At 38.1% G+C, this 61,024-nt stretch overlaps 5 protein-coding genes and 1 long non-coding RNA gene across 7 annotated transcripts; 3 read left to right on the forward strand and 3 right to left on the reverse strand.

The window, feature by feature from the left end:
• Positions 1-17,625: 17,625 nt before the first annotated feature.
• On the reverse strand, positions 17,626-18,315 carry LOC104243963 (uncharacterized). Its single transcript, XM_009799248.1, has 2 exons — positions 18,004-18,315; positions 17,626-17,874 (listed from the first exon to the last, which is right to left on the reverse strand). Exons 1-2 carry the CDS (start codon positions 18,313-18,315, stop codon positions 17,626-17,628), a joined length of 561 nt encoding a protein of 186 aa, XP_009797550.1.
• A 2,974-nt stretch (positions 18,316-21,289) lies between these two features.
• On the forward strand, positions 21,290-25,007 carry LOC104243955 (RING-H2 finger protein ATL58-like). 2 transcript variants are annotated; one of them, XM_070170864.1, is made up of 4 exons: positions 21,290-21,558; positions 21,686-21,740; positions 21,836-21,918; positions 23,989-25,007. In XM_070170864.1, the coding sequence occupies exons 2-4, from the start codon at positions 21,687-21,689 to the stop codon at positions 24,368-24,370; spliced, it is 519 nt and encodes a 172-aa protein (XP_070026965.1). In that variant the 5' UTR covers positions 21,290-21,558; position 21,686; the 3' UTR covers positions 24,371-25,007. The 2 variants fall into 2 exon arrangements, with proteins under 2 accessions (XP_070026965.1, XP_009797540.1); XM_009799238.2 differs by having other exon boundaries at positions 21,290-21,740.
• A 1,047-nt stretch (positions 25,008-26,054) lies between these two features.
• On the forward strand, positions 26,055-39,795 carry LOC104243954 (uncharacterized). The gene is made up of 3 exons (XR_011405826.1): positions 26,055-26,465; positions 27,491-27,785; positions 39,562-39,795. It is a non-coding gene; the product is annotated as an uncharacterized lncRNA (long non-coding RNA).
• Positions 39,796-41,763: 1,968 nt separating this feature from the next.
• LOC138887631 (uncharacterized) lies at positions 41,764-42,609 on the reverse strand. Its single transcript, XM_070169398.1, has 3 exons — positions 42,435-42,609; positions 42,141-42,332; positions 41,764-41,999 (listed from the first exon to the last, which is right to left on the reverse strand). The coding sequence occupies exons 1-3, from the start codon at positions 42,607-42,609 to the stop codon at positions 41,764-41,766; spliced, it is 603 nt and encodes a 200-aa protein (XP_070025499.1).
• A 3,894-nt stretch (positions 42,610-46,503) lies between these two features.
• On the reverse strand, positions 46,504-47,148 carry LOC104243959 (uncharacterized). The gene has a single exon (XM_009799246.1). The coding sequence runs from the start codon at positions 47,146-47,148 to the stop codon at positions 46,504-46,506; it is 645 nt and encodes a 214-aa protein (XP_009797548.1).
• Positions 47,149-47,540: 392 nt separating this feature from the next.
• On the forward strand, positions 47,541-48,140 carry LOC104243958 (uncharacterized). The gene has a single exon (XM_009799245.1). It carries the CDS (start codon positions 47,541-47,543, stop codon positions 48,138-48,140), a length of 600 nt encoding a protein of 199 aa, XP_009797547.1.
• The last annotated feature ends 12,884 nt before the right edge of the window (positions 48,141-61,024 follow it).

Below are 61,024 nucleotides of genomic sequence, written 5' to 3' on the forward strand. Positions count from 1 at the left end.
ATTGTAGGTTTTCCTTGGCCCGTTTGAGTTTTCTATTGCCTACCAATGATGTCATCCCTAGTCAACACCTTCGAGCCTTTAGCCTTTCTCATTTGAAAACCATGTTACATGCCTTTACCCGTTCTATCGTGACCTTCTCTTGGCACCCGACCTTTCCTTAACACTCATGTGAAACAATTGTCTAATAACATAAGTTTGGGGTAAAGATGAGGAAATTGAAAAAAAGGTGTCAAACATGTTTCATTTGGCACCAACACATTTAACTATGTTCTAATGGTTAGAGACAAGGAATTTTAAAAGGAAATATCTCTAGTTAGTGACTTTGTGACTCTTGTGTTGTCTGTGATACTATCGAGTGGTCTAATCAGACCATAATGATCTTCAATCTTGAATGTGGTCATTGTGGTCCCTCGACTCTATCCTCTTTAACAATCTTGTTGTGTGAGGGGTGAGATTCTTTGTTACTAGTTTGAGTACTTGTGCGGAAGGTCTAGAACTTGCCCTGAATGTGTTTTAAGGCGAATTTGTAAGTTTTTCTTGGCTTGAGAAGTGATTGTAGGCTTTCCTTGGCCCGTTTATAGTTTTCTTTTGCCTACTAATGATATCATCCCCTTCAAGCCTTTAGCCTTTCTCATTTGAAAACCATGTTACATGCCTTTACCCATTCTATCGTGACCTTCTCTTGGCACCCCGAGCTTTCCTTAACACTCATGTGAAACAATTGGCTAAAAACGTAAGTTTGGGGGAGAGATGAGGAAATTGAAAAAAAGGTGTGAAACACGCTTCATTTGGCACCAACACATTTAACTACATTCTTATGGTTAGAGACAGGGATTTTTAAAAGGAAATAGCTCTAGTTAGTGATTTTGTGACTCTTGTTGTCTTTGATACTATCGAGTGGTCTAATTAGACCATAATGATCTTCAATCTTGAATGTGGTCATTGTGGGCTCTCGACTCTATCCTTTTTAATAATTTAGTTGTATGAGGGGTGAGATTCTTTGTTACTGGTCCGAATACTTGTGCGGAAGGTCTAGAACTTGCCCCGAATGTGTTTTAAGGCAAAATTGTAAGTTTTCCTTGGCTTGAGAAGTGATTGTAGGCTTTCCTTGGCCCGTTTATAGTTTTCTATTGCCTACTAATGATGTCATCCCTAGTCAACTCCTTCAATCCTTTAGCCTTTCTCATTTGAAAACCATGTTACGTGCTTTTACCCGTTCTATCGTGACCTTCTCTTGGCACCCGACCTTTCCTTAACACTTATGTTAAACAATTGGATAAAAACGTACGTTTTGGGGGAGAGGTTAGGAAATTGAAAAAAAAAAGTTGTCAAGGCCCAAAAAGAGAAAAGAAATGATAAGAAGGAAAGGCAACGAAAAGAAAAGAACAAAAAGAGAAATGCAAAAAAATGAATAAATAAAAGAGTTGAAGGGAGTCAAAGAAAGAAATGATCCCAAATATAGATAAATATGTATGTAATGATCAAGAAAGAGTGATGTTAAGTCTCTCTAGTCCCCCAAGGAAAAGAAAATGCCTCAAGGAATCGGCAAAAGATGAGCCGAGAATTGGAAGATGGAGTACTTAAGGAAGGTGTAACCACTTATACATATTGTATCAATCCCTAATACAAAAGCCTTCATTACATCCCAAAAGAAGTCCTATTTGATTTTGAGCCAAGTGAGCTACATTAGTGGTGATCTACATGAGGGGCAAGCTTATGGTACCGGAAGCCATACTTGTGATATTCTCTTGAGAGAGATGAGTGAACCTTTCTTAATTGAGCTTGGCAAATGGAAAGTAGAGGAGGTAGAGTTTGGAATCCACCATGACCTACAAGATAGAGCGAAAATCCTTGATGAGTAAAGTCAACCTTTGATGCTCAAATGTCACATTAGAGTTACATGTGCTTAAATGTTTTAGTTTTCGTCTTGTCAATAATGCTTGAGTGGTGTGGGTAATTGTTGGTCCTAACTAAGGTATGAAGGGCTCACAATGGTTAACTGTAATGTCCCTTAACTCTTGGAGGTGGGAACTATTTTATTTGCCTGAGGACAAGCAAAGACTTAAGTTTGGGCGATTGATAAATGGGGATTTTGACTACTTATTAGCGCCTTTTAGCTTTTGTTTTAGTCTAAAATTATTGAATTGTGTTCTCAAAACTGATAAAATATGCTAAATTGCAGGAATATTGGAAGTTGGACTCCCAAGATAAAATAAAACTCAAAACGGAGTAATCTAAACTCAAGGAAATAAAAGGCACATAAGTTACAAAGTGCGGACCGCAGAATTTCATCTGCATCCGTAAATGATGAAGAAAAGCCCATCAGACTTTCTAGCAAATTGCGGACCACACAAGAATTGTGTGGCTGCAAAAGCTGGGCTAGGAACAAGTTCAAAGAGTGTGCAAATTTCCAAGTTCCAAGTCCCTCAAGATTGCGGATCGCACAAGAATTGTGCGGCCGCAGAAGAAGTGTCTTGTAGTCGTTGAAGTATAGGTGCAGACCGTAGAAGACCGAGTTGCGGCCGCATTGGTAAATCTGCGAATCGCAGAAATGATGCCTCGCGACCGCAATAAATAAATGTGCAGCTGCAGAACCCTAGCTCCTGCAAGATGAAGAATTCTACGGACCGCACATGGAATTGTGAGGCCGCAAAACCTCCCGAGGGGCATTTTTATCCGAAATTGTCAGCTTTGTATAAATAGAAAAGTTTTACAAAATTAAGTCTAGTTTTGAATATTAAAAGTGTTGTAGCCGTTTCTATTTGCTTCTTTAGGCAACTTAAGCTTATTTTAGTGATTTAACATTAGATTTCTATATTTTAGTCTTTCAATATGAGTTTTATCATCTTTTCTTCTTTTCTTTCTTCTACACCCACTATGAGTAGCTAGATTTTTACTAGGGTTGTGATCCAATCCTAGTGTATAAACTTTATGGGTAATTAATTTTATGCTTGTTTATGAATGGGTGTTTATTATTTAGCTTAGTTCATGCTTCATTTATGGAATTAATGGTTGCAAATATTGATTTATGCCTATTTGACTTTGTCTCTTTTTAAGAAAGAGAGACCTAGTCTAAGTTAACTTAGCTAATAAGGAATTGGGTCAATTGAGAGATTGATTAACCCAATTAAATGGTTCAATCTAGAGATAGTAACAACCCGACATGAGCTCTGATCAACCGTTTTGGTAGATACCCATTTGGTCTTGAGAAAGCCAGATTGGGCAAAACCACTCTCTGACCGAGAGGTATTGAGTGGGCAACATAGTTTTGTGAGCTATAATACACCCCAGTCAAGAAAACAATCATAAAAGTCTTCAACCTATTAGGCAAAATCCTAGGTTATGGTCATAACCCTAGGCCTTTTTATATCTTTGAAAAACATTCAAAAACAATCATCTCTAGTTTTATACCTTTAGATTTTCAATCCTTAGTTAATTTTAGAAGTAAAAACAAAACCCTATTCGTGGAAGTGCAATCTAGATACTTCACATATTCACTTCGAATATATACTACTAACTCCCATCTTAGCTCCATGTGGATTCGATCCCGAGTCCTTGTTGGGTTTTGTTATTGCAAACGACTGTATCATACCTCGTTAGAGGCGTGCATTTGGACGTGATCATATACTTTATAAGGAATAAAAGGATGCAATAATAACTTCCGGAACTATCTCCAGAACCTGGACCCTGTATATGGATGACTCATCTAATGTGAAAGGGTCCATGCTCAAAATATTGCTTGTCACGCCAGCTGGTGAGATAATCTGACAAATGATCAAGTGACATTTATTAACTAACAATAAAGTTGAGTATGACGGTGTTATTGCAAGACTCGAGTTAGTCTGGGGACTTGGTGTGGAACGTATAGAATTAAAATGTGACTCTCATCTGGTCATAAATCAAGGTCACGAGACTTATGTAGCTCGAAAGGTATGGATGCAGTAATACCTCACACGGGTAACATAGCTCCTAAGCCAGTTCCAGGAATGGAAGGCCATTCAAATATCTCAAGTGGAGAATGCCAAAGCAGAAGCTCCTAGGCGAGCTCTATCGTCCATTTATTCCATTTGACGATTGATCAAAGTCGAGAAGAGGTAAATATCACTAACTTAATTGGGGATTGGCACAATAACTTCATTGATTATTTGCAAAATTGATGATGCCTGAGGATAAAAAGGGTTTTCGACGGATCAAGATTCGGGTAGCGAGGTATTGCCTTATCGAAGGATATTTGTTCCGAAAAGCTTTTAATGGACCACTAGCCAAATATTTATGACAAGGAGATATATAATATGTGATGAGATGAGTCCATGAAGGACACTACAGGAACCACTTCGTCACTAGTTAGAAAATTAATCATGGCAGGATACTACTAGCCTTGAATGGAGTATAATGCTGTCAACTTCATCAAAAGATGCGACAAGTGGGAAATGGACATAGTGGGACCCCTACTGCAAGCACCAGGCATAAAATTCTTACTTGTGTTGATTGACTACTTCTGAAAATTGGTGGAAGCAAGTGCATAATCATAGATTTGGGAAAAGTAAGTGATTGGTTTCGTATGGAGGAACATCAAATGTTGATTTGGAGTACAAAAGGGAAATGCATATGACAACGGACCACAATTCATAGGAGCCAAAGTGACAAAAAATTTCAAAGAATGGCAGATAAAAATAATCACCTCCATGCCATGCCACCCCAAGATCTAATAGACAAGCCGAATCTTCAAACAAGGTCCTCCTTAGTTACTTAAAAAAGAGCTTAAAAGCATCAAAAGGAAAATGGCCAGAGGAACTGCTCAGAGTATTATGGGATTACTGTATGACGACGAAATTGAGCATTAGAGAGATGCCCTTTTCCCTAATGTATGGGTCCAAAGCGATGATTCTGGTTGAAATAGGGGAGCCTAGCCTATTATTCACACATGCAATCAAAGACTCGAACAACGAAGAAGTTGCTTGCAGTATGAAATTGGTGGAAGGATGAAGGAAGATGGATTTGTTTCAAATGACCTCGTAAACACAATGGATAGAGAAATATCACAACAAGAAAGTCAACCTTCATCGTTTCAAGAAAGATGACTATGTACACCAAAGTGTATTCGGAGCTTCCCAAGAACCGAATGTGGGAAAGCTAGGGCCAAACTGGGGAGGACCCTACAGAATTGCCGAAATAACACACAAGGGATCTTAAAAGCTTGAAAAAATTGATGGCATGCCAATAAAGGCAAATGGGAATGCGGGCCTATCTAATACGGTTCTACTTCTAAATCATGACGGTTTTGTTTCTCTCTCCTTCAACTTGCTTTATGAATTTATTATTTTATACTAATATTTTTAGATAATAGGAAATAAACCAGTCCGGCATGGATGATGACCATACTGACCTTTATAGCACAACCAATAAACCTTCGTAGTTCCATACCAAAGTCGAACAACCGCATTATGAAAGAGCCTGGGTACCATCTTCACCTAAGTATGCTCCCACTATGCCTCAGTTTACTTTTGCAGGAATAGGACCTTTAGGATAAATCACCAACATCGGATGGCATACCAGTGTTTGAGTCTTGGGGGGAGTACATACCATAGACAACAGCGAAAAGCCCATAATGACAATTATACCAATACATTCCGAAAAGAAAGAAAAGTCCACCGAGATCAATTTCCACACTCAATTTTAAAAAAGCATCAAGAAAGCAAAGTCCACGAAGACCAATCACTAAAAATATCAAGTCTTCCCAAAAAGAAAAGTCCACGAAGACCAATTGCCATGACTAATTTTGAATGACCTTAAATTTCTAATTTCTCATTTGTAAATATGACATACCTATATGTCACGACCTCATTAAAGTGGTCAAAACTACTTATGTATATGGTGCTCGGATTCACCAAGCACCGTCATAATGAATATGGATCTTGCATAAAACTTGTTTTTAATTATTCATGTGTCTTGCCAAACACTTTTATGTATTTTTCTTCAACGATTCATGAGAATTAATTAGTCCTACAAAGACCATTTTTTGCCTAAGTAAGGATGATACGCCATCTCTACGCATTCCAGAAAAAAGTCCTATCATAACATGGACTTGTCATCTTGAAAATGACAAGTCTAAAACTTTCGAAGACTTCAAGAGTAAAAGTGTTGAAGTAGACAAAATATATGTTCGAAAGGTGTAATATGTAAGTGTCAAAAGATATTTCATTAAATATCCAATTTATACAAAGGGCACAATAAGATTCATAATATATATATATATATATATATATACTTAAACAAAAAAAGGGGCAAGATATTAGGAAATACAAGAGAATGCTTAAAAAGAACCCTGGGGACCAGGGTTGGGATTTGGGTCTAGGCCTTAGGAAGAAGAAGTAGAAGGAGCATTCTGTTCAACATCAATTATTGCCGTAGGGGTTGAGGATTTGGGATCAAGCTCTTCCCCTCTCCGTCTTCATCGTCGAAGCCTTCCTTGTCTAGTTTAGTGCTAAGCCTCTGCCTATCAGGTAAAGGAAGACTAAGCAGTCCCCAACACTCCCTTGCCTCGGCCTAAAGGTGAGAAATCATGAAAAATATGTCCAATTCACCAATATATGCCTTATAGATGGCCATGAGCTGAATTTCCACGATCGCCTAGGCTCAGTCCAAAGATATATTTTTCTGCAAGTTCTTGAAGGCCTCTTGAGTAGAAACCCGATCAGCATTATTGGCTAAAGCCCTTGACTTGGCCGCTTCCCAGTTGGACCTTAGGCCCTGGACATCGACCTCCAATAGAGAGCAGCTTTTCCTCAGTCGTATCTCCGCTCTGGTCTACGTGGCCAACTCTCCTTCTAGAGTTGAAATCTACTCAGAAGTTATGTTTCGCTTAACTCGGAGGGCAGCTTCACTGGCCAAGAATTCTTGCATCCTTTTATCATCACTTATCTCTATAGCTTCAGTCCGCATTCGGAGGGCCTCCTTCTCAGCCTTGAGCTCCTCGATCTCTTTTTGGAGGTTTTCATTCTCGATCTTTAGCATCTTATCATATCTCACAACTTTATTAGCCAAGGCCATATCTCCTCAAACTCTTTGTAAGGCCCTCGATGAAACAGCAACAAGTTGTATTGTTTAAAAAAAATGTAAGTAAATAAATAATATATTTATTATAGAACAACTATACTAAAGTTACCACAGTATAGTTTACCTTAGTAGTTTCATAAGTGATCTAAGTCACCAGCACCTCTGCATTCATAGGCTCTATTTGAGTCCACTCGTGTTGGCCTAGTAGCTTGGGAAGTTGGACAACTACGGGCCTGGGATCCAAGAAGATATCTGCCCTGCCAGGCAGAGAAAACTAACAATCCTCTGATCATCGACTATATGGTGGTCAGAACCATCTGGAGCTCGAACCTGCTCCTCAAGACTATCCCTCGAAGGGACCCTTTCTTCTGCGAAGGACTCGATGAGGGATGGATGAGCCACAGAACTTTGGTAAATCGCTTCGGCCCTTCCCACCTCGAATTGGTTACCAGCAATCAATTGCTCTTTCGGGAACTTTGGGGACTGCCCTAGGGAACCTCTTTTTGAGCCCTAGGGCGTGCCACTATTCTCCCATAAATTCGCCTCTTTCGGGTGGCAACGGGAAAGGGAAGTGATGTGGGAGGTCCGACATTGTCCTCTCGTGGAACTTCGGGAAGTAATTCCACGATTAACCTAGAGGCATCGGCCATATAAGGGAGGACAACTAGGGCTTAAAGTTGAAAAGGGTCTCTCTTCTAGAGCGCCACCCTTGTAAGAACCTCGTTCGAGTCACTAATGCGACTAAAGTACCCAAATAAGGATAGGAACATTATTATGGTACAATGCTTGGATGCCACCAAGCTCACTAAAATGAACTTCCAAGTCCTCGAGCAGTGGGTCGTAAACTTGCGGGATCTCGGATATCAATTCTTCAATGTCGGGTGCTCTTTCCAGAGGCAATGCGATGGCTGAAAAACATCAAAGATCAAAAATAAATCGAAGCATATTACTAAGGTAGGATGACTCGAACACTCACAATTATTGTTTACGTTTCTAGGAATAGACCTTGTCATTTGCATAAAGACACTTGGTTATAACTACCAAGTATCTTTCAAACTACCGACGGTCAAAGTTATCTCTGTAGTTAGATATCAGGTCCTTCGAGCCCCGCTACGTCATGTTGATTATACCCCCTCGATAGATCTTGGGGGAGTAGAGGTGAAGAAGATGTTGAAATGTAAAATCTTTGCCAGCCTTTTCAGCCAAGTAGAAAGACACATAATCAACCTACATATCTGGGGCCCAACCTGTGCCAAACACAGTTTGTACCAAACATAGAATTCGACGACCACATCAGCAATAGGAAGATGGACCCCATATTAAAAGGATATGTGGGGATGAATGACTGTCTGGGACAATGACTGGTGAGTTTCTTACCTTCCTCGAAAAGTTCGATAACAAGGTCCGTCTGGCTTTCCCATCCACAATCCATTTGAACCCGGGGCAGGATGTTATTGGTGATAATGTGGGACAGATGAAAAGAGGAGAATTTTTATTCCCTGTTGACTTCTCTTTGACATTACAGTTGTTGTCCTTCTTTAACTCCCTAGGGACAATATCAGGGACTGCTCTCTCAGGCTAATACACCAAATCTACCTTCTTGGTGGTCCTTCTCCTTTTTGCGGGCAGCGAGGTGATGCACACCATCATCTTTTCTATATCGATGGTCGCTAGAACATCTTATGTGTATTTAAAAAAGAGGCAAAGAGCAACCACTCTAAGAGGTATTAGTCTAGGGGATCCATTAGATAAGATGGAGCTTAACTTTTGAGAAATAGGGTCTTTCTTAAAAAGGTGAGGAAGACAACAAAAACTTAGAGAGATTTAAGACTTAGAAGCTTGAGAAAGATTAGAAAACAAGAAACAAGGCTTTCTCACCTTTTTGCATCTATCCAAACGGCACAGCCCCAAACATCGATGCAATTGGGTGTGACCACATGTTAGTTGCATTAAATGGAAGCATCGTCTAACGTCAAATACTTGAAAGGATGTCTGAGAGGAATGACGTGTCTTTTCACTTCACCATTCCCATGGAGCATTGAATTTTATTCAAAAGGAACAAAATTCGAACACGTGTTATTCGGGTGTATCTAGCGATATTGTGACCCTGCAGTCATACGGTGTTGATACTATTCAAACACTGCATTTTTCTTCACGAATATGCTCTTTCAAAGACTGCGATAAATCCCTTCAAGGTCTAGAGGGGCATAGCAAACCCAGTTCGAATTCACAATTTGTTACATAAGGAATAAAATGGATAAATACAAAGTACTTTTCATTCAAACATAGCAAGGGTCATTACAAAATGAGGCACAACCTCGAACAAAAAACACAAAAAGACAAGAAAACAAATAGGACAGCACAAACAAAAAAGCAAATGCATTTATCTTTTGGACCGCGGTCACTGAAATGACACCATCAGTGGTCCCCGCCAAGGGGAAATGAAAACTATGCATCTTAAGGTGCAGGCCCAACTGAAGGAGGGCAAGATGATGATGGGCCTCGCCAAGGATTTGGAGGGCCAGTGCACGAGCTAGGAGGTACTCCTCCAATGTCTTCCTCCAAAAAGTCAGCGAACTCATCATCCTTCAGAAGTCCTTCCTCGGGTGCGGTCTCATTAAGAATGAGTTTGGCTTCCCCCACAGCTCACCTTGTCTTTACTATTTCTTCTTCCAAATTAGGCATCCCTGCAGGAATGCCCTCCAATGTGGATGACTTAGACTGCGGGAAGATGACATTCTGCGCCAGCTCCGATTGTAACATCAGCTTAACAAGCTTTTGGGCCATGACATCCTTCTCTCCCTATAGCTTGTTCATGTCAACCTATTAGGCATCGGTTGAGTCTTTCAATGATGTGAAAGTCTACTCAAGGTATGATACATGCAACTTGGCTCGAGTTAGGTAGTAAGTCAGTGTTGCATTAGCACCAATCAACTAGTACGCTTGTGCTTCTTTCTCAACCAGACATACCTCCAGATGCTCGACTCTAACACTATGAATGGTGCCCATGTTCTCGATCTCCCTCTTCAGCTCTTTCAGATCATCCTTGGCCAAATGGGCTAACAATTAGTAGGTTTTCTTGTCTGAGAGCGTCTCTGCTCAACGAGCTTCCTAATCCTTAGAATTCTCCCTCAATCCTTATATGGTTCTTTCATAAAAATAGAACTTATACTTGATTTGGATCGAGATTAAATTTCCTGCACGAAAGCAATTTGACCTTACATATAAGTTTAACACAAAAAAACAAAAAGGCAAAAGGCTAAAAATATTTCCCCAAAGGGTGCAGTGAAGCACATCGTTTGTTAGCGTGGTTTCAGATTAGGCAGATATATCTTCCCTTTCCAAGGGACCTATCAACCCTTCTAGCCAGTCGTCCCTTCACCAAAACAGTTCAAGAGCTTGACCGCTTTCGCTACATTGATCAAAATCAAACGAATACCAGCACTCATCCAAGAGTTGGTGAGAGGAGGGCGCGTAGCTGAAGGTCCAGTGGGCATGGTCAAATAGGTCTTTCGGTAGGATCTTCTTCAGCGGTTCCTTACTCCGATCCAAATAAGGAATCTCGCTTCTCACTAGCTCCGAACAAGGGGATTCCAACCCTCATCCTCTATCATTATAGGAGTAGTATCTTAGTGGTGCTCGGTGTGAAGGACGACTCCGGGAATTTGTCGAACACCATCAAGCCCTATCTAAAAGTTTGACCTTTTTCTTTTCCTTGGGAGATTAAAGGAATAAGAGTCGGCAAGTCTACCCTTATTTTTAAGGTAGACAGATGCTTGACCCTTTCCTTGGCAGAATCAATGAAAGTGGGGATATTGATTAGCACTTGCGAAATAGCCTTCCTTAGAGGGATATCTAAAGAAAAAGAAGGACAACCGAAGTTGGGGCACGAAATCTTACAAACGCAAAAGTAAAAAGTGCTTACCATGATCTTTGGCCCTCCATCTCAAAGCCTCGGATATGAATCTCCAAGTTCTCTGAGTTATCAGAGACTACTGGGATTTTTCCAACCCACTCCTCAATGTATGAGATGCTCTCTAGAGCTACCAATGTGGCTACAAAGAAGGGAGAAGGAAAATCAAAAGAATGGCTTCAAAAAGGGAGAAAAAAGAAAACTATAATACAATCTAGAGAAAGTGTCTTTACATTTGTCATTCCACCTCTTCGAAATACGCCCGTCTTCGGGCCGAATCAACTCACATGTTGGGACTGAATAAATCAGTCGAACCAACTCCTATCGTGATCATCCTCGAAGTTCACGAGGGTTCGTGTACCCCGACTCACCATCGAGATGATGCTCCCTCCAATGGATTTAGAGAGAGAAAATGTAGAAGGTGCAAAAAGAGCAAAGTCGACGTGAGCGACACTCACTAGAAAGTGGAAGCACACTAGAATTATGGGATCTATCAGGGGTTGAAATCCAAAGGTAAACAGATAAGTATACATAAAGGAAAAATCAGGCATGTGACTGGAAATTCTTTAGTTCTCTTAAGGGGAGTGAAGGGGTGACATGATAACTCCAACGACAATTACATAGACTTATGGGGATATGTTCTTCATGAACAATAAAATCTATGTTATCTACATAAGAACTACCAAATTGCCTCGATTCTTTGTTTCATGCTTCAACGTCTCCCTCCAAATCGAAGTGTTTGGAGAGAACCTCCAAGATCTAGGGCTCAGAACTTTGCTTCCCTTTCCTGCCTTTATGAGATTTGGGAGCTCTCTTCTTCTCCTCAGAAAGGGAATAGAAGAAACCCCCACAGAAGCAACAGGGACAAAAACAGGGGATTTTCTGATGAGGATGTAGCAGCACCTCTAGCTATAGGCATAGAAGGATGATCATCCATTAAAGGAAGGTTGAAATTTTGGAAATCCGTGAGGATATTGAAAGAGAAGTTGCAAAACGAAGGAAAGGATCAAAGAGAGGGTTAGTGAAGCAAGAAGGAAGATGAAGAAGATGATCAGCAGAAGACTTCTAAATTAACAAGGAGGCAAATGACTTGCTATATATAGGTGGGAAACTCTCCCTTTCATAATCGCCAAAATTGGAAAAGGTTTCTATCATAAGTAGTCAGTATTGCTTAGGGACTATAACGTATGGAAGAACTAATGAAAGGTAGCCACATATCTTGGAACATTAATATGGACTATGCGCAATTCATGTCAATCATAAAAGCAGCGCTCTGTTGAAATTCCTTGTTAAAGAAGGACTCTAAGCAAGACTGACTCCTACCAAAGGATTACCATTTATCGAGCGCTCTTCGTCGAGTCGCCAAATAATTGGGTTTGGGGAGGCGTAGGAGGGCTGATTGTATTGGAAAAATTTGCCTTTTCCACTTAGCGCGTTAAAAAATTCCATATGGCAAGTACGACTCAAAAATGGAGATAAATGAAGGGATTTGCCACCGAGTTCGACAACTCTTTTATCACGGAAGTGGTGGTTATCAGAGAGTCAAGTATTAATAAAGACGAACTTATCATTGGTGAAGGTAAGAATTTAGTAATTTCTTCACTAGTTATTTCGCTTGTTTTAGTTATTAAAAATCTACATAATCTGTGTTGTTTTTGCTTTTTAGATTTTTTGTAGAAATGTTGTATATAAATTGCAAATGTATCTATATTTTTTAAGCACTAAATTAATGTAAGATTATTTGTCTTAATTTTGAAGATTAATTGTAGATTTGTTGATCTGTTTAAAATTGTTGATATTTTGTATATTTTTTGAAGTAATTTTGTAGATAAAATGCAAATGTATCTATGTTTTTTAATTACTGTATTAATGTTAGATTATATTTTTTGAATTTTGTAGAATGGACATTTTTTTGCATCCCATAATGTTAATTATGGAGTGCTTAGATTCCAGACATTATGTGACCTTAGCATTCCTAGCCAAATTAAAGCGCTTATGTCTCCAAATGGTTTGAAGCTATTCAAGAAGACATGCTTTGGTTATTTACTGTCATTTCCCAATTTATGCATGCAAAATCAAGCTATTCATCTTCTTATGAAGTATGAATTGAATTCATCTAATGCTTCCTATTTTTCAGCTGAGTTAAAAGGTGAGAGGTTAGATTTTGGATTGAGAGAGTTTGCAGTAATAACTGGTCTTAGATGTCATACCGAGGTGACAGACTTTGGTTACACTCCTAATTATGTTAGTAAAATAATGAGCAGTTACTTTCCAAACAAGGTAAAAATGGAGAAGACATACCTAAAACAGATAATAACCAACAAAAGCTGGGTAAATGATGAGGATGCAGTAAAGTTATGTATTCTATATCTCATAGAATTCTTCATTTGTCCTTTAGAGAGAGGCCATATTGGGTTGGTAGATCATTTTAGGTTTTATTTGGTGGAATCCGATCAGTACGAGACATTTTCATGGGGTATTTAGTCTTACAGACAGATGATTGAATCAGTTAGGCACAGACTAAATCCTTTCGTTCATTCTTATCTCATTCGAAGATTCCTACTAGCCATGCAAGTATGGTTGTATGAGTGTTGCTCCTCCGTCAACATTGATATAGCTACAAGGATTTCTAATTCAATCTCTCGCATACTTAACTGGTCAACTAGTAAGGGTCAGATTTGGTTAGCTGCAATTGAAGACAGAATGATCAAGCCTGAATGGGTGAAGGTAAATGGTTTTTATTTATGAATATACAATTTACCTACAAAATATCTACAATTTGTATACATATTCTGCCTTAATCAAGCTAATTTTTTTTTCATCATTTAGTTCACCAACATAAATGAATCACCTGAAGAGCTTTCAGTGATGTCTTTGCCTGATAAAATTGAGTACATAATTGAAGAGGTTGAACATGTTTCTGAGGATCCCAAAGTTGATGCTCCTCCATTGGAACCCAAAGAATCAATTGGAAAAGAGGAAAAGGAGTCTATTCTTCATAAAATAACAAAGTTAAAAAGAGGTCTTGAGAAGGTAACATGTATTCCTAAACAGCAATGTGATGTATATATAATAGTGCATATGTTTTTTAATGTATGCTAAGACATATTTCTGAAGTTAACTATGTATTTTTTTAATTATGTAGGTCGATGAAAAGCTTGAAGATTTTAGGAAAGATATATTTGAAGAACTAGTTAGCCTTCGAGACCTAATAAAGGAGTCAGTCAAGATTGTTTTGCAGGTGATAAACATTCCAAATGATCAAGTTGATGCAAAGGTAACATTTGAATTTTAATCACATTAACAAAACTATCTATGTCACCTCTAAAATATATATCCTAACTAATTTAAAACTTTCAGTCTGCTGGGAGTTCAACCAAAAATGCTGACCAATCAAAAGACAAGAACAATCAGCAATTTCAGTTCAATAGTGGTGAACCAGTGCAAGTCAACCCAGCAAAATAGGTATCTACAATATATCTCCAGTTTATCTACAATTATCTACAAAATATCTACAAGTTATCTACAACATAACTACAGATTTATACACAATATATACAAATAAATCCAGCATATTGGCACAGCTCTACAGATTTATGTAGATCTTATAACACACCTACATATCTTCTTAAACTATCAAGCCAATACTATCAAATATGATTTAACATTTTTAATGAAAATAACAGAACATGTTGAAGGTGCACTTGGTGAAGAAAATCATCCAGCACGTGTTGATTTATATACACATTTTAAAGGGACAGTTGATGAAAAGAATGCAGGTATGAAATTGTATTCAGAGATATTTTCTTTATGTTTCACTATTTTTACCATTCTATTAAGTTAGATATACATGGTGTTACATAGAGAGAAGATATGCATGCACAATCTCCAATTCACGGAGTGACAGTAGCAGCTCAAAGAGAACAGCTGAATCAGGAAGATAACAATGTAGGTGAAGAGGCAGAGTATGTGAATGTAGGTGATTCAGAAGACTCCGGAGGTGAGAAGAAGGAGGTTACGCTTGATGATTTTGAGCTGCCTGATAGCTTCTCCCAGTTGGTTATGTTCGGTGAGCCTATACAAGATGAAATAACACCCGTGTATCAAGGTAGAACAAGACAGCCTAGAAAGCATGCCCGATCACCATTTCTCCCTTTATACAGTTCTGGTGGCAGCACCTCGGTTAGACCTCAAATTTTTCACCTCAAACACCCATTTACTAGTGTTATTGGTCAAAATATAGACCTTGAGTTGTTGGATCAATTCCACAAGTGGTTATACCACGGTACCGACGCAGGTCCAAAGAGGTTAGGTTGCACAATTGGACACTTTTATTCCAGTATTCATCTTTTACACATCCACTTCATGCAATAATTTTATTTTAATTTCTATTAGTTTATATAGGAGGAAGGCTCCGTATTCTATAAAGGACAACCAAATTAAGCCATAGTTGGATCTTGGAATGGAAAAGGTTGACAAGAAGGAGTGGTTCTTTTCCCTGGCACATCCAGGACAAGTCCTCAATGACTCGGTAAGATTCAATGTATTTGATTTGTAGATAATTTATACTTTGATTGTAGATGCTTTGTATTCTGATTGTAGATGAATTGTAGTTATTTTGTAGTTTTATTTAAATTATTTGAAGATAACTTGTAGTATAAATGCAATCTATTTTGTTGCAGCACATTAATATTATAATATATTACTTGAGGAAAAGAGGCAAGTATGGCCCCCATAACAAGACAAGGTTTATTACAACATATTGTTTGTTCAAGACTAGGATTAATCAAATTTATGAAAAGTTCCAAAATTCTCCTCAAGAAAAGAAGTTTTCTGTTATCAAATCCCAGGACGTTGTAGCAGAATATATATTGGGGTATAGACTACTCGCAATTGTTGCATGGGATGAAGTTGATTATGTCATTATGCCCGTCAATATTGTAGAAAAATTCCACTGGGTGTTGGTTATTTTTGACATTGCAGAAAGGCAACTTTATGTATATGATTCCATGGTCTCTTCACGCAATCGCCCTATTATTGAATCTTGTGTCGACAAGTTTTCTGTTATTATCCCTTTGTACTTGTCATGCACCGGTTTTTATAGGAAACGTAAAGACATCAACTTCAAGAATACAAAGGCATACATTGAGAAAGCTGTTACCGACCCTCTTAACATTCAGTGGATCGTCGGAGAGATACCACAGCAAAAAGAAGGATCACTGTAACAAAAATCTTCTTTCTTTCTATAAATTTAACCCTTTTTCTGATGGTTTGGTAAATATAGACTTTTTTTTTATCTTTTGCAACGATTGTGGTGTATTTGTTGTTGCCTTTGCAGAGTATGTTAGTCTTGGAGAGTTATCAATTCTGGCAGAAGACCTTTCTGATATTGACCAACACCGTAGACACTATGGAGCGCTACTTTGGGACTATGGTAGAAAGAAGCAGGAGCATGGGGTAATTAGTGATAGTGAGGTGACAGGCAAATTGGCAAGGAGAAAAGGTGCATCAGCTTTGAATGAGAAAACACGAGTCCAGAGGAAGAAGAAGTAGTTGTAATGTTTTGTATGGAACATATAGTACAATTGTTTAGTTGATGCTAGTTTAGAAAAAAGATGGTAGACAAGTTTTTGAACAATTTTTGTTGTTTTAATTGTAGCAGACTTGCGCTACAATTATAGTAGCCTTTGTTTTTTTTTCTTATCCAGTATAGTAGTTCAAATGGAAACATTCTATTGGTTTTATATTCACTTGTTGAATCTTTACAGTACTTGATCTTCATTATTTTTAGCATATAAATCCTTTCCAACTGAATTTTTATATAGTTATTCTATCAATGCTAAAATATGTAGTTATTTTGTTGTTTTTTGTAGATAAAGCGTAAAAATCAGTAACTAAATATTTTGTTCCTTTTAAATTCAATTTGTTGAATGTATAAAGTACTTGATCTACATTATTTTTATCATATAGCTTCTTTCTAGCTGAATTATAATCTAGCTATTATGTCAGCTACAGATATTGTAATTTTTTTGTAGTTGTATTTGTAGATAATTTGTAGATTATATTTAACAATGTGTTTTGTTTCTTTTATATTCATTTGTTGAATATAAACAATACTTCATCTACAATATTTTAAGTTTTTAACTACTTTCCTACTGATTTATATTGTAGATACTCTGTAAATTCCATTTAATGTATTTTTTTGTAGTTTTATTGTAGATAAACTGCAAAAACACATTAACAACTGTGTAAAGGATTCCTGAGATAGTAAAAAAGTTGTAGATTATATATATATATAAACCATTCATAAATAAATCACTCTATGAAAGTATTATCTCAATACAGAAAAACCCTAACTAACTTCATTATGATCTTAAAAAGCCTCAACAATTACACATCAAAATCTGTTATCCTGAACTCACCAACAATTTTTATGAAATATTCTGTTAATTACATAAAATTTTATTTCTTTTTGGGTGCATTCTTGCAAGATCTTTTGTTATACCCTTATCCTCCGCAGTTGCCGCATGAAACCTTGTACTTCTTTGAATTTATTTCATCATATATTTTGTATCTTTTTTTTGAGGTCTTTCCGGCTGCCTTTTCCCTCCTTTAGGTGGATTTACTACTTCTTCAGATATATGTTGTGACACATTTCATTTGCTTTCATCAGGCAGGGGATTTACTGGTATTTTATAAGTACGCAAGAGGATCGCCCTTGTGTAATAAGGAGAACAATATTGTTCAAAAGACTCATCCTTGTGTCTTAAAGCAGCCAAAGCATGTGGACAAGGAAGTTCGTCAAGCTGGAATTGCCTACAACTACATCTCTTATTTTCAAAACAAACAATATAACGCCTCACACCATCTAGTACTGTATGGATGTAGTCTGTTGAAGCTCTCACCTACGATTACATTACAAACAAAAAAAACAATTCATATACGGTTAAACTCAAACTATATACAAAATATCTACAATATATCTACATTGTCCTATATAAAGTAATTTGATTCAATAAATGAGCAGATTTTACTCTAAGCTTGTGCGACAATATTCTGTTGTTATCCAACTCTTTGTTGAATTTGAACCCAATGTATGTGAATGTACCCTTTGCTTTCAATAACTTTTCCTTCGTCCAACGTTCAAGAAGGGTCCTCATATACTCTAATAGTTCTACTATCGGCAACTCTCTTGCATATTTTGTTACAGCATTCAACGACTCTGCAATGTTTGATGTCATAGTCCAAGTTCTGTTTACCGTAGCATGTACTCGAAACCATCTATGATAGCCAATATCGTATAAGTATGCTTTAACACGGGAGTCAATCTCTTCAATCTTTGACATCCTTTCATTAAATTCATCAAAGGTGTACGACCGTGTCGTGGCAAAGTATAATTCACTTAACTTTAGGTGTCCCTTCTTGAACTTTGCACGTATATTTGTCCAAATATGTCACATGCAAGAATAATGTGGCATGCCGGGATAAACAATAGATGTTGCCTTCAAGATACTCTCATTCCGATCCGAAACAATACACATATTTGGTCTTTCACCATATGCGTATTTGAATTGCTCAAAAAACCACTTCCATGATGCGTTATTCTCTGAATCAACAACAACATATGCCAATGGTAATATGGTACCTAGATTATGTGGCAAAAAGCAATTAATTGGCTGCAGGAAAATGCAGAAGAAGACATATATATACAAACTACAACTTTTCTACAATAAATCTGCAAGTACTACAAAAAATATACAAGCTACAATATTTTTACAATAAAAACTTCAATACCTGCTGCATCCATTATACTAGCTATTAGCATTATTCACATGTATGCTGACTTTAAGAAGGTCCCATTAACTACTACAACTGGCCTACAATATTCCCAACCACTGATTAACGTACAAATTGCAACAAATACATACAAGAAGCAATCATCGTCCGTCTTCTTCAATTTAACTACAGATCTCGGATAAGTCTTCTCTAGAATATACAAATAACTAAGCAATTTGCTGTAGGAGTCAGCAGGATGACCTCTCAAAAACTGTAAAGCCTTTTCCTTTGCTCTCCAAGCTTGCATATAGGTTAGATTTACGCCGTGTTCAGACAACATGTCAAATTGTATGTCTTTTGGCGTGTAAATTATCTTAGGATCAGAATATTTTGGAATAACCATGCTACCAACTACCATGGCAGTAGGTTTGCGTTGTATGAATGTATTGTCCATTAAAGAGCATGTGTGCTGGCTGTTGAAATTTCTGACCTTGAACATTGCAGAATCATTTATGCTAGTTGCCTTGAAGTACCATGTACAGTTTTCACCAACACATATCAGTCAGTAGCTACACAATAAATACAACTTAAACACTGGTTTAAAATGTAGATTTAAAAAGAAAAAAAAAACTATTTTAGCTTAAACGATCACATTATACAATCTATATACAACATAACTACAATTCATCTACAATTCTGATAAACATTATCACAAGAAAAAACTAAAGAAGTAAAAAATTACAAATAAACTACAAAATTAAAAAAATAATGATCTTTGACCATTCATATGTTCATACCTTCTAGCACTAGATATTTTAACCCTGAATTGGAACTTGTGCATGACAGAATAGTGCTTCATTGCAGTTGCAATTGTTTCCTTGTCTTGGTATACTTGTCCTATTTCAATAGAACTTGGTGTACTATCTGTTAATATTATACTTTCATATTCCTCTATAACGGGAGATGTTGGCATATCAAGTAAATTTAGTGTTCTAGACGAACCTGCATGAAAATATAAATACTGTTATGAATAGTTTGTAGATAATTTGTAGAAAGGTGAAAATTCTGTATTTCATATTAATTTTTCAAATGATATGTAGTTTTATTGTAGAATAAATGTAGAAATTTTGTAGATATTATGAAAATCCATACTGATATATATTTACTCTGACACGTAGTTTATTTGTAGATAAAATGTAGATAAAGTGTAATGCATTGACATACAACCAGAATTTGATAGAAAAATTAACATCACACACCTGCAGCTGTGTTCTCATTGGTGATACTCAATTCTGTATTGAAATCGCGAATAGTTATACATAGCGGATATGATCCTAAGTTTTTGTTTTCCTTTTTCGTCTCCATGTATACACGAACACCCATATTGTTCCTAATTTCCATTGGAGGACAATACTCGTTGACAATGTATTTGATTTCTATAATTTTTTCGGATGTATCGATCATTAATTGTTGTGCTATTGTAGAAATGAATAGACTATAACTCGCATCCTCATCGACTATAATGCCATCGACCTGAAATTCTCTAAATCTCCCATAGTTATCCCAATTCTCATTCAGTTGTAGCATAATTGGGATTTTCGACATAATTGTGTTTGTTGCAGAAGAATTGTAGAAGATTTAGTCGTTTTTGATTTGTGAAATCAGAAAAAAGGTTAAAACAGAGTGTATCACAAAAACAGAGTATGGAAAATTTGAAACGAAACCGACGATAATTATGAATGTGCGTGATTTGCGTTGTAGAAAATCTGGAAGAATATTTAATTCCCCAATTTTAGCGTGCCTAAATAAGAAAACATACTGCTACAATGATTTCTTATTTAATGAATTATCTATATTTTGTAGAAATACTATTAGCATGGTGGGTAATATACAAACTATGAACATATTTAGTAATATAGTTTCCTACATGGTATAAGAACGAAAATTTTCCTTTTATTTATTGCTCCGGTGGGCTCCTAAATCTCTTCCAACTGCGTGTTGGAACCAAATTGTGCACTGACAAGTACTTATTTAACAATCAAATATAATTTAATATGAAGAAGTTTAACTAAATTAGTCAATGTATTAGAGTCTATTTTAATTAGTGCGAATTCTCGGAGGACTGAATTTAGTTTAATGCGAATAAAATATATACTTGTAACAAAAATCGAGCTACTAACATGCAAAAATTTGGGGGGGGGGGATGGGGCGCTTTTGGAGAGATCTTTAAAGATCTGATTGGACCCCATCAAATGAATAGCTAATACTAGTAGTATTGCGTTTAACAAGGGGGAAAATTTCTCCCCATATTTTAATCTTGAAAAGCATGGTCCCCACCCTCCACCCCCACCCCAACCACCCCCCCACTTTTTGTCTGCTCTGCATAAAGAAGGAAGCATGAAGTTGGCCTACTTGCAACTTGCAAGACTCGAAGAAGAGTTATTAGTAACTCACCTAGATTCCCAAGTCCAAATCCCAAACACTTTTGTAATAATTAATTACCTTCTTAAACCTTCACAGTTCATATATATATATATATATATTTGCTATTACATGTCTAAATCTCCATCTGCACCTATCTCTTTATCCTCTTGTCTCTTTTTTGATCTGTCTTTTCCTTTGCCATTTTTCTCCTATTCCAAGCTACATTTCCCCATCTGGGTCTTCTTCATTCTTGCACTACATTTATATGGGACAATTGTTATTGTCGTCCCAAGATTCAATTTAAGGAAACAAGAAATTATATTGTCTGTTGGTCATGTCTTATACTGGAAAAGGCTACTCTGATTCCAGCACTACTGCTGCTGTTGAAGGTTCATCTCACTTGAAGCTTTATCAAGCTTTCATTTTTTCAGTTCCCATTTTCTTTGCTTTTGTACTTTTGTTGTTTTTTTACATATTTTATCTTCGCCGTCGGAGGGTTGACTGGTCTTCTTTAAGGATGAGGAGTCCACAGTTGCAGCACACCGCTACGGGAGCTGATGAATTGTCAAGGGTATGTATAAGGAAAATAAAAGAAAGGAGTGATTTTTATATAAATCTTGGAATTGTTGTTTTAATTGATTTTTTTTTTTGTTGTTGTTGTAACAGTGTGAATTGGGGTTGAAGAAGGAGGTGAGGGAGATGTTACCAATTATTGTGTTCACAGAGAGCTTCTCAGTTAAAGACACACAGTAAGAGTCCTTTGTCTTTCTTGATTCTTTGAATTGTTTATATGCTCAGAATTTGGTAAAAAAAAAATTGGTAGGCTATGCCAATTAAGCTGTTTCCATTTTTTTTTTTTCATGTTAAAAACATGAAAAAAGTTTGCAACTTTATGAACCAACCTGACATTTTGGCCAATTGGGTACTCAGGCTTTTTAAAATTTCAGGGTTTCATGTTCTATGCGTACCTCCTGATATGTCGATCTATCGGTGTGACATTATGATGATTGAAGGCGTTAAAAGATGTGAACCTAAAATTACATGGAGGGAAGTGTCTCACAAGATCTTAAATCTATTAGAAAGAAAAAAGAATGAGACTTGGCTCAAAATAAAAGACGGTGGAAGTAAGAAATTCCATATAAGTGATAGTAATAACTAGTTGATATTAAACTAGTTATTGAGATTTAGAGAGGCCTAATTTGTCCGAAAGACAAATTATTTAGTATCAGAATGAAATTGACCAGGGAAGTGTGGTATTAAGAAGAATCATAACCCAATTGATTTGGTATTGAGCCATTGAGGTGTGGTTGATAGATAAATGATTGACAGAGATTTATGGAAGGTTGTTTGCTATTGTAGTTTATGTGGGGGGGTGTTATGTTGCATAGGATGTAACTTATTTTGGCGTCGTAGTAGAGTATAAAGTAGGATAAAGGAATAAACAAGCATGGAAGTCCACTGGAAATCACTGGGCTTGATACTGGTAGTAATAAATGAAAAGCACATAAATCCGACCCTTTATCTTTCCCGGGTAAGTAAGAGCACATTGCACAAATCGACCCCTGTAATCGAACTTCTTGAACTCCTTGAGGCTTTTTATTTTAAACCTTAATTAGGGAGCAAGCATGGAGCTGCAAAGGCTTGCCTACTCTGAAGCAGTATTAAGAAAAATATTATCCAAAAGATGATGCCTGTAGAAAGCTCCATGTTGGTAAACGATTCCACGGTATTTTCATCAATTTCACTGCAACAGTGCCTTGATGGACTTTCATCAATCTCATTGCAAAGAGCTGCCTCTTTCAAATGTCACGACACTCAACTATATGCAGATCTAGAGATATTGGTACCTAGGGGTGTCACATGTGTGTGTGTGTGGGGTGGGGGGGGCTGATTTTGGGCAGGTCAAAATGGGCTGAGTCAATAAATTGTCGGGTCAATGCCCCACCCAAAAGTTATTTGGGCTGAGATGAGGTTGGGTCAAGATGTGGGCTAAAATTTGGGTCATAAGGCTCTTACCAAGGTTTAATTAATGTATGTTGCTTTCTTATGAATTATTTAATTACCAAATAAGACTTTTTTTGTTTTATTATGGTCATTTATAACAAAGATGCTCACGGATCAACTTGGGCTAAAAATTAGCCCAACTTTAGATGGGTTGGGTCAAGATGGGATGAGTTCAACAATGGATGAGTCATTGAGCCGCCCAATCTTGGGCGGGTTGAGCTTAAATTGCCACCCCTATTGGTACCTAAATTTGTTAAAATAATGTTGTCCTCACTAACAATTTTTTTTGGTTAAAAAAAAAAAAACAAATGCACCTCTCTAACTAATAATATCTGGGGTCAGATAAAAAATTTCATCATAGGAGCAGAAGGCTCATCTCGTAACATGCATTTATTATGAATAGTCTGTGTCTCTGTGATTGGTGATATTGCTGCAACTTCATCTAAGATATTTGTTGCACTCGCTGCTGTGTTGTTTTTGCTCTCTTATAGAAGTTATCCCCAAAACTTTAATTACTATAGTGGTTGTTGTGATTAGTTTTTCTGGGAAATCTAATGATATGTGCTTTAACTCATGCTCGAAAGAACTATCAAGTAATTTATTTTGGCATTTGAAAGAGTTTTAGTTTCGAATTTCATCCCATACTTGTTAAAAGTTCTTTCGTTATATTTGTGGTTAATTGTCCATGAATTTCAAAAATCTATTTGTTTAGTTTTCTTAATGCAATGAAGCCATAATATTGGAAATATTTGTTAAATCACGATTTCTTAGTTCTCTCTCAGTTTCTTATGGACTTCTCTCTTTTGCTGTTACAGGTGTTCAGTGTGCTTAGGTGATTACCAAGCAGATGATAGACTTCAACAGATACCTGTGTGTGGGCATACATTTCACATGGATTGCATTGATCTCTGGTTAGCTACTCATAGCACATGCCCACTCTGCCGCCAATCCCTCCTTACTCCAGCTAAAGCTTCCAGTGAAACACCTCATACTTCGGCAGAAACCAGCGATAGAACATCAGCTGAGGAAAGTGGTGATGAAACATCTCGTCGTAGTGGCTCCGACTGCCCCAAAGTAGGCCAATTAAATGTGGAGCCAAGAACCACAGATGAAAGGGTAATTGAACCCTCTAGTCAAGATGCAAGTGAGGTTGACAATGTTGACCATGAGAGGGACTCAAGGGATGATGCCATGTAGGAAAGTTTGATGCTCGATTGTTGGGGGAAAATTTGCCATGTGCAGGATAATGTTTTGTGTGTTGGGGAACAATAGCAAGTGGGATGGTGCAGGATAAGTGTGATACATATATAAGTCTAGTATTCTGAAGATCTTATCTGATAGAGATCAGATCTTGTTGTGTGCTCGTGAAGTTTCTACATTTCTCAGGGAGAACCAGAAGCAAAACAGCTCGTTTTTCGACACTTTTTCTCTCTGGGAAAAGAAGAAGCAGAAGCAAAGTCATCTCTAGCTAGTGCATGTACAGATCATATATCTTGATTTCATGCTCGTGAAGTTTCGACATTTCTCAGGGAAATGAGAGCCAAAACAGCGCTGAAGTTTTGGCCATCTCTGGGGAAGAAGAAACTGAAGCAAAGTCATATGTAGTGCATTACAGATCATATCTTGGTTTTGTGCTCATGATGTTTCGACATTTCTCAGGGAAATGAGATAGGCAAAACACCTCAGAAGTTTTGGCCAATTTGCATCTCTCTGGGGAAAGAAGAAGCTGAAGCAAGCTTAGGCATTCTTTGATGCATGTTTATCGGAATGTTAAAAGTTTCTGTAGAGGTGTACAATGTAATAATGTTGTGTTATGAAAAGTGAATTTGATGGACATTGAATTTTATGTCTTTCTCAGTTTGAAGGGGTGGGGGTGGGGTGGGGTGGGGGGAGGATGCTGTCATAACAGCATTGTCAATTTTTACTGATTGGTAATGTTGAGGAATTCTCACTGCATTGTATGAATCTTCACAATTCTCTATTCAGTTGCCCTGGAAATGTCATGGAGATACTCCACAGAGGAGAATTCACATCTAGGGTGATTTCCACACAACCCTCTGGCTTTTTGATTATATTACTACTTATTTTCTCTATATTATTTACTTATCTTTAGTTATATTCAACCATTAAAAAGCATCAGCTTGAAATAATATTATAATTTGCTCAGAGGTCAAAATTTTAGCAGTTGAACCATGTTTAGTTATAACTTTGTACAAACTGATAGGGACGCGCCTAACTCGGATAAATTTTGTTATTAGTGTATCTTTGGCAATATGAGAATGTTCTTATATGGATCTTAATTATAGATTTTTTTCGTTTTTTCGGAGATAAGAGGCAAGGAAATGGAAAAGAGGAAGTTTAGATAAGAAACCCATGTACGTGAAGTTAGCTACGGCCGGCATTTACCAACAAACTTCAAACCTTAATACCACTAGATTATAAAGCTTTGATTTTAGGCTGGCATTAGGTATTAATTTTCAAACAAGACTGCAATTCCAATTTGATCTATGATAGGTTAAGAAACCTTTTTTTTTTCGTCAATTCGATGTCAATCTCTATCTATTCTAAAAAGAATTATGGACACGAATTATATTATCTTATTTTTTTCTTAATCGGATATTGATTTCTTAATTATTATTTTTTTTACAATAGATTCGCCAACTCCATTACAACACAATAAATCATAATTTTAATAGTAACAAATATAATAAAATTTTGAAAAACATAAATAAAAAATGGACTTACTAAATAGTAGCGAGGTCATATGAAATAAAACATATGAATCTCTAATTCTCTACATATCACAACTTTTTTACAATCAAAATACTTTCACGACCAACTATTACTACTCTTTAGAAATGGGAATCGGCAGCAGCTTCCGGTCAACGTAATTTTACCAAAAAAATCATTAAATCTCAGTTTATTCCTGTTTTACTCCTAATCCTCAATATATCATTGCGTTGAAAAATTATAAAAAACGCTACACCCTCCTGCGCTTACAAAATAAGACACGTTTTTCTTCCGCTCTGACGCGTGGGTGCTTAGCAAAATTTTGGCGCCTCTGTTGTTCATCTTCATCTTGTCACCGCTTCCTCTGTTTTTCTCTAACTTCCTCCTCTGTTCTCTTCGTTCTGTTATAAATTTCCATCTTTATCTATTCTTTATCTCCAATCCTTATTATAAATTCCCAACTTTTGGATTTGTTCTAATATCGATAACATATCTACTCTTTCTGATACTTTACATAGAGGATTGGGTTACTTGAAGTTCTTTGCTTCTTGATTAAAAAAGGGTAAGTTTTTTTATTTGATTGCTTTCTTTTTTACCGTTTGATTGCCTCACCTGCCTGTTGTTTATGTTGTGTAAAAGTTGATACTGATGTCAACTACCAAAAAAGCTTAGAACTAACTAACCTTTATGAGCTAGAAATTCAAGGAGGATATTCTGCTTAGTAAGACAGTTCGTTGGAAAAGAGTGAATAAAAATGGTAGAATATTGACGAAGAATAAGAGTCGCTTTTTGTGTTTCACCGGATTGAAGGGAAAATTCAAGTTCGGGTAGAACAATGACTCATGCTCATTTTCCACAGATAGTAACTTTTAAGGTTGTTCTTTAAGCTATTGCCATAAATTACAAATTAGTGCACTTATTCAGTAGTGTACCAAAGTAGAGTCTCTCGATGGAGAACAACTTATACACTAAATTCAATTGAATTTCAATGTCTGTTTGGTTAAATTTTCAATTGACCTGGATTTCCTCTTTTCTAACTTGGCTTAACTTCAGTTCAATGTCAACATAAGGTACGCAAAGAAACTTAGGTAACAAACTATAAGTGAATGATGGGACAGTGATAGAATTCCTTTATCCACAGTTATGTAGAATCTTCAACCTTTTGCTTAAAATTTAAAAGTATTGCCCATAGGTTTTTCTTTTTTTCTTTTCCCTGTCTTGCTTTTTATCACACCAAGTGGGTAATGACTTATTCTGAAAACAACTAAGTGAATTTTGTGTTACATCATCTAATACTTCACCTATTTGGATATTGTTTATAATTTATAGTTTATATGACAAGATGGAAGTTCTTTGGGTTATCTTAGCTAAAATAAACTACGAGTAATTTATCATAATTTATTGTGTTAATATTAAGTATTCAATATTTTATAATGGTATGTTTAATAATCATACGTGTTTATAACAAAATAAATATGGTGAAATAGTTGTATCGTCTTTTAGTCATTATAGTCAATTGTTGTTTTTCTTGTATCTTTGCTATTTGATAAAAAAATTATAATATTACTGTTGTATAATGATGTTTAGGACAATCGAAGTACCAATAGTTGCAATAAAATCAGATTAATGGATAGTCGACAATCCAAAAAGAGCCCTCGCTCGGTGACAGAAGCTCATGATGAGAATATCAAACACCATAAAATAGACGATTCTTTGGGAATGACTTTGAGAGAAGAAAAATTATTGCAACGATGCCTGAAAATTCGCGAGGCAACAACTAAACGCCTTCTTGCAACTACAAATAATATCAATCGCATTGGAACAACATCTCATATAGATGATAGTGTTAATATTGGACTGTCTTGTTCCTCTTCACAAACAGGTTAGAACATCAAATGCTCTATCCTTTTCGTTGTTTCTATAATACATGCATACATAATTATTATAAATATGTCATCTTTACGAGCATGATCATTATTTTTGACCATGCAGTTACTGAGTGTAGAGCTTTTTCGTCATCCGATGTCTTTGACAAGGAAAAAGATATTATCTAGCCTTTCATGTTTTTGAAAAAGGTAAAACCACAAAAATGTAGTATCTATTAAGGTTCAACATCGGGTACCACAAATGATTCATGTACTCCAACCTCCAAAACAGTTACAACTAAAGGTTAGTTTAACGATCATTCTTTATTGATTTTATCGACCATTCTATTTTCATCTCTCACAATTAATTATCTGCACTATATAGGCCACGTAAAGAATAAGAGAAACACGATTAACTTTAACCAATTACGCTTTGATTATGTTCCGTTAAAAAAGATTTCAAACTGCTTGTTCTGCTATGCGAAAAGATTTCAGTAAGAACCCCCTGGATTTGTTGTGGCAGTGGTACAGTGAGATTAAGCTCTCATCGAATGCCAACTAAACTGAAAAATTTATATATGGGAAACAATGCAGAATCCAGGCATTTCCAAACATATATTAGAACATATAATAATCTGTTTGCTTTTACATCACTTGGTGTCAGTTTTGATAAAGATTTAGCCAAGAAAAACCGTGGTATCTACACGTTTAGAGTTCAAGGACAGATGTATCATTTGATAGATGATTTATGTCCCAAAGAAAGAAGGCCAAAGAATTTGCAACTGTTGTGATGATTCGGCTAGTCGTCTCATGAGTTACCACCACATTTTCCCCTATTTCAGCTTATTTACGCTTCATTATCCGTGTTTTATGTGATCGGGTTGATTAGTTCGAGTTTGGAGAGGATTTGGTAAGAAATGAGACACTTAGTCTCTTTTAAGAAGGCTTAAGTTGGAAAAGTCAACCAGATATTGACTTATGTGTTAGAAGGCTCGGAAGTGAGTTCCGATGGTTCGGTTAGCTTCGTGAGGTGATTTGTGACTTAGGAGCGCGATCGGAATGAGTTTTGGAGTTGTAGAGAAGATTTAGGCTTAAATTGGCGAAATTGATATTTTGGCGGTTTCGGTTGATAGGCGAGATTTTGATATAGGGGTCGGAATGGAATTCCGAGAGTGACAGTAGCTTTGTTGTGTCATTTGGGATGTGTGTGCAAAATTTTAGGTCATTCGGACGAGATTTGATAGACTTTTTGATCGAAAGCATAATTTAAGAGTTCTTGGAGTTCTTAGGCTTGAATCCTATGTTAAATTGGTGATTGATACTGTTGTGAGCATTCCGAAGTATTGAACAAGTTTGAGCGATGTCATGGGATGTGTTGGTACAATTGGTTTGAAGTTCCGGGAGTTCCGGGTAGGTTCCGGGATGTTTTAGGCCGAAAATCATAGCTGTAGCAGGTCCATAAGGGTTGCAGGCCTCGGAACTCACCCGCGCGGTCCGCACAAAAAGTAGTGTGGCTGCGGTATGTGCTGTGCGGACCGGACAAAATGAAGTGCGGCCGTGGTAGGTGTTGTGCGGACCGCACATAATGGTGTGCGGTCGCGGTGAAGAACATTCCACTGGTCCTATTTCAGAAGCTCATATCTTTTGATCTACAAGGAATGTTGGGATGATTCAAAAACAAAAGTTGTAGCCCTTAGTGTCTAGTTTCCAGAAAGGTAAAGATATCGCAATTTGAACATATGTAGAGAAAGTTATGGCCAAAATACTAAATCCTGTCACTGCAGAGGAAAGCCTGTGCGACCGCGGTCGTTTTGGTGCGGACCGCGGTCGATTTTGTGCAGTCCGCAGAGGTGAAAATCTGTGGGGTACTCTATAAATATGAGGTTTTGGGTTTTATTTGATATTTTGACCTACAGAGCTCGGATTTTGGCGATTTTTCGAAGGTTTTTCAAGAAATTCATCGGGGTAAGTGATTCTAACTCAGATTTGGCTAGAGTGCATGAATCTATCATTGAATTCATCATTTAATTCGTGATTTGGGATGAAATTTGGGAAGAAAATTGTGAAATCTTTCAAAAATGTAAAATGATTATTTGAAGGACCAAATGGTATCGGAATTGGATAATTTTCATATGATTAGACTCATGAGAGTATAAGGATTCGAGTTTTGTGAATTTTGTCAAATTCGGAGATGTGGGCCCAGGGGTCGGATTTGACCAAATTCTAGAATTTTGTGGTAATTCGATTGTTTTCGCTTAGGCTTTGTTCCCTTATCCTATTGTGATGTATTCGTTCTGATTTTGGATAGATTCGACGCGCGTGGAGACCGATTCGAGGGGCAAAGGCATCGCGAGATAGAGATTTAGCCGGTTCGAGGTGAGTAATGATTGTAAATGATGCTCTGAGGATTTGAAACCCCGGATCGCACATCGTAGTGCTATATTGAGGTAAGACACACGCTCGATGATGAGCGTGGGGTCTTTTACTACTGGGGATTGAGACTTGGTCCGTCCTGACTGATGATTTTACCGCATATTTGGCTGAACTTATTTGTTATCATCATGATTTGGGGCTAATTGCCATATTTGGGCTTCGTCCCAAGTGATATTTACCGCTCACTAAGTCGGAGTACTCACATTACTCCCTGCACCGTGTGTGCAGATTCAGGCATCGCAAAGCCCGCTCCTGAGTGCTGATCCTCCCAGTCCAGGTAGTGTTTTCGGAGAGTTGTTGGCGTTCGCAGCCCCGTGCCTCCCTTATCATACTATTTTCATGTCCTTGAACTTTTGTATCGGATTTTGTATCTAGTAGATCGGTATCCGGATTTCTCTTAGTTGCTCATGACTTGTGACACCCCGATTTGGGCTGTGTCGGAATGGTTCTTACTGAGGTTATCGTTAATTCCGCAAATTATGGATATTATATCATGCTTTAGAACTATATATGATATTTAACTGTTTAAAAGAGGTGTTTTGTTTGGTATGGCTGGCCTTGTCTTCACGAGAGGCGCCATCACGATCGGGTTCGGAAATTGGGTCGTGACAAGTTGGTATCAGAGCCTAGGTTACATAGGTCTCGTGAGTCATGAGCCGGTTTAGTAAAGTCTTGCAGATCGGTACGGAGACGTCTGTATTTATCCCCGAGAGACTGCAAAAACTTTAGGAAAAACTTCATATTCTTGAAACTCTTGTCGTGCGAATTTGTTGATCCGAGTACTAAACTTTTGTTGTTCCTTTCTCTCACAAATGGTGAGGACACGAGCTACCAGACAAGGTGGACGACCACCAGTGCCACCAGTTGGGGCCATCAAAGGCCGAGGTCATGGTCGAGGCCGTGGCAGGGGCAGAGTAGCACCGGCAGACCCACCAACTGCCCGAGTTCCCGATCAGGTCCTAGTTGTGGACGCTGCAGCAGCACCATGCAGGCACCAGTTGTGCCTATCATGATTCCAGGCCTTCAGGAGGCTTTAGCTCAGATCTTATCAGTGTGTACCGATTTGGCATAGGCGGTTTCAGCTACTACGGCCGCAGCTACTTCCCAGGTCGGGGGAGGCACCCAGACTCCCGTTGCTCGCACACCTGAGCAGGTTATGTAGGGATTACAAACACCAGAGGCACTTCCAGCCCAGCCGGTTGCACCAGCTCAGGAGTTTGTAGTACCAGTTATGCCTGATGATGAGCAGTGTCGACTTGAGAGATTTGGTAGGCTCCAGCCTCCGTCATTCAGTGGTGCAGAGGGCGAGGATGCCCAGGGTTTTCTAGATAAGTGCCAGCGGATGCTTCGAACAGCAGGAATTCTTGAGACTAGCGGTGTGGCATTTACCATATTTCAGTTTTTTAGGGCTGCCTTCACTTGGTGGGAGGCGTATGAGAGGCGTAGGTCTGTTGGTGTAGCGCCCATTACTTGGCAGCAGTTCTCCACTCTCTTCTTGGAGAAGTATGTACCGCAGTCTCGCAGAGAGGAGCTGCGTAGATAGCTTGAGTGGTTGAGACAGGGGGATATGACTGTGTCACAGTATGAGTCGAGGTTTTCTGAGTTGGATCGTCATGCAGTTTAGATGGTTCCCATAGATCGGGAGCGGATCAGGAGGTTTGTTGATGACCTCACATATCATCTTCGGATTCTCATGACTAGAGAGAAGGTGAAGGGTACCACCTTCGAGGAGGTTGTTGATATCGCCCGTGAGATCGAGACGGTTCGCCGTCAGGAGCGAGAGGAGAGGGAGGCTAAGAGGCCTCGGGGATCTGGTAGTTTCAGCAGTGCTCCTTCGAGGGTTCAGTCCCAGCAGGGTAGAGGTCGTTCTTTTAGGTAGGCACATTTAGCTCGCCCAGGTTACCGTGGGGCATCATTGGGTCATGGTTATCATGGATCGCAGCAGGGCCAGTCATTACTCAGTGCCCTACCAGCCCAGAGCTCGTCTCGTGCTCCATCAGTCCAGGATTCTTCCATGCCAGGTCCTTCTACTGGTCATCCCGGTGCTAGGGGTTCCCTTCAGTCCCCATCTCCAGCACCGGGGAGTTGTTATGAGTGCAGAGAGTTTGGACATATGAGGAGGCAGTGCCCTCGACTTCATGATAGTCCGTCTCAGCAGAGGGGTCAGCTCTCGACTTCAGCTCCAGTTACTTCACCACCCGCCCAGACAGCTAGGGGTGGGGTCAGGCAGCCAGGGGTAGCCCCAGAGGGGGAGATCGATCAAGCGGTGACCAGGCTCGTTTCTATGCTATCCCAAGCAGGCCAGATTCTATTGCTTCAGACGCTGTCATTACAGGTATTGTTTCAGTCTGCCACAGAGATGCCTCTGTATTATTTGATCCCGGTTCCACCTTTTCTTATGTGTCATCATAATTTGCTCATTATTTGGGTACTCCCTAAGAGTTTCTTGTTTTACCTGTTCATGTATCTACCCCGGTGGGCGATACTGTTATTGTAGACCATGTGTACCGGTCATATATGGTGACTATTGGGGGTCTGGAGACCCGAGTGGATCTATTACTATTGAGCATGGTGGATTTTGATGTCATTTTGGGCATGGATTGGCTATCTCCATGTCGTGCTATTCTAGACTGTCATGCTAAGACAGTCACTTTGGCTATGCCAGGTATACCGCGGATCGAGTGGCGTGGTGTGACTGATTATGTTCCTAGTAGAGTGATCTCTTTCTTGAAGGCCTAGCGTATGGTTGGGAAGGGTTGTCTTTCATATCTAGCGTTTGTGAGGGATGACAGAGCTGAGGCTCCCAGTATTGATTATGTCCCAGTGGTGAGGGATTTTCTCGATGTGTTTCCTGCAGACCTGTCGGGCATGCCGCCAGACAGGTGATAAGTTAGGATTTTAACATGTTTTATGCCCCTACTTGCCTATGCTTTGATCATATATTGTTACAAAATAGTTCTAAAAGGCTCACAAGTTGTGCTTGATTGTAAGTTTGATCGACAAAGTGATGAAATGTCAAGGATCGGCTCAAGAAGAAGTGAAACCTGCTCAAGTATCAAAGACCAAGAAATCTAAGAAAAAAAAGGCTTAGTGCGGACCGCGCAAATAGGAGTGCGGCCGCACTGGGTGGTTCAGAGAGTTGGTAAGCCAGGCTAGAAGAAGCATGGCCGCGGTACAAATCTCGCGGTCCGCGGTGGAGGCTCCACGGCCGCACTACTCTTTTGTGCGGTCCGCGGTCATGAGAGTCAGAGAGATGAAAATTTGCAAAGCCAATGCCATGCGGTCCGCGGTCGTGATTGCGCGGACCGTGCCAGCTCCCTCCGCGGCTGCGGTCCATTCTACACGGTCCGCGGAGTCCAAGTTCAGAGAAGCATAAGTGAGCCCAGTGCGGCCGCGGTCCATTTAATGCGGCCCGCACTGACCCCACAGGGGTATTTTTGTCCAGTTTTTCCAACCTAATATAAATAGAATATTTTACCATTTTTTAGGTAATGAGATATATCAGAGTTGAGCTGTGCTCGTGGGAACATCATTTGTAGCCATTTTTGGCATCTTAGCTTCAAATTAACAATAGATTCTCTATATTTACATTAGCATTTAATTAATATGCCTTGTTCTTCATCTATTTCTTTATTTTCTTCTTCAAGCATGAGTAGCTAAACCCATAAGCTAGGGTTGTAGCTCAACACTAGTGTGGGTAATTGATGGGTGTTGCCATCTAATGTTAGATTGACTATGGGTGTTTGCTATTTGGGTTGATTTTATGTTTTAATCTAGAATTGGTGGTTGCAAACACTGATTCAAGCTTTGTGGGTTTAACTCTTCTTGAGAAAGAGAGTCTATGACCCCAGAATTGGCCCAATAAGGAATTGGGATGGACTCATGAGAAATGATAGTCCCAATTAATGGGTTAAACCTCGAAAGGGTAATTACCCTACTTGAACCCTAGTTGGTTGGTCTAATTTGCCTAGCCATTTGGTCTCGAGAAAGTCAATTGGGCAAAATCACTTTCTCTACTGAGAGGTGTGAGAGTGGGTAAAATTGTGCAACGGTTATAGCGCAACGGTTATAGCATAAGCCCCAATTATGTCAATCGAACCTTAGTAACATCTACCCGTCAATTAGCCACCTAGGTGGTGTCACAACCCTAGTGCCCTTCTTCCCATTAGATACAGCTTAGCAATATTCTCGTAGTATAATTTAGTGTTAATCAATAGTTTTATAAAAATAGTTATAATTCAAAAACCCAAAAATTTTTGAAGTGACATTAGGAGTACAAACACATCTCTAAGCTAGACAGACAATCCAACTCCACTACTAGCTCCCTGAGGAAATCAATCCCGACCCTCATATCGGGTAAAAGCTATTGTGACCCGCTCTTTCTACCTTAGTGTAGCGTCAAGTTGGCAGCGATCAATAGGGATATTGATTTTGGTATTGACTTGGTGCCGGGCACTCAGCCCATTTCTATTCCGTCGTATCTTATGGCACCAGCGGAGTTGAAGGAATTGAAAGAGCAGCTTCAGCAACTCCTAGATAAGGGGTTCATTCGGCCTAGTGTGTCACCTTGGGGTGCGTCGGTTCTGTTTATGAAGAAGAATAAGGATGGTATAATGAGAATGTGTATTAATTATAGGCAATTGAACAAAGTAACAATTGAGAACAAGTATCCCTTACCTCGCATTGATGATTTATTTGACCAGCTTCAGGGAGCGAGGGTGTTCTCCAAGATTGATCTCCGTTTGGGCTATCACCAGTTGAAGATCAGAGACTTGGATATTCTCAAGACAGCCTTCAGGACCAGATGTGGTCATTATGAGTTCCTTGCGATGTCCTTTGGGCTGACCAATGCCCCAACAGCGTTCATGCATTTGATGAACAGCGTGTTCCGGCCTTATCTCGATTCATTCGTCACAGTCTTCATTGATGATATTCTGGTGTATTCGCGTAGTCAGGAGGAACACGCGGAGCATTTGCGAGTTGTGTTGCAGAGATTGAGGGAGGAGAAGCTTTATGCAAAATTCTCCAAGTGTGAGTTTTGGCTCAGTTCAGTGGCTTTCTTGGGGCACGTGGTGTCCAGCGAGGGTATTCAGGTTGATCCGAAGAAGATAGAGGCGGTTCAGAGTTGGCCCAGACCGTCCTCAATCACAGAGATTCGCAACTTTCTTTGTTTGGCAGGCTATTATCGCCAGTTTGTTCAGGAATTCTCATCCATCACATCGCCCTTGACCAAGTTGACTCAGAAGGGTGTTTCATTTATATGGTCAGACGAGTGTGAAGAGAGCTTTCAGAAGCTCAAGACAACTTTGACCACAGCTCCAGTATTGGTTTTGCCATCAGTTTCAGGTTCATATACCGTATATTGTGATGCTTTGAGAGTTGGGATTGGTTGTGTATTGATGCAGGAGGGTAGAGTTATTGCTTATGCTTCTCGTCAGTTGAAGCCCCATAAGAAGAACTACCTTGTTCATGATTTGGAGTTAGCTGCTATAGTTCATGCATTGAAGATTTGGAGGCACTACTTGTATGGCGTATCTTGTGAGATATTCACTGATCATCGCAATCTTTAGCATTTGTTCAAGTAAAAGGATCTTAATTTGAGGTAGCGAATATGGTTAGAGTTGCTTAAGGATTATGATATCACCATATTGTACCATCCAGGAAAGGCCAATGTGGTGGCCGATGCTTTGAGCAGAAAGGCAGTGAGTATGGGGAGTTTGGCATATATCTTAGTTGGGGAGAGACCTCTTGCAGTTGATGTTCAGGCCTTGGCCAATCGGTTTGTGAGGTTGGATATTTCGCACCCCAGTCGGGTGTTGGCTTATGTGGTTTCTCGGTCTTCTTTATATGATCGCATCAGAGAGCGCCAGTATGATGATCCGCATTTTCTTGTCCTTAGGGACAGAGTTCAGCATGATGATGCTAGAGATGTGACCATCGGTGATGATGGGGTGTTGAGGATGCAGGGCCGGATTTGCGTGCCCAATGTGGATAGGCTTCAGGAGTTGATTCTGGAGGAGGCCCATAGCTCACGGTATTCTATCCATCTGGGTGCCGCAAAGATGTATCAGGATTTGAGGCAGCACTATTGGTGGAGAAGAATGAAGAAAGATTTGGTTCGAGCCCATATGAGGCAGCACTATTCAGATGACTCCATATGAGGCTTTGTATGGGAGGCGGTGTAGATCTCCAATTGGTTAGTTCGAGCCCGGTGAGGCTAGGCTATTGGGGACAGATTTGGTTCAGGATGCCTTAGAGAAGGTGAAGGTGATTCAGGAGAGGCTTCGTACAGCGCAGTCGCGACAGAAGAGTTATGCGAACCGGAAGGTTCGAGAGGTGTCCTACATGGTTGGTGAGAAGGTCTTGCTGAAGGTTTCGCGCATGAAGGGTGTTATGAGATTTGGGAATAAAGGGAAGTTGAGTCTGCGGTTCATTGGGCCTTTTGAGGTGCTTCGGAGGATCGGGGAGGTGGCTTATGAGCTTGCTTTGCCACCCAGCTTGTCTAGCGTGCATCCGGTATTTCATGCTTCTATGCTCTGGAAGTATATTGGGGACCCGTCTCACGTTTTGGACTTCAGCACGGTTCAGTTGGATGATGATTTGACCTATGATATGGAGCCAATAGCAATTTTGGGTCGTCAGGTTCGAAAGCTAAGGTCAAAGAATATAGCTTCAGTGAAAGTGCAGTGGAGAGGTCGGCCCGTGGAGGAGGCTACCTAGGAGACCGAGCGGGAGATGCGGAGCAGATATCCTCACCTATTTGAGGCTTCAGGTATGTTTCTTGACTCGTTCGAGGACGAACGTTTGTTTAAGTTGGGGAGGATGTGATGACCCGGCCAGTAGTCTCATGATTTACCGCTCTGTTTTCCCCTATTTCAGCTTATTTACGCTTCGTTATCTGTGTTTTATGTGATCGGGTTGATTAGTTCGAGTTCGGAGAGGATTTGGTAAGAAATGAGACACTTAGTCTCTTTTAAGAAGGCTTAAGTTGGATAAGTCAACCAGATATTGACTTATATGTTAGAAGGCTCAGAAGTGAGTTCCGATGGTTCGGTTAGCTTTGTGATGTGATTTGTGACTTAGGAGTGCGATCGAAATGGGTTTTGGAGTTGTAGAGAAGATTTAGGCTTAAATTGACGAAATTGATATTTTGGCGGTTCCGGTTGATAGGTGAGATTTTGATATAGGGGTCGGAATGGAATTTCGAGAGTGACAATAGCTTCGTTGTGTCTTTTGGGATGTGTGTGCAAAATTTTAGGTCATTCGGACCAGATTTGATAGACTTTTTGATCGAAAGCATAATTTAAGAGTTCTTGGAGTTCTTAGGCTTGAATCCTATGTTAAATTGGTGATTGATACTGTTGTGAGCATTCCGAAGTATTGAACAAGTTTGAGCGATGTCATGGGATGTGTTGGTACAATTGGTTTGAAGTTCCGGGAGTTCCGGGTAGGTTCCGGGATGTTTTAGGCCGAAAATCATAGCTGTAGCAGGTCCATAAGGGTTGCAGGCCTCGGAACTCACCCGCGCGGTCCGCACAAAAAGGAGTGCGGCTGTGGTATGTGCTATGCGGACCGCACAAAATGAAGTGCGGCCGCGGTAGGTGTTGTGCGGACCGCACAAAATGGTGTGCGGCCGTGGTGAAGAACATTCCGCTGGTCCTACTTCGAAAGCTCATATATTTTGATCTACAAGGAATTTTGGGATGATTCGAAAACAAAGGTTGTATCCCTTCGTATCTAGTTTCCAGAAAGGTAAAGATATCACAATTTGGACACCTGTAGTGAACGTTATGGAGAAAATACTAAAGTCTGTCATTGCAGAGGAAAGCCTGTGCAGCCGCGGTCGTTTTTGTGCGGACCGCAGTCGATTTTGTGCAGTCCGCGGAGGTGGAAATCTGTGGGGTACTCTATAAATATGAGGTTTTGGGTTTTATTTGATATTTTGACCTACAGAGCTCGGATTTTGGCGATTTTTGAAGGTTTTTTAAGAAATTCATCGGGGTAAGTGATTGTAACTCAAATTTGGCTAGAGTACATGAATCTATCATTGAATTCATCATTTAATTCGTGATTTGAGATGGAATTTGGGAAGAAAATTATGAAATCTTTCAAAAATGTAAAATGATGATTTGAAGGACCAAATGGTATCGGAATTGGATAATTTTCATATGGTTAGACTCGTGAGAGTATAAGGATTCGAGTTTTGTGAATTTTGTCAAATTCCGAGATGTGGGCCCGGGGGTCAGGTTTGACCAAATTCTAGAATTTTGTGGTAATTCGATTATTTTCGCTTGGGCTTTGTTCCCTTAGCCTATTGTGATATATTCGTTCTGATTTTGGATAGATTCGACGCGCGTGGAGGTCGATTCGAGGGGCAAAGGCATCCGAGATAGAGATTTAGCCGATTCGAGGTGAGTAATGATTGTAAATGATGCTCTGAGGGTTTGAAACCCCGGATCGCACATCGTAGTGCTATATTGAGGTGAGACACGCGCTCAATGATGAGCGTGGGGTCTTTTACTACTAGGGATTGAGACTTGGTCCGTCCCTACTGATGATTTTACCGCGTATTTGGCTGAACTTATTTGTTATCATCATGATTTAGGGCTAATTGCCATATTTGGGCTTCGTGCCAACTATTTGAACCCTTCGGGGATTTTGACTGATTCTCCTCACTATACTTGTTAAAAATCGTATCCTCGGTCATGTTTCTCTCTATTTTAAACGATTCGAGCCGGTTTTTGTCATACGATTCCTAAGTGAGAGGAATTTGTGGGCTGAGATCCCTATCTTCTATTATTGTACCCGAGAGGTTGTGAGGTTAATGACTGAGAGGGGTTGAGAATCCAATGGTGAGGATATTATATATGATATGGATCGGGCTGCACGCCGCAGCAATATAGCGCTTGGGCTGTAGGAGCCCTTCCAGAGTCTGCACACCCTCAATGAGCGCAGTCGACTATCTATATGGATCGGGATGCACGCTGCAGCGATGTACGGATCGGGCTGCACGCCGCAGCGGTTATTCTGTTTCTGTTATTATGAGAGATATATGGGTCGAGAGCTGAGAATGAGCACCAAGTGATGAGAGTGAGCCCGAGGAGCTGATACTGTTATGAGTGATTGACAATGTGCTCGAGGGGTGAATTTCTACTTGTTATTTACCTGCTAAATTACCGTTTTACCTAATTTAAAGAGATTTCACTTGTCGTCTTCACTGATTTACTGCTTTAAGTGATTTTTACTAATTGATATAGAATTGCTTTGTGCCTTTACGTGTTTTTTTGCTTTCAGCCATTATTTATGATTATTATTCACTGAGTCGGAGTACTCACATTACTCCATGCATCGTGTGTGCAGATTCAGGCATCGCAGAGTCCGCTCTTGAGTGTTGATCCTCCCAGTCCAGGTAGTGTTTTCGGAGACTACGAGGTAGTTGTTGGCGTCCGCAGTCCCGTGCCTCCCTTATCTTACAATTTTCATGTCCTTGAACTTCTGTATCGGATTTTGTATCTAGTAGACCGGTATTCGGATTTCTCTTAGTTTCTCATGACTTGTGACACCCCGGTTTGGGCTGTGTCGGAATGGTTCTTACTGAGGTTATCGTTAATTCCGCAAATTATGGATATTATATCATGCTTTAGAACTATATATGATATTTAACTGTTTAAAAGAGGTGTTCTGTTTGGTCTGGATGGCCTTGTCTTCACGAGAGGCGCCATCACAATCGGGTTCGGGAATTGAGTCGTGACAACTATACTTTTATAATAATGCAAATGAGTTTGGAAATAAAATGGCTTGTTCAGACAAATTAAATGAATCAATAGTGAAAGAATTGATGGACATACTAAAGGATGATTCGTACTCAGTATTTCTACGATCCTTGGCAGACATGTCAAACTTGCAAAAACTTTCATATAGCACTGAAAAGTGATGCTGGATTGGATCAACGCGTATGTAATTTACCTACTACTACTGAAATTGCAGCAATATGGGTTGATAAAAATGATGGTTCTACTACTCATGCACCACATCTTCAAATTTATACTCACAGTGATAGGACACAAAGAGTGCACTACTATTTTGGATGTTATGACCCTTTACAGTACCCATTGTTATTTCTATATGGTCAAGGCGGATGGCATTGTGGTATTAAAAAGTTTCCCAAAGCAAAAAATATTCGTAGAAGTCGCACTCTGGCTGAATTTGAACAATTGCCGAGTATAAAAAATTTCATATCTGTTGATGGATATCTTGATATAGAAGCTCAAAATCTGCAAAAAGGAAAACACAAAAGAGATGCAGTTTCAGTTCGCAAATACTACTGTTACAAACTTCAGATGAGAAACGATGATAAAGATGAAATTTTGCATACAGGAAGATTACTCCAGCAGTATTCAGTAGATGAATATATAAAATTGGAGACACAAAGATTAGACTTTGTTTCATTCAATCAAGATTTATTCAGAATGGGTATACTGGAGGGACTTCTTGATATTCTAAGACTTGGTGAACGAGATGCTTCTAATGTTGGAAAACAAAATTTTCTGCCAAATTCTTTTATAGGAAGTCCTAGAGATATGCGTCAGCATTATATGGATGCTATTGCATTAGTACAACATTTCGAAAAACCTGATTTGTTTATAACTATGACATGTAACCCATCTTGGACAGAAATAAAAGAACATCTATGGTCAACTAACGAGGCACAAAATAGACCTGATTTGGTTACTCGAGTGTTCAAGGCTAAAATAGAAGAACTAAAGACGGATATATTAAAAAGAAATATCTTTGGAAAAGTTATTGCTTTTATGATTTGGTTACTCGAATGTTCAAGGCTAAAATAGAAGAACTGAAGATGGATATATTAAAATGAAATATCTTTGGAAAAGTTGTTGCTTTTATGTACACTAAGGAGTTTCAGAAATGAGGTTTACCCCATGCTCATTTTCTTGTTATACTAGGTAATGAGCACAAACTACTGACAATAGAGGCATACGATGATATTATTAGCGTTACAAAAATTTGTAACACTTTGTAGTCTTCGATTATTGATTCTTCAAATTGCTCCCATAATTTTCTAGGGTTGGCAGGGTTGCAATATACCAATAATGTAGCAAATAAACGCCTTAAACTATATGGCATTTGGTAACTTGCAGCTTCAAACATACACTATATCAAACTATTATCACATTATAACAATCCTCTTTTCTCTACGGACTCTCTGAAAGCACTACAAGGCTCTCCATTCACTGTCAAAAGATCCTTATATGATGTTGGTCCTCTTACATGTATTAGTAGTAATCTAAGATAATATCGTTCTCCTTCTATTGGATGACATGTCACAATGCGGCCAACAACACAACGCTTTTGTCTACGTTCCCAAAATTTATCACTGAAGGACCACACAAATTATTCAGGAAATTCTTTATACATTAAATTGAGCTCTTTAGCATCTTCATTAGTTTCGTTCATGGAGAAAAATTCCGTTAACATTATTTTTTGAATCTTCGGATTATTCACAATTGTGTGTATATCCGCATTGCTCTTAAAAGAAATAAATTATTGACCTTCAAGATGTAGTTGAAGAAGATAAACACTGGGAGACATTTCACTTATTGGAAAACCAAAGAGACACCAAACAACTTCTGGAGGTGATACCCATCTAGCAGATCGATATTCTTTTATCTTATCTATTTCTATGTTTGTATCATTATTTTGTACACAAAATGGAATCTTATCATGTTCTTTACAAATGTATTTGTAGAGATATTTCACGACCTTGATGTCAGAGCAAACTTCAACATTTAAATGACAATTGAATTTGAACAACCCAGGAGATATCTAAATATCGTTCTCTTACTTTCACAACTTCCCCTGTATTTCGTCTTCTATAGACTGGATAAGAATCCTTTCCTTTTATTGTCTGATCGGCAAACATTTTTGGATATTTGAACTTGCAGTAACCTTTTTTTTCATAGAAGAATTTGTTGGGTCTAAACTACCGCAAGGACCGAGCATCATATGTTTGATGACAAGCTTGCGCAAATCTGTGTTTGTCTTATCATCTGGTAATTCTGCTATAATAATATCATCGTATGCTTCTGTTGTTAGCAGTTTGTGCTCATTACCTAGTATAATAAGAAAATGAGCATGGGGTAAATCTCGTTTATGAAACTCCACAATGTACATAAAAGAAACAACTTTTCCAAAGATATTTCATTTTAATATACCCGTCTTCAGTTCTTCTATTATAGCCTTAAACACTCGAGTAATCAAATCAGGTCTATTTTGTGCCTCGTCAATTGACCATAGATGTTCTTTTATTTCTGTCCAAGATGGGTTACATGTCATAGTTATAAACAAATTAGGTTTTCCGAAATGTTGCACTAATGCAATAGCATCCATATAACGCTAACGCATATCTCTAGGACCTCCTATAAAGGAATTTGGCAATTTTGTTTTCCAACATTACAAGCATCTCGTTCACCAAACCTTAGAATATCAAGAATTCCATGCAGTATACACATTCTAAATAAATCTTGATTGAATGAAATAAAGTCTAATCTTTGTGTCTCCAATTTTATATATTCATCAACTGAATACTGTAATCTTCCTGTATGTAAAATTTCATCTTCATCATCGTTTCTCATCTGAAGTTTGTAACAGTAGTATTCGCGAACTAAAACTGCATCTCTTTTGCGTTTTCCTTTTTCCAGATTTTGAGCTTCTACATCAAGACATCCATCACAGATGTGAAATTTTTTATACTTGGCAATTGTGCAAATTAAGCCAGAGTGCGACTTCTACGAATATTTTTTGCTTTGGGAAACTTTTTAATACCAAAATGCCATCCGTCTTGATCATATGGAAATAACAATGAGTACTATAACGGGTCATAACATCAAAAATAGTAGTGCACTCTTTGTGTCCTGTCACTGTGAGTATAAATTTGAAGATGTGGTGCATGAGTAGTAGAACCATCATTTTCATCAACCCATATTGCTGCAATTTCAGTAGTAATAGGTAAATTATATACGCGTTGATCCAATCCAGCATCACTTTTCAGTGCTATATGAAAGTTTTGCAAGTTTGACATGTCTGCCAAGGATTGTAGAAATATTGAGTACGGATTATCCTTTAGTATGTCCATCAATTCTTTCATTATTAATTCATTTAATTTGTCTGAACAAGCCATTCTATTTCCAAGCTCATTTGCATTATTATACCTTCTTAAACTGCTGTAGCAACTCAACTGTGTGCCTCAAAAATAAAAGTGTAGGTTCAGTACAAACGTAGGTTTTCAGTCATACAGCTCTAAATATTTACAATAACCAACAAAAAAACAATCAGGGAAAACTTTTGTTAATGTAGCAATCGTTTAAGTTTATCTTTTCGTTATGATTGACTGTTGTTACCTAATTAGGCTTTGGCTGTGCGCTAATCCATTTTGGCTTACTTTGTAGCTTTTCTTCTTATCATTTAGAAATATTAATAAAAGCAGGATAGATCTATTAATCATTATCACCATCTAATTATTACTTAAAATGAAAAAACATAGTGACAGTGGAATATTGTATGGAAAAAACTTCAGTGATATAGTTAATCGAGACATTGTCTTCTTACGTTGAAAGGAAGATATTTGGAACAAAGTAACATCATGTAGCATTCATTTAATGCACAGGAAATAGTAGAAGAAATCACAAATTTTACTTTCTTCATTACTTTCTTTTACTGCAGATTCGCATATTTGGTATCTGGTAATAGGGCTTACAACAATGATCTTCTTTCTTCTCTGTACCTTAATTTTGAGACAGTGACATTACTCTTTCTGTAGAGAATAATTTTATGAGTATTTTCAATGCACAATGTGTTATATATTGACCAGGACTGCAACTTATTTTTGGCTTTGTAGAACTACAGATGCTTCTCTTACATTCGGTACCACCAAAATAATCGCTCAATGGGCTTAGCACTGCACAGGTAACCGACTATTTTATCTTTGTATATTTGTACACGTTGGCTCCTATTAACAGATTCTATGTTCCTCCTTCCCGTCGTACGGCTAATAATTAATGTTGTGCACCGTTTTTGTTTCTACAAGTTATGCTATTGTGCTAGAGGAGAGAAAGAGGTCTTTTGCAAAGTGAGACATTGCAATGCTTCAAAAGGATGTAGATTTTGCAAGCGTAATGTTCTGATACAAGAAATGGACGTTCCCATTGCCGCACTTCGACAAGGGGAGAGCTCTATAAATGACAACAACAATGTGGTTCCAAATTTATCTTGCCTAGATAAGAGTCAATCAGATATGCAGTTCCCAATAGAAGCATATTAGTGAAATATATTATTTTCAGTAACCTATAAATTATGGCTGAGTTATTATTCCATAATATTGTAGGCTTTAATGAAGAATGCCTCTCTTAGATTGGTTGAGATGAATACTCCAGTTTCTTATTTCAATCAAAATCGGGCTACTTTGGAAGGGGTACTTTTGAATTTTTAGTTTCAGTGTTGCAACAGTTCAGTTGACGTAATAGTTTATTAATTTTTATAGTAATTCTAATTTCTACCACTTACACATATTTGTATCAGCTCACCTGCTGCAAAACCATATATTTGTTTTTGGTAACATATGAATTAGAAACAACAGGATTAAAAAGTGAGATTTTTGTAGTAGCTATGTAGTCTTCTTTTTTCTCTTTTGAGTAACATCTCACTAATATAGTTATGTTCACGTTGGGCCCGGGCTTTGCCCGGGTTACCCCTCCACTAGTATATTTTATAAATGATCATAGCAATCATCACTAGGTGCTATTACCAATTAGGTTGCTCATGTAGAGTTGCAATCAATTACAAAAGATACCACAAGCACAATATTTTTTAAGCTGATATACCATACACTCATCGAAATCTTATTCCCTACTAGCCGTAGTTAAAACATGCAACCCCTTTTTTCTCCAAAATTTACTTCAAACAACAATGTTTCTACATATTTAATGTACAAGTCTTAAGCAACAAGAAGTGAATCTTATATATGAATGTTTTGACATTCACAGACAAAAACTATCAGAGTATCCCCAACTAAAAGAATGTTCAAGAAGGTGGTTCCTGATATTCACGTCATAATTCTATGAGCAGCGCTATAATCACATGCAAAACGAAACTCTTTACTATTCATTGAAAAAGAAACTCAGATAATAACAGCAGAAGAAAACATTAAATAACTTTCGAACCAATCTATCAGAGTCTTATTACACTTTGATAGAGTTGAAATAGATGAAAACTAAGATTAAAGCATTAACAGATTGAAAACACAAAGCGGGGGATGTATGAAAATATCAGAAAATGTGCACACGTGATAATAAGAGAAGGAAAGAGCAAAGGACCTCCCGAAGAATCGTATGTCGATTCTCAGGCACCTGCTTTCTTAATAATTTGTTCGTAAACGATATTAGAGGTAGAATGATCGTCATGGCTAGTTGGTGTCGATGGCCGAATCAACAACTTTACACAATTTGAACTTTTTGCTCTTGATAAGGCAACATAAAGCTAACTGTGTGAAAATACAGGTTCCCGCAAAAAAATTCCAACAAAATCTAAAGTTTGACCTTGTGCTTTATTTATAGTCATAGCAAAGCATAATCTAATAGGAAATTGTGTTCTTTTGAACTGAACAGGTGTTTTCTCATCCTGTGATGATAATAATAGTATTCTTGGGATAAACACATGCATATTCTTGAAATCACCTACCGTGATCTTAGCGCTAATAAAATGACTTTTAAAATCACAATAGGTCAATCGCGTACCATTACATAAACCTTCACATGGATTTTGATTTCGTAATAATATTATTGGACCTCTTTTAAACATAATTTATAAGGAGGCAAACCAGGAGGATTTAAAGTGTGTAGTAGATCTTCAAGTTGTGTTTAGTTGTTAAATTCAATAGCCTCATCAGTAGCAATAAATATTTTTGATTTTCCTGCGAATCGATCAATAAGCATATCATTAATTTCATCAACGAAATTATTTTTTGTTGTCAAGATCACACGGGAATCAATATAGGATAAATTAGAATATAACGAATCCAAATTTGAATATGTCGTTGCGAATAATTTATCAAGAGATTCTCTTTCGGTTGTATAAGGAATAATAAAAGAATCTGGAATTTCAATCTTGTCTGCTAAGTTGACTCGTTTTTGTCTATTTTCAATTCTTAGCAAATAATCACAAAATGCAAGATCTGTTTTAGCTCTCATATTCTCAGATAACTTTAATTTTTCAAGTTCATTCCAAATGCTAGAATATAACAAACTTTCGCCAATGAAATCTTCTTTTTTTTCCGTATCGCACAACAGGAAGAGTCTGTCTGAAATCACCTCCTAAAACTACAACTTTTCCGCCAAATAATGCATTTGTATTCATCAGATCTTTTAACAGTAGATCAAAAACTTCTAACATTCTTCTTTTGGCCATAAATACCTCATCCCACACAATCAATTTTGCATCTCGGATTAACCCTGCAAGTGAGCTTTCTTTGCTAATGTTACAACTGGTATTTTCATCGATGTCAATAGGGATTTTGAAACGTGAATGTGCAGTACGTCTACCTGGAAGAATAGAAGCAGCAACACCAGAAGTAGCTGTTGCCAAAGCTATATATCCCATAGATCGTACAGTTGCCAATAAAGCACGGTATAAAAAAGTTTTCCTTGTTCCTCTAGGACCATCTATAAAAAAGGCACCTACTTTATTCGAAAATATCCTTTCAGTAATCAGATTATATGCAATGAGTTGATTTTTGTTTAATTTCCTATGTAACAGTATGTCATCTTCACTGACAATAATAGATCTTTCAAAATGAATCTCTTTTGCTTCTCTTGCTGCCGTAGAAGGCCTAATAGTTTCTGGAATGAGTTCATATTCATTTATATCATGACCCATAGAATGTAAAATATCGTTGATATGACTCAAAGCTTGATATCGAATTTCTCTTCTTTCAGTAATTTGTATTCATTTTTGTTTTTTTCTAGTGATTTTTTTGTTATATCAATAAATTCGAAGGTTAGATCACAGTTATATGTAGTGTTGAGTAGTTTCTTTTTCTTTCTTTTTTTTAGAATTTAGGTGTATAAAACTAAGATCGAAAAATCATCGATAACTTTGGGTATGTAGATAAAAGCATTGTGTTGTTGGCCGCATTGTGATATGTCATCCAACAGAAGGAGAACGATATTATCTTAGATTACTATTAATGCATGTACGACGACCGACATCATATAAGGGAAACAGGAAAAACTTTTTTATACCGTACTTTATTGGCAATTGTACGATCTATGAGATATATAGCTTTGGCAACAACTACTTCTGGTGTTACTGCTTCTATTCTTCCAGGTGAACGTACTGCACATTCACGTTTCAAAATCCTTATTGACATCGATGAAAATACCAGTTGTAACATTAGCAAAGAAAGCTCACTTGCAGGGTTAATCCGAGATGCAAAATTAATTGTGTGGGATGAGGTATCTATGGCCAAAAGAAGAATGTTAGAAGTTTTTGATCTACTGTTAAAATATCTGATGAATGCAAATGCATTATTTGGCAGAAAAGTTATAGTTTTACGAGGTGATTTCAGACAGACTCTTCCTGTTGTGCGATACGGAAAAAAAAAAGATTTCATTGGCGAAAGTTTGTTATATTCTAGCATTTGGAATGAACTTGAAAAATTAAAGTTATTTGAGAATATGAGAACTAAAACAGATCCTGCATTTTGTGATTATTTGCTACGAATTGGAAATGGACAAGAACGAGTCAACTCAGCAGACAAGATTGAAATTCCAGATTCTTTGATTATTCCTTATACAACCGAAAGAGAATCTCTTGATAAATTATTCGCAGCGATCGACATATTCAAATTTGGATTTGTTATATTCTAATTCATCCTGTATAGATTCCCGTGTGATCTTGACAACAAAAAATGATTTCGTTGATGAAATTAATGACATGCTTATTGATCGATTCGCAGGAAAATCAAAAATATTTATTGCTACTGATGAGGCTATTGAATTTAACAACCAAACACAACTTGAAGATCTACTACACACTTTAAATCCTCGTGGTTTGCCTCCTTACAAATTATGTTTAAAAGAGACCTATCCAATTATATTATTACGTAATCTAAATCCATATGAAGGTTTATGTAATGGTACACGATTGGCATGTTGTGATTTAAAAGTCATGTTATTAGTGCTAAGATCACGGTAGGTGATTTCAAGAATATGCATGTGTTTATCCCAAGAATACCATTATTATCATCACAGGATGAGAAAACACCTGTTCAGTTCAAACGAACACAATTTCCTGTTAGATTATTCTTTGCTATGACTATAAATAAAGCACAAGGTCAAACTTTAGATTTTGTTGGAATTTTTTTTGCGGGAACCTGTATTTTCACACGGTCAGCTTTATGTTGCCTTATCAAGAGCAAAAAATTAAAATTGTGTAAAGTTGTTGAGTCGACACCAAATATAAAAAGAAGGGAGTTCATGAGTAGTCTTCCTAATGTACTCCACCAGAAAGGTATGCGCATTATACCAGTCACCTTGGAAGTCGGTGATTACATACTTTCACCATTGATATGTGTAGAAAGGAAGAGTATACAGGATCTATTTGGCAGTTTTGCATCTGGCCGTCTTTACCGCCAGGTGGAAATGATGTCACGTTATTATCGGATTCCTGTTCTTCTTATTGAGTTTTCACGGGACAAAAGCTTTTCATTTCAGGTACATTGTGCAGTGCTACATATATTTTGCTTTGGGTCACATCTCTGTTGTAATGGGTTTTCTTTTTCTTGATAAGTTCTTATTTCCTTTGTAGTCTGCTAGTGAAATTGGTGATGACGTAACTCCAAATAGCATTATCTTGAAGCTCTCCTTGCTTGTTCTCCACTTCCCTCGGCTTCGCGTTATCTGGTCTCGCAGTCTGCATGCAACAGCCGAAATATTTGCTCCTCCTAAGGCAAACCAAGATGAACCTGATGAGGTCAAGGCAATTAGAGTGGGTGTCCCATCAGAAGAGGGTGTCATTGAAAATGATGTCAGGTTAGTCCTAAAGTTGTCTCAGCTCTAGGTCGAAGATCTGAAATCTTATTTTGATTTCTCAAGAGACAGGGGCAGATGAAATGCATTATACAGGGTTCAATTGAACCCATAACTTTTGATGCGGAGTAAAAATTTATACGTAAAAATTCATTAAAATCATAAATATAGTAGATATGAACCCATAACTTTAAGAATATAACGAGGTCAATGATAAAATCTTTAAAAGTTGAACCCATAAAATTTAAATCCTAGATCCGCCTCTGTCAAAGATATATTTTAGCAGCTTGATGACATTGTCTCTTTTTCACTTTTTGTAGAGCTGAAAATCATAACACATCTGCAGTAGAGTTGTTGCGACGGCTGCCAGGCGTGACAGATTCCAACTATAGGGTATTAATGGATGGGTGCAAAAGCTTGGCGGAACTTGCCATGCTTCCAATGGAGAGGTTAGCAGAATTGATGGGCGGTCAGAAGGCTGCCAAAATGTTAAGGGATTTCCTTGATGAAAAATACCCAACCTTGCTCTAGCTCCTATTGGATTTTTTCAATGCAATTGTTCCAGGAAACCACCTAGCCATGCATACTGTTGTATCATCATCAGCACGTCCCCAGATCTTACCTGCTGTAGTCACGTCCCCAGATGGAAAAGGGTCTCATGCCTTTTCCATCATGTAGTTCTTAGGTTACATGATATTTATTGCGTGTTCATGTATTTATTATAATTTAGTTGTTGTGAGCTCAATTATGGAGCTTACCTATTGTAACTCTGTAATTTAGAAGAGAGTTTGAATTTTAAAATTGTCATCTCATTCTTAATGAGATGGTCTTATAGGCACAGACGTAATACAAGTTGTTTAAGACCGCAAATTTTAACGGTACATTTGGTGTTTGACAGAAGTTTGTCTTTCTCTAGTTAGGTCGTGGTAAGTAATAAGTTCTTTTTAGTTTGACTAGATGCACTTATGAGAGAATGAGGAGGACCAATACGACAATGGTCGTGAATGATTTATCTGAATTCATCTATATTATGGCGTTAAGACCGGGTTAAGACTGTAGGAGGAGATTCAGAACACTTCCCAGTCGTGATGGGATTACATGAAGGATTTGCACTTAGCCCGTTTTTGTTTGCTTTGGCGGAGGATGTTTTGACGCGATACATTTAAGGAGAGGTGTCATGGTGCATGTTATTTGCGGATGACATAGTACTTATTGACAAAAACGCGAGGCTGGAGGTTTGGAGATAGACGCTGGAGTCAAAAGTTTCAAGCTAAGCAAGTCTAAAACAGATTATTTGGAATGCTCGCTCATGAAGCGGACATGGAAGTGAAGCTGGATTCACAAGTCATTCCGAAGAAAGAGAGTTTTAAGTACTCCCGATCTATAATTCAAACTAATGGAGAGATTGACGAGGATATCACATGGAAGCGGGATGGATAAAATGGAGGCTTGCTTTCGAGGTTTTGTGTGATAAGAAGGTGCCACCAAGATTTAAAGGTAAGTTTAACAAAGCAGTAGTTAGGTCAACTATGTTGTATGGGACGAAGTGTTGGCATTTCAAAAACACCCATGTACATAAGATGAAAGTAGCAGAAATGAGGATGCTTAGATGGATGTGTGCGCATACCAGTATAGATAAGATTAAGAATGATGATATTCCGGACAATATGAGAGTGAGCCCCGTGGAGGAAAAGATGTGAGAAGCAAGACTGAGATGATATGGGCATGTAAAAAGGAGGTGCAAGATGCTACAATGAGGAGGTGTGAGAGGCTTTAGCAGAGCGTCTAAAGGAGAGGGGAGGCTGTTAGAATATCCCACATTGGTTTATGGAATGAGTTATTATTTTCTTATATGATTTTGGACCATCCTTACTTTCTTTGCACACTCTAAGGCCTATTTAAGCCAAAGTTCATTTTATTAACAAAAAACAAGGGTATTTTAGGGGGATGAAGTTATAGATTGGTTCGGAGAGATAATATAATAAGATGGCTTATTAGTGCAAAACTGTAAAGTAAACTGAGTACCTCTATCTGAAATGATGAAAATTGGGACACCATACAAACGAACAATCTCTCGGATATAGATCTCTGCCAACCGCTCTGAAAAATAGGTAGTATACACAGGAATGAAGTGCGCGGACTTGGTCAGTCGATCCACAATCACCCAAATAGCATCGAACTTCTTCAAAGTCCGTGGGAGCCCAACTACAAAGTTCATGGTGATCCGCTCCCACTTCCACTCTGGAATATCCATCTGTTGAAGCAAGCTACCCGGTCTCTGATGCTCATATTTCACCTACTGACAACTGAGATACCAAGCTATAAATCCTAAAATGTCCTTCTTCATTCTCCTCCACCAATAATGTTGTCTCAGATCCTGATACATCTTCGCGGCACCCGGATGGATAGAATACCGCGAGCTATAGGCCTCCTCCAGAATCAACTCCCGAAGCCCATCTACATTGGGCACACATATCCGCCCTTGCATCCTCAACACCCCATCATCACCAATGGTCACATCTCTGGCATCGTCGTGCAGAACTCTGTCCCTAAGGACAAGCAAATGAGGATCGTTTTGTGCTCCCGTAATTTTCTAGGGTTGGCAGGGTTGCAATATACCAATAATATAGCAAATAAACGCCTTAAACTATATGGCATTTGGTAACTTGCAGCTTCAAACATACACTCTATTAAACTATTATCACATTGTAACAATCCTCTTTTCTCTACGGACTCTCTGAAAATACTACAATGTTTTCCATTCACTGTCAAAAGATCTTTATATGATGTCGGTCCTCATACATGCATTAGTAGTAATCAAAGATAATATTGTGCATCTTCTATTGGATGACATGTCATAATGCGGCCAACCGCACAACGCTTTTGTCTACGTGCCCAAAATTTATCACTGGAGGACCACACAAAGTATTCAGGAAATTCTTTATATAGTAAATTGAGCTCTTTAGCATCTTCATTAGTTCCGTTCATGGAGAAATATTTTGTTAACATTATTTTGAATCATCGGATTATTCACAATTGTATGTATATCCGCATTGCTCTTAAAAGAAATAAATTGTTGACCTTCAAGATGTAGTTGAAGACGATAAACACTGGGAGACATTTCACTTATTGGAAAACCAAAGAGACGCCAAACAGCTTCTGAAGGTGATACCCATCTAGCAGATCAATATTCTTTTATCTCATCTATTTCTATGTTTGTATCATTATTGTGTACACAAAATTCAATTTTATCATGTCCTTTATAAATGTATTTGTAGAGATATTTCACGACCTTGATGTCAAAGCAAACTTCAACATTTAAATGACAATTGAATTTCCCAAGTAAATATGGATTGTACGGAACAACCCAAGAGTTATCTAAATATCGTTCTCTTAATTTCACAACTTCCCCTGTATTTTGTCTTCTATAGACTGGATACGAATCGTTTCCTTTTATTGTCTGATCGGCAAACATTTTTGGATATTTGAACTTGTAGTAACCCTTTTTTTTCATACAAGAATTTGTTGGGTCTAAACTACCGCAAGGACCGTGCATCATATGTTTGATGACACGCTTACGCAAATCTGATTCTGTCTTATCATCTGGTAATTCTGCTCTAATAATAACATCGTATGCCTATGTTTTCAGCACTTTGTGCTCATTACCTATTATAATAAGAAAATGAGCATGGGGTAAACCTCGTTTCTGAAACTCCACAGTGTACATAAAAGCAACAACTTTTTCTAAAGATATTTTGTTTTAATATATCCGTCTTTAGTTCTTCTATTTTAGCCTTGAACACTCGAGTAATCAAATCAAGTTTATTTGTGCCTCGTCAGTTGACCATAGATGTTCTTTTATTTCTGTCTAAGATGGGTTACATGTCATAGTTATAAACAAATCAGGTTTTCCAAAATGTTGCACTAATGCAATAGCATCCATATAACGATGACGCTATCTCTAGGACCTCCTATAAAAGAATTTGGCAGAAAATTTTGTTTTCCAACATTACAAGCATCTCGTTCACCAAGTCTTAGAATATCAAGAAGTCCCTGCAGTATACCCATTCTGAATAAATCTTGATTGAATGAAACAAAGTCTAATCTTTGTGTCTCCAATTTTATATATTCATTAACTGAATACTGCTGGAGTAATCTTCCTGTATGCAAAATTTCATCTTCATCATCGTTTCTCATCTGAAGTTTGTAACAGTAGTATTTGCGAACTGAAACCGCATCTCTTTTGTGTTTTCCTTTTTGCAGATTTTGAGCTTCTATATCAAGATATCCATCAACAGATGTGAAATTTTTTATACTCGGCAATTGTTCAAATTCAGCCAGAGTGCGACTTCTACGAATATTTTTTGCTTTGGGAAACTTTTTAATACCACAATGCCATCCGCCTTGACCATATGGAAATAACAACGGGTACTGTAAAGGGTCATAGCATCCAAAATAGTAGTGCACTCTTTGTGTCCTGTCACTGTGAGTATAAATTTGAAGATGTGGTACATGAGTAGTAGAACCATCATTTTCATCAACCCATATTGCTGCAATTTCAGTAGTAGTAGGTAAATTATATACGCGTTGATCCAATCCATAATCACTTTTCAGTGCTATATGAAAGTTTTGCAAGTTTGACATGTCTGCCAAGGATCATAGAAATATTGAGTACGGATTATCCTTTAGTATGTCCATCAATTCTTTCACTATTGGTTCATTTAATTTGTCTGAACAAGTCATTCTATTTCCAAGCTCATTTACATTATCATCAAAAGTACAGTTGCAAATTTTTTGGCCTTCTTTCTTTGGGATATAAATCATCTATCAAATGATACATCTATCCTTGAACTCTAAACGTGTAGATACCACGGTTTCTCTTGGCTAAATCTTTATCATAACTGACACCAAGTGATGTAAAAGCAAACAGATTATTATATGTTCTAATATATGTTTGGAAATGCCTGGATTCTGCATTGTTTCCCATATATAAATTTTTCAGTTTAGTTGGCATTCGATGAGAGCTTAATCTCACTGTACCACTGCCATAATAAAATCCAGGGGGTTCATACTGAAATCTTTTCGCATAGCAGAACAAGCAGTTTGGAATCTTTTTTAACGGAACATAATCAGAGTGTAATTGGTTAATGTTAATCGTAGTTCTCTTATTCTTAAAGTCATAGAATTTGCGAGTAAATATTATGTTTCATCCCACAATTGGGCATAAAAAAACTTAGCATTAGATGATATCAAGTAACATTCATGTATATAACCATCAAGAGATGTGATGAGATGAAAGAAATTCATTACTCTTAACTAGAAGTCTCGACTTAGAGTTATAAAAATGAATTTTTTTTTATAAGAAGTGTTTTCCCCTTAAATGAATTCTATGCAACGTAAATATGAATTAACCGTGAATTTCAAATACCAAATAGTTATACATAAAATAAACGCATTAATCGGTATAGCCTGGTACTACAGTACCACTAAGTTAGATTAGAAGATCGAGTTAAACCTAATTAGAAGTTTCGAGCTCGACTTATAAAAATGAAGAAAGTCTGTTACTACTTCCTTGAGTGATCTAATGAAAGATATTATGTGTATTCTATTTCATGCACAAGTAATTCTCTGCGTTACATGCGGAAAAATAGGAGGAAAATAAATTGTGGTACCTTAAGCTCCATAGGTTGTACTATGTAATTGGACTTTATCTTTAGCTACTATGTAGCCTATGCATGTCTTATGGCACTGATTAAAGTTAAATTGAAACTAATGATCACACTCAACCTTTTATTCATTTGTTTAACTCGCATGTAAAAAGATTTTTTTAATTCGATTTGATCCCAAATTGATATCCTATATAGCTATTGCATTAGTGCAACATTTCGGAAAATATACCGCCATTGTTATCTGTACAAAAAATAAACAATGTTGGAATGGGAATTCTTATCTTCATTGCCACAGAAGCGTAGAATATATACATGAGGTTACAGCTATCAACAAACTCCTAAGTAAACTAAACTACCAAACTAAGACACAAACAAAGAAGTTACGGCTATTAAACAAACTCCTACGTGAACTAAACTATTGCAATAGATATACACAAAAGACTTCAATATGTAATGACCGAAAAAAGTAGGTGTCATGCAAAATCTAGTAAATCAAACCTTGAACGATGAAAAATCAAACAATAAAAGAGAAAAATTCCAAAAGAGACACAAATATTTAACGTGGTTAAGGTCAATTGACCTACATCCACGGCGGAGATGAGCAATCCACTATAATAAAAGAGAGTACAAAATATCAAGAGAACAATCTCACGAAAAGGCAAACACAAGTGACACACTAACACGTGTCCCGTAAAGTTCTCCCCCTAAACACGACTCTCAAACACCATATGGCTACATTGTGAATGCTACTGAATGAGAAGGGGGTATCCTCAATTTATAGAAGTCCAAACATTTTTCTACAAGAAAAAGGACTAGCCAAATATGGGAGATTTATAATGTCCTTCTAAAAGAAGAAAAACTCAATTATGGTAAATATGTTGTCCTTTCCTTCAACAGATAGGAAATTAAATATAGTAAGAAAATTAGGACAACACTTAACATAATACCCCCCCCCCCTCAAGTTGGAGCATGAGGATCTCGAATGCCCAACTTGCGAAGAAGAAAATTAAATTGATCTTTTCCCAATGCCTTGGTGAAGACATCGGCAGGTTGCATTGAACTACGTACATAGTCTGTCTATATATTACAATTAAGTATCTCATCACGGATAAAGTGATAGTCTATTTCAATATGCTTGGTATGCTCATGTTAAACAGGATTAACAGCTATATGCAAAGTTTCTTGACGGTCACAATACAATTGCATAGTTTCAAAATGTGTCACACCAAGAGAATCCAGTAATTCATTCAATCATTTTAGTTCACAAGTTGTAGTGGCCATAGATTTATGTTTAGCTTCAGCTGATGAGCGAGAAACTGTTTGTTGCTTCTTAGTCTTCCAAGAGATAGGTAATTCTCCCAAGACAAAATAACAGTCAAAGATCGTCTTGTCAAAAGATAATTAGGCCAATCCTTTGCGGTCGACTGTTCTCCATACACTGTCTTGATTCCTCTTGGTGTAGGGAACTTTAATACCTGGTGCAAGGTCGAAGGTACTACCCTCATGTTGTGAACCCACGACCTTCTGAATAGAGCATTATATCTCATATCCCCTTCAATCACGTAGAATTTTGTTTTCTGGTCGGTACCGATGGTGCTCACCGGTAGGGTTATCTCCTTTTTAGTAGTTTCACACGCCATGTTGAACCCATTCAAGAGTCGAACTGCCGGCACTATCAGGTCTTGTAGACCCAATTGTTCCACGACCCTTGATTTGGTGATGTTGGTCGAGCTTCCTGGATCAATCAACACACGTTAAACTCAAAATTTATTTATAAGTACGGATATTACCAGTGCATCATTTTGTGGTTGTATGTTGCCTTTGGTGTCCTCATCGTTGAATGAAATGGTTCCTTCTGGGATATAATCTCGGGTTTATTTTTCCCATGTGATGGACACTTTAGTGTGCTTTAGTATGGGTCCCTGGAGGACATCGAACCCTCCAACAATCATGTTGATGACGTGTTGAGGTTCCTCTTGTTCGGTTTGTTTGTTGGAATCCTTGTTCCTGAAGCGACTTTTGGCCCGGTCACTCAGAAATTCCCGGAGATGCTCGTTATTAAATAACCGGGCTACTTCTTCTCTCAACTGTCGGCAATCCTCGGTTCTATGGCCATGAGTGTCATGATATTTACACATTGGTTAGGGTCCCTTTGGGCAGGTTCGGGCTGTAAAGGTCGAGGCCACTTGGTGTCCTTGATGCGCCCTATGGGAGGATATGATGTTGGCAGCATCGAAGCTGAAATTATACTTTGATAACCTTGGTGCCTCCCTAGCCCCGAGCGGCCTATCGAAACCATTTTTCCCCATAAGTATCCAGCTACTATGGCCTCGATCATTCCTCCTTTCATTTCTCGTAGGGTTACGTCTAGATCCGTTATCCCTTCGATCTCTGCTATACGGTTGATACCGGTCTCTATTAGGTCTTGGTTCATGATTTACAACTCTCTTAGATTTATCATTAGCATTGATGGGATAAACGGACCCGAAGGGGGTCCCGAGCTGGTTGTCCTCGACTCTGATTTTCGACCGGTACCTGTTATGGACGTCGGCCCAAGTTACTGCTAGATATTCTATCAAATTTTGTTTCAACTGTTGTGAAGTTATGGAGTTTTGGGGTTGAGTCCTTGAGTGAACGCCTTAACGACCCAATCATCCACAATCGGAGGCAGGTCCATCCGTCCCATTTGAATTCTCGATACAAATTCCCTAAGCATTTCGTTATCTCTTTGTTTTACTTTGAAAAGGTTTGATTTCTGGTCTCGACCTTGATAGCCCAAGCGTGTGCTTTTACAAAAGCATATGCAAGCATAGCAAACGAATCAATAGAATTTTGGGGTAAGTTGTGATACCATATCATAGCTCCTTTTGACAGGGTTTTGCTGAACTTCTTCAGCAAAACCGACTTATTACAAATACCAATATATAACTTCATTCCCCTAAACACCCTTAGGTATACTGAACCCGAGGGGGCTCCCGGCTGGTCATCCTCGACCCTGATTTGTGACTGGTACCGGTTGTGAGCGTCCGACCAGGTCTAAACTGGATACTCGATCAAGTTCTGTTTCAACTGTCCTGAAGCCACCGAGCTTCGTTTATTCAGGCCTTAAGTGAAGGCCTGCACCGCCCAATCGTCGGAGACCGGGGGTAGTTCCGTTCGTTCCGTCTGGAAACGAGATACGAATCCTTACAGCATTTTAATCTCGGATGCATCGGACTTTCCTGTCGCTACTTCGATGGCACCGGCATGTGCCTCTACGAAGGAATCTGCCAGTATAACAATAAATAGGGAAAGAGGAAGGGGGACTTCAAGGTCTGCGGACGCCAACAGATCTACCTCGAGTCTCCAAATAAGCTAATCCGAACTGATGCGCCTCACGGACAGCTGGGACCAATACCAAAATCTGCACAAAAAGTGCAGAGTGTAATATGAGTACAACCGATCCAATGTGCTCCGTAAGTGTCCTTGACGAGGTTAGTGACGAGGCTATGACAGGACACCCATGTAATTAAACCTGTACAAATGAAAATATACGTATAACATAACAACGAATAAAGATTAAACATGTACTATTGGGAGGGGACACACGAAAGGGGGTACAAGATACGGTAACTACAACAGGAAATGACAACATGAAACAGTCAATAAACAATCAACCAATAAAAGCGGATAAACATAATGAATAAAGACTGCATGACATCACCCATCGTGCTTTTACTCTCAACCTCACCATGAAACAATAATAATGGCACGACATCACCCTTTGTGTTTTTACTCTAAATCTCTCCATAAAATGATAAATACGGCACGACATCACCCTACGTGTTTTTACTCTCAATTTTATCATGAAATGATAAATACGGCACAACATCACTTTTCGTGCTTTAACTCTCTTCTTCACTATGTATAAATCAATAAATGAAACAATAATCGGTACGTCATCACCCTTCATGCTTTAACACTCTCCCTTACCATATAGCAATGAATATATAACATCTGGGAGAAAGAATAAGCAAGAATAAACCTTATGTCAACAATGGATCGACAATATTGAACCTCAACTTCCAATAATACTCTATGATGACCCAAAAGGTCATCTCATGTTTTAGAATTCGATTCCGTATTTTGAGGCCTTCAAAACCTCATTTTATTCCTTCTCACTTTGCGTGCACAATCGGGCGCATTTCCAAAAAGCTTTTATGTGGAAAAGTGACAAAAATAATAATTTTTACCTTTAAAAGTTAATTTAGTTGACTTCTGTCAAGATTTTGAGTAAACGGACTCGAACTAGTGTTATTATAGTCCTGGTAGGTCCGTATCGAAATACGGGACCTAGGCGTATACCCGAAATCGAATTCCGAGGTCCCTAGCCCGAGAAATTAAATTTTGATGAAAATTGTAAGACTGAAAATCAAATGATTTTAAATTCGGTTAATGTTTGATCTTATTGGTATTGGGCCCGTATTTTGGTTCCGGAGCCCGATACAGGTCTAAAATAATATTTATACCTTATATGTGAAATTTGGTGAGAAACGGAACTGATTTGACATGATTCGGACGTCCGGTTATGAATAAGGTTGTATTGTGGTGCGGGCCTGGCCCGGGACCGGCCCAGGACCGAGGGCCAAATGGGCCGGTTCAAGCGGGCCCGATCTCTAATGGTGCATAAGCCTGTAGCGGGCCGGCCAACCCAAATAGCCCGGGACCGGCAGGCGGGCCTGGGCCGGTTCAACCGGACCCAACGGGCCCCAACGGCTATTTTTTACAAAAAAAAAAATTAAAAATGACCAATGGTCAGATTTTTAAAATCTAGCCGTTAGCCATCAAAATTCAACCGCTTGGCACTTTAAAAAATAGTCATTTGGCCCCCAAACTTTTTATAATTACACTTTTTCCCAATTCTCAACTATAAATACCCCCTCATTCTTTCATTTTTACTCACAAATTCATCAATCTCTCTCTAATTTTCTTCTATAATTGCTTACTTTATTATTGCAATTTCGTGAAAAATTGTGAAGTTGGTGAATTGAAGTATTCAAGTCTTCAACTATATTCAATTTTCAAGAAGTTGTTCGCCAATTCGGTAAACTCGTTCCAACTCTTAAGTTTTAATATTATAGTTTTGTTAGTTTTATTTAATATAATTATAATTAATATGGCATTTTCTTTGGAAAAAAATTTTGGTGGTAAGGGTAAGGGAAAATCTAAAATTGGTGAATCTAGTAGCCAAGCTACTACTCTTCCCCCGGCTCCCCGACCCAGACTTGTTACCCGTCCTCCTCCACCTATTATTCTGGATAGTGATAACCCTTGTTTTCAATTTTTCGATAGTCAATATTTCCATGATGTTGCACCAGGTCAACAATTAAATGAAGAAGCTATGATGCTCTTTATCCTAATAAAACTATCTTTGAAAATGATGATTTAGATGAAACGCAACCGGATTTAGATGATACACCTACTAGTCCTGTTAATAACCCAAATGATGCCCCACCTGACCCTCCTGTAGTAACCCCTACTTTTAATAGACAACCTGCTAAACGGCCTGAAACATCTCTTGTTTGGCACTTTTTTACTCAACTAAGAGAACAAAATAAGGCTAAGTGTAAAACTTGTGGGTCTCAACTAGTTCATAAATTTACTGGAGACTGTAGCGGTACGGGTAGTTTGACTAGACACATAAAGACACACCCTAGAGATAAAGCTAGATTTTTACAAATGAAAGTTGCGCAAGAGGGGACAAGTGTAGATACTATGGTTAACCCTAGTACAGGTTCAAATCTAGTTCAACCGGGAATTAACACTGTTACCGGTGACATTTTATATTATGATCCAAATAAAGATCGTGAAGAATTGGCAAAAATGGTTACTGTTATGTGGTTACCCTATAGTTTTCCTTCTAACCCTCATTTTGTGTATTATATTAGAAGAGTTTTTAATCCTACTTATAAAGGATGGCCTCGCGCAACCGTAAAGAGCAATATTTATAAATATAAACATGAATATGAACAATATTTGCGGTATTTATTTACTCATATAGATTGTCGCAATGCT

The sequence above is a fragment of the Nicotiana sylvestris genome, chromosome 3, assembly GCF_000393655.2.
Source record: "Nicotiana sylvestris chromosome 3, ASM39365v2, whole genome shotgun sequence".
Taxonomy (NCBI): domain Eukaryota; kingdom Viridiplantae; phylum Streptophyta; class Magnoliopsida; order Solanales; family Solanaceae; genus Nicotiana; species Nicotiana sylvestris.

Coding starts and splice junctions, on each gene's coding strand:
- LOC104243963 (XM_009799248.1), bottom strand. CDS start 18,315: ATGTCAAAGATTGAAGAGATTGACTCCCGTGTTAAAGCATACTTATAC. Junction 17,875..18,003: donor TATTGTCGCACAAGCTTAGA/GTAAAATCTGCT, acceptor ATGTAATCGTAG/GTGAGAGCTTCAACAGACTA.
- LOC104243955 (XM_009799238.2), top strand. CDS start 21,504: ATGTCTTATACTGGAAAAGGCTACTCTGATTCCAGCACTACTGCTGCT. Junction 21,741..21,835: donor GAGCTGATGAATTGTCAAGG/GTATGTATAAGG, acceptor TTGTTGTAACAG/TGTGAATTGGGGTTGAAGAA. Junction 21,919..23,988: donor TTCTCAGTTAAAGACACACA/GTAAGAGTCCTT, acceptor TTGCTGTTACAG/GTGTTCAGTGTGCTTAGGTG.
- LOC138887631 (XM_070169398.1), bottom strand. CDS start 42,609: ATGGATGCTATTGCATTAGTGCAACATTTCGGAAAACCTAATTTGTTT. Junction 42,333..42,434: donor AATAGAAGAACTGAAGACGG/GTATATTAAAAT, acceptor TTATTATACTAG/GTAATGAGCACAAACTGCTA. Junction 42,000..42,140: donor AAGTTCAAATATCCAAAAAT/GTTTGCCGATCA, acceptor TAAATGTTGAAG/TTTGCTCTGACATCAAGGTC.
- LOC104243959 (XM_009799246.1), bottom strand. CDS start 47,148: ATGGGTCATGATATAAATGAATATGAACTCATTCCAGAAACTATTAGG.
- LOC104243958 (XM_009799245.1), top strand. CDS start 47,541: ATGAGATATATAGCTTTGGCAACAACTACTTCTGGTGTTACTGCTTCT.